Source organism: Oryx dammah, unplaced genomic scaffold (genome assembly GCF_014754425.2).
Source record: "Oryx dammah isolate SB20612 unplaced genomic scaffold, SCBI_Odam_1.1 HiC_scaffold_2, whole genome shotgun sequence".
Lineage (NCBI taxonomy): Eukaryota > Metazoa > Chordata > Mammalia > Artiodactyla > Bovidae > Oryx > Oryx dammah.
In genome coordinates this window covers 102,771,022-102,843,110 of record NW_024070186.1, presented here as the reverse complement: position 1 = coordinate 102,843,110, position 72,089 = coordinate 102,771,022, and the positions used below count along the sequence as shown (strand labels likewise).

Below are 72,089 nucleotides of genomic sequence, written 5' to 3'. Positions count from 1 at the left end.
AGATCATTCTGTCTTTTTTGAGATTGCATCCAAGTACTGTATTTTGGACTCTTTTGTTGACCATGATGGCTACTCCATTTCTTCTGAGGGATTCTTGTATGCAGTAGTAGATGTAATGGTCATCTGAGTTAAATTCACCTATTCCAGTCCATTTTAGTTCGCTGATTCCTAGAATGTTGATATTCACTCTTGCCATCTCTTGCTTGACCACTTCCAATTTGCCTTGATTCATGGACCTGCAGTCCATGGGGTCACTAAGAGTCCAACACGACTGAGCGACTTCACTTTCACTTTTCACTTTCATGCATTGGAGAAGGAAATAGCAACCCACTCCAGTGTTCTTGCCTGGAGAATCCCAGGAACGGGGGAGCCTTGGTGGGCTGCCGTCTATGGGGTCGCACAGAGTCGGACATGACTGAAGTGACTTATCAGCAGCTGCAGCAGCAGCATGGAGCTGACATTCCAGGTTCCTATGCAATATTGCTCTTTACAGCATCAGACCTTGCTTCTATCACCAGTCTCATCCACAGCTGGGTATTGTTTTTGCTTTGGCTCCATCCCTTCATTCTTTCTGGAGTTATTTCTCCACTGATCTCCAGTAGCATATTGGGCACCTAATGACCTGGGGAGTTCTCCTTTCAGTATCCTATCATTTTGCCTTTTCATACTGTTCATGGGGTTCTCAAGGCAAGAATACTGAAGTGGTTTGTCATTCCCTTCTCCAGTGGACCACATTCTGTCAGACCTCTTCACCATGACCCGCCTGCCCTGGGTTGCCCTGTGGGCATGGCTTAGTTTCATTGAGTTAGACAAGGCTGTGGTCCTAGTGTGATTGGATTGACTAGTTTTCTGTGAGTATGGCTTCATTGTGTCTGCCCTCTGATGCCCTCTTGCAACACCTACCATCTTACTTGGGTTTCTCTTACCTTGGGCATAGGATATTTCTTCATGGCTGCTCCAGCAAAGCACAGCTGCTGCTCCTTACCTTGGAGGAGGAGTATCTCCTCACTGCCACCCTTCCTGACCTTCAACGTGGGATGGCTCCTCTAGGCCCTCCTGTGCCCACGCAACCACCATTCCTAGGACGTGGGGTTGCTCCTCCCAGCCGCCGCCCCGGCCTCAGGCGCCGCCCCTGGTCTTGGAAGCAGGGTGGCTCCTCTCGGCCGCTGCCTCTGACCTCCTACGCGGGGTAGCTCCTCCTGGCTGTTCCTGCACCGTTGCAGCCTGGCACTCTAGGCCGCTGCCCTTGACCTCGGACGTGGGGTAACTCCTCTTGGCCGCCGCCCTTCGGGCATGGGGTCCTCCCAGCTTCTGCCCCGACCTTGGACGTGGGGTAGCTCCTCCTGGCCGCGCTTGTGTGCTGGCTGCAGCCGCCTGCACTTTGTGCACCAAAGAAATTGAGCTAGTTAGTGGGAAGTTGCTGTATAACACAGGGAGCTCAGCCCGGTGCTCTGTAACATCCTAGAGATGGGGGATGGGATGAGAGGTGGGAGGGAGGTTTAACAGGGAGGGCATACGTGCATACCTATGGCTGATTCATGAATGACAGAAACAAATACAACATTTGAAACCAATCAAAAATGAATTTTAAAAGTTCTAAAACTGGTTAATATTAATCCAAATATATCAATAATCATTCTAAGTGTGAATAATTTAAATGCATTAATTAGAAGACTGTCAGGGTAGATTAAAAATAGCAAAGTATTTCTGATTTATAAGAAATCATTTTAAATATAAAAGACACTGACAGGTTAAAAGTAAAGGGATAGGAAAAAATACATCATTAACTGTGATAAGTGTAACCAGTGTAATGTAAGATGTTAATAGGGGAAATCAGATGTGGGGCATATGGGAACTCTCTGTCCTGTCTTTATAAATCTGTAATTCTAAAACTAAAGAGCCTCTTGATGAAAGTGAAAGAGGAGAGTGAAAAAGTTGGCTTAAAACTCAACATTCAAAAAACTAAGATCATAGCATCCAGTCCTTTCACTTCGTGGCAAATAGATGCGGAAACAATGGAAACAGTGAGAGAGTTTATTTTGGGGGCGGCTCCAAAATCACTGCAGATGGTGACTGCAGCCATGAAATTAAAAGATGCTTGCTCCTTGGAAGAAAAGCTATGATCAACCTAGTCAGCATATTAAAAAGCAGAGACATTACTTTGTCAACAAATGTCCATCTAGTTAAAGCTATGGTTTTTCCAGTAGTCATGTATGGATGTGACAGTTGAACTATAAAGAAAGCTGAGCACCGAAGAACTGATGCTTTTGAACTGTGGCATTGGACAAAACTCCCGAGAGTCCCTTGGACTGCAAGGAGAGCCAACCAGTCCATCCTGAAGGAAATCAGTTCTGAATATTCATTCTGATGCTGAAGCTGAAACTCCAATACTTTGGCCACCTGATGCAAAGAACTGACTCCTTGGAAAAGACTCTGATGCTGGTAAAGATTGAAGGCGGGAGGAGAAGGGGATGACAGAGGATGAGACGGTTGGATGGCATCACAGACATGATGGACATGAGTTTGAGCAAGCTCCAGGAGTTGGTGATGGACAGGAAACCTGGTGTGCTGCAGTCCATGGAGTCACAAAAAGTTGGGCACAACTGAGTGACTGAATTGAAAAGTGTTCTAAAATTACAAGTTTATTTTAAAAAGTGGATAATGAATTACTTGAATGAAAAATTAGGCAAGACAGTTCAATATAAAGTATCTTTGAATTAGAAAGAAAAGCTGCTCTGAAATGTGCATCTTAAAGATCACAGCATTTCTTTAGCTTACTCTGAATGATAAACCATAACCATATATTAGGCTGATAGAATAAATAATTCAAAAACTAGTCTTCTATAAAATCTGCTTATTGTTCACTAAGAATTGGTATTAATTTATCCATTTATATCAAACACAACTGAGCGACTGAACTGAACTGATATGAATTTGAATTTTCAGGAGAGATTAAAAAGTTTTAAATACATGACAAACTGAAGCTTTTCATAATATTTAAGTGTAAAGTGTGGATAAGTCACTGTATAATTTAGGACTGTCTAGGTTTACCAGTTTGATTTAGCACTAATTCCATTCTGTTAGTAAATGAGCATTGAACATCTCCTATATTTGTATAACTGTTTTAGGCATTATGGAAAATCACAAAAATGCATAAGAAATAGAGTCTGCCCTAAGAAGATTGCAAAATACAGCCTGAAGATTTTTTAACTACGACTTCTGCAACATTTACACTTTTCTACAAACTCAGATATTTTATAACAGTAGAGTCAGAAATAAATTGGACCTTTGCCTTGCAATGTTTTAATGGACAGTGAGTTTGTATGTTTCACCTGTAAGGGGGCCTACAGTGTTGTTTCTTCTCAACCACATGATAGGTCAATTGATATTGAGCTAGAATACTATTATTTTTTTATTTTTAAAAATTTATCAAAAAAGAAAAAAATTATCTGCATTTTCTTATCTGGAAACTATTTTTTCATTTTCTTTTTGGTCAGAATTAATTCACAGTTGTTCAAATACATGAAAATTCCTTAAAAAGCTGTGAAATACAAAAATTTATCCTTGGCCACAATTTTCAAAATAATTTATTAGCTTCTTATTTTTATCTGGATGGTTTTAAGGGCTTCAGCCTGGGCTTTTTGGTATCAAATAAAGACCTGGATTTCCAAGCAAAGTGAAATCCCTACATTATGATCTCTTCCATCCTAACAATTTTGCTTTTGTTAATAACAGGGCAATATTGAGCTTTTGTATTGATTAATTTGGATTAAAAGGATTATTAACTTGGATTAATATAATCATTGCTAGCAATTAATTTTGATGTTTCTAATACAAAGACTCACTGATGTAAGAAAGATGGTGGCTAATAGGAAAAATATGGATGAATATTTACTGGAATAATTTAGCAAGGAGAGGCTCTCAAGTGTGAGAATGAAAATAGCCAAAAGAGTCTTTTAAAAACAATCTTCTCCATAGTGAGAACAGACTAAAATTGAAAAGATTTGTACGAATATATACAAAATACTTCAATAAGACTAAACAAATAGCAACTGTATACATAGCACTTATACATTCCTTCCTTTTCCCCTTTTTGTCTAGAAGTGTAGATGCTTAAAAATAATCACTTTATTATTATTTAGTAACTCTGCAATGATTCCTTGAAAATGATAAAATGATGTCAGTTAAGACTTAGTGGTGGGAAAGAGAGGGTTGGGGCAGAGTGGTAATTTCCCACAGGATATCCATCTTGCAGCTCATGGTAAAACTAACTTGAAGGGCAGGATAATGAAATCACTGCTTGCTAATCATTCTGAAGTCCATCATTTGCCATTTCCAAACAAGATGACAACTGCCAGGCAGCTTTATCTTGTAACACCAGAAACCCTTAGTATCTTTTAATACTGTCACTGCAAATTTATCTGTATGTACAATTTACAGAAAGTTTCAGAAACTGATTATATTAGCCACCTTTGGATTTAGTAGTATGGAACACCAACCTTACTTCAGTTAAAAAACAAAACAAAACATGCAAATGCTTCTGGTGCATTCAGTGCCGGTGAAATCGTAGGGAAAATCTCTTTTCTCAAAATGTACTTGCTATTTACTTCAGCAAATATCTAAGAAATTCTGTGTGAACATCTCTGAGTTGGACATTATAGAGCTGTAAAGATAAATAAGGTAAGTCCCTGAAAGATGTGGCCATAGCCAAAGAGAAGTGATTAAATGATTTACAGTGTTATATATTCAAGGTGGCTTCCTAGTTTGCTCAGTAGTAAAGAACCTACCTACCAGTGCAGGAGATGTGAGAGATGTGGGTTGCCATTTCCTACTGCAGGGATCTTCATGTGGGTTGGGAAGATCCCTGCAGTAGGAAATGGCAACCCACTCCTGTATTCTTGCTTGGAGAATCCCATGGACAGAGGAGCCTGGTGGGCTACAGTCCATAAGGTCACAAAGTGTCAGACATGACTGAGTGACCGAGCGTGCACACACACACATATTCAAAGGAGGACAATTATATTTTTGGTTTTTTCTTCACCTTATCTTCAGCTGTGGGATGAAATTTGGTCTAGCTCCTTAAATGCCCAGTGACAATGGAGTGTTTGAAACTCTCCATGGCAGAGCATGAAATTATTCAGTCGTGTCCAACTCTTTGCTGGACAGTAGCCCACCAGGCTCCTCCATCCGTGGGATTTTCCAGGCAAGAGTACTGGAGTGGATTGCCATTTTCTTCTATAGGGGATCTTCCCAACCCAGGGCTTGAACCCGGGTTTCCCACATTGCAGGCAGACGCTTTACCATCTGAGCCACCAGGGAAGTCCAAGTACAATTTCACTGAGCTCCAAAAAGGTCCTCCATTCCAACCTGCTTCTCCCTAGTTCAGACTCACAGCCACTAGAAGAAACACCCATTACTTTATCCCCACTATAGAATGCTTCAGTTACATCTAACCATGCTGAGTTCTACAGAGCAGTTTCCACTGGGGCTTTTAAGATCAATGCTGACTGTTCTTGTCCTGGTGTTAACAAAAAAATTCTTGCTGAGTCTTTGAGGCGGTGGTTCAGGATAAGTAGGGTAGTGCATTGGGGAAATCTCAGAAGGCATCCCTTTGATTTTCAAAATCTCTTAGTCATAGTAAGATAATCATAGTCATGCTTCTGCCCAACGGACAAGTCTACCGAATCATGTCTTGCCCCACACAGCCCACAGGTGGTATCAGTCTATATTGGCTGGATGAATGCTGCTGCTGCTGCTTAGTTGCTTTAGTCGTGTCTGACTCTGTGTGACTCTATGGACTATAGTCCACCAGGATCCTCTGTCCATGGAATTCTCCAGGCAAGAGTACTGGAGTGGGTTGCCATGTCCTCCTCCAGGGGAAATTCCCAACCCAGGGATCAAACCCAGGTCTCCTGCACTGCAAGCAGATTCTTTACCCCTAAGCCACCAGGGAAGCCTCACTGGGTTAATACATGTGTGCATAAATACAAAGAGCAAATAGACAACTGCTCGAGCTACAGTGACAGTGTTTGTTGTTATCTTCTCGTACTCTAGGCTGTTTTGAGGGGAGAGGAAGCATAGTATTTCTTGTGGAAAATTTATAGTAGATGTGAAATTAAATGACTGAATGCCATTTAGCAATGATAGCTATACTAGTTACTTTTCTTTTTTTTTTAATCAACAAATATTTGCTGAGTACATCCTAAGTGCAGTCACTTTCTAGGCAATGGGGAAGCAGTGCTGAGGAAGACAGAGATGGGACCTGACTTCCTGGAGCTTGGTGTCTTGTGGAAGAAAGCAGGCAAACAAAAACATGAGCAAGACAATTTCTCTTTTAGTGTGTAATGCAGGAAACAGGATATGATAGTATAGAGTGTACCTGGGGAGATGGGTGCCCTACTTTAGTTAGAGTTATAAAGGAAAGCTCTTCTGAATATTTAAGTTTTGAGATGAGTCGTTGAGGAAAAGATGGAAGAAACTTTGAAAAGAAACATTTTACTCTCTCCAAGCAGAAAGGAGGATGAGTTCAAAGCCTAGAGGTAATTAAAAGTTTATCTTGATCAAGGGGAGGGGAAGAAAGCTAATGAGACTCTAGAGGAAGAGTGGGCACATTTTTTCTCTAAAGGGTCTGGCAGTAAATATTTTAGGCTTTTCAGGACATGTGTTGTCTGTTAAAATTCAACTCTGTTTTACAACACAAAAGTAGCCATAGATGTTCATGAGTGAGTGTGGCTGTGTTCCAGTAAAACTTTGCAAGAACAGGCAATGGGGTAGATGTGGCCCATGGGCTGTAGTTTGCTGTGGTCTGGAGGTGGTGGTGGTTTAGTCGCTAAGTTGTGTCTGACTCTTGTGACCCCAAGGACCGTATGGCCATGGGATTCTCCAGGCAAGAATACTGGAGTGGGTTGCCATTTCCTTCTCCAGGGAATATTTCTGACCGAGGAATCGAACCCAGGTCTCCTGCATGGCAGGCAGATTCTTTACCGACAGCTATGAGGGAAGCCCTGCTGTGGTCTGGACTATAGAGCGAAAGAAACATGTTGAAATTGGAACACTGCAGAGTCCAGATTATGTGGGGCTGAGGGCACAGTAAGAAGTTGGAATTTTATCATTAGTGCAATCTGAAGCAATTGAAAGTTCCCACTAAGCAAAGGGGTGACTTTGCTTGATTTAGTTTTTAAAATATTCTAGATGATGTGTAGCGAACAGATAGATCATAAAACCATCAGAGTAGAAGCAGGGAGGTACTTTGTGGTGGTCTAGGCAAGAGATGGAGATGCTTGGCCTCCAGGTGCACTCATGCAGATGTGCATGAGTTCATCGCCTTCAAATTGGGACATGAAAATGGATGAAATGTGAAGGTAAGAGGCACGTCAAGGCAGCAAGGATGAGTTCTAGGTTTCTGATTTGCTTTATGTTTCTCGGTGGTGATAGTGCTTTTCTCAGAATATGGAAGATGGATAAGACATCAGAAGTTCAGGTTCAAAAAGTTTTAGTTTGAAATGTCTGTGAGACACTCTGAGTCATCCTACAGAAGAATACCTGAATAAATAACAATTGAGGGAAAACGGCCCATTGCTGACTCAGGTCAAGGAGAAAGGCAAGGCCAGTATGCAGTCATTCACACTAGAATGGCTTTGGAGGGAGTGTACCAAAGCCCTTCATGATATATATACATTACACACATATAGAGGCCAGGCTGTGAAGTTACTCAGGACCTTTGTTAAAGTAGCCACAACAATCATTACTTTCTGTCTCAAAAGAGAGGGCAACCTCCTTCTCCAGTGTGGGAAGCTGCACTTCTCTTTCTGCACTGTCAATGAGCAAACCAGCCCAGCAGTGAAAGGGGGCTGACTGCAGGCAGATAAAAATAACCATGGTAGAGAGGCACAGGATGCAAATTGTGACCAGCAAACAAAGTTTGCAAGTTAGTTGTAACCTGCAAATGCGCTGCTGCACGTTTACCTTTTGGGCTGTGACCACATCCTAAAACACAGTTCAGCATATGGATTTTTCTGAGCCAGTTTGCTTACTTGAGTAATCTAGTCATAAGCATAAGAAAAAATATGACCATGTTTTACTGTTTTTGATTAATTCATCTTCAACTGGATGTTCCAAGGAATATTACTGCAGAAAATAATCCTAGAAATAGGGAGCAAGTTAATGGATCATGATGGATCAGAACCCATACTAAATAATGTTTCTCAATCCATTCCATAGTAGTAGGTGAAGTTTCAAAAGGTATTTTTTGGTCAAATATATTTAAGTAGCATAAACTTTGTTGAAGTAGGTTTATCCCTGGCAGAATACTTAATGCAAATAATTAATATCATTCATGCTAATATGCAGTGTGAAGTCTCAGAGAATGACACAGTATTTGGTGTTTTCCAACTTATTGAAAACATGTAATTTAATAAACATGCACACATGTATATCAACTATATATTTTCAAGAGGCATCATTCTAGCATATAACTCAGGTCAGTTTGGGTTATGCTTTGCTGTCAATGGCAAAATATCCTATTTTAGCTACTGAACTAATTAGGGGTTATTTTCTTCAAAAAGCAAGAAACCAAGAGATGGGTTTGTGGCTTTATTGAGTGGCTCATGAATGTCAGAACAAACTCAAAAATTCTCTTGACCTTTCTTTTCCTCTCAGTTGCAAAATAACTCCTGCAGCTGTAAGTACCACAGCTGTGTACAAGAAAAGGAAGAGGGAATTAGGAAGAGGTAAGAGGATGCCAGCTTCATCTGTTCCTGTTTTAACAAAGAAAACAAAATATTTTTCAAAATTCCTATTGTAGACATTTCCCTGAGTCTCATTATCTTATTACCATCAGGCCCCCTGACCACAAGTAACCGCTGCAGAGGCTGGGAGGGTAGGGGTAGGCTCCGGGAAGCAGAGAACAGGATTCTCATAATTGGTTTAGATACCACTCTTATGTCACCTGACTTAAGCACATCCTGCTTCAAACAAATTAGACACAAGGAGAAGCTGGATCTTGACTGGGCAACTAATAGTATCTGCTGCATAGACTGTGTTACCAGACAAATTCGGCTTAACTCATTTGTCATTTTCTAATTTTGGTGAACATTATAATGTACTGTCCAGATTCCTGTTCAGGACTGATTACCCAGCTTCTGGGAGGTTTGCTAGAAGGAAAACAGGCCTCAAGCTATCAGCTCCCTTCAGGTATCTCTTCACGTGAAGAGTCACCTTACCAAGGATATACCGCTTCAAGGCCATCTTCATCAGCACAGGCTTGTCATGGCCCTACCCTTCTTCTTTCCCTTCGCTTACCTCTCCGAGCCCTCTCCATTCTCAGAACAGCTCTGAAAGGTCATCCTATCTTCAGAGCTGGGGATCCTGAAGCTTGAGACTGTATTGCCCCTTGACCTTTTCCTTTGCCCTGCTTTAGTCTCTTGTCTTCTCCAGATTCAGCTGATCCCTAGTGCACTCCTGGTAAACCTGTCTATCTCAGAGCCACCTTCCTGAGAACCCAACCTGCTACAAAAATAGAAATTAGATATACTCAAAATAGGTTCCTTTCTCCAGTTTTAAAGTTTGTTTGGAAGCTTGAATTTTTTAAAAAAAAATTAGTTAAAATTAAAATGTAATTTTTAAGGATGCCAGATAGCACTGACATTCATTGTCACTCCAACATTGGCAAGTGTAAGAATGTTTGCCATCTGTGCCAACTATTCATTTCCTCAACTGAGCAAACCCTTGATTGCATATAAATGTTTTAAATTTTATTTTTAATTGAAGGCTAATTGCTTTACAATTTTGTGTTGCTTTCTGCCATACATCAACATGCATCAGCCATAAGTATACATATTTGTTATAAATTTTTTTTGGAAAATAGCTTCATTTTTCTGAATTAATTAGTGCTTGTTGTAAAAGTACAAAAGAGGTGAAAGTTTAAATAAGAAAAAAAAAATGCCTGTAATCTTAACACGTACCTGTTATTAATCTTTGAGTGATATCTGTCCAGACCTTTTAAAAGGAGCTAACAGTTGTTTCTTTGACTTTTGTTCAGTCTTATGATTGAAGACTTGATCCATGTTCAGTCTTCCTTCCTTAACTGAAAGAATTTTTAGAAACAGGACTTGAGCAATTCTGTGCTTAAAGAGGATCTGGACAAGGACTAGAGGACCAAAGCATACCTCATCATTGAGAATGAGTGATGAATAACTGGTATTTGAGATGAAGCTGCAGAGACATGGGGCTAACGGCATACACATGAGAACAAAGAGACGAAGACTAAAGCTTGCAGGTCCCCAGAGCTGATGATTCCCTGCGCTGTTGGAGCTGTGTATTTTCAGCTTCGTATCTGTGACCATGTGTGTTCTGTAAACAGCATGGCTGGCACATTGCAAGCTATGATTGGGAGGTCCAAGACCACAGCTTTGTTGTATGCTGGGTTATTTCCCATTTGTTTTCTTAAAACTAAATAACCAATGGTGCTGGGTAAAGTCTGATGTGTCCTATGAGTTTAATTGTTAAATTGAACTCTAAATAACTACAACTGGAGGAAACTGACATTTCTATTATCACACAGATAATTCAGAACTCTATTCTTACTATAAAAGATTCAGCTAATACAGAGCTTCATAAACTCCTTCCCTGCATTCCCCCTCTTCCCTCATTTTTAATTGCTATTTAATTATTTTGCATATGTATATTCAGATTTTCTATTAGTTCTCAAGTCAGTTTTTAGAACTTTGTGACTTTCTAGAAATTTATCCATTTCATCCAAGTGTTAAATTTAGAGTGGAGTGTTCATCTAATTCATATTTACTGTAAGTATTGATATAGTTGGATTTATATATCTGCCTTTTTGCTATTTGTTTTCTTAATATCTCACTTCCTTTTGTTCTTCTATTGCTCAATTTGTGTCTTTTATGTTAAGCAAAAACTTTTTTGATACCATTTAAATTCCTCTGTTCATTATTTTTGCTGTATTCTTTGAGATTTTGTGTTGTGGTTAGCTGCCCTAGGAATCGAAATATTCATTTTTAACTTTCACAATTCACTTAAAGTTAGCACTAACATAACTAAAATGTAGCATACTAGTAAAGGTCTATGTCATTTCTCCCTATTTTTTTGTGTTGACATATATATATAAAACCTTTATATATGTACTGTAAATCTAATACTATGTTAGAATTGACATTTTAAACAATCTTCTAACTTTAAAGAAGGAAGAAAAACATTATACATATGTGCATATAGTTTTTATTTATTTACATATTTCTGGAGAGCTCCATTTTTTCCTGTGGATCGGAATTACTGTCTGGGGTCATTTCCTTCAACCTAAAGAACTTCCCTTGTGTTTTCAGGTCTCCTAGCAATAAATACTATTAATTTTTTTAAATCTAGAAATATATTTTGCTTTAAGGCTAATTTTACTAGGCTACTTGGTGGTGTTATTTTTTTTTTTTCTTTCAGTACTTTGAGTATGTCATTTCTTTCTTATGGCCTCTATTGTTTCTTATGAGAAGTTAAATATTAATCATATTGTAGTCCCTTTTTATATGAGTTGCTTTTCTCTTGCTCCATTCAAGACTTTTTTTTTTTTGATTTTGGGAATCTGAATACGATGTGTCTGCTGCTGCTGCTGCTGCTAAGTCGCTTCAGTCGTGTCCAACTCTGTGCAACCCCATAGACGGCAGCCCACCAGGCTCCCCCGCCCCTGGGATTCTCCAGGCAAGAACACTGGAGTGGGTTGCCATTTCCTTCTCCAGCGCATGAAAGTGAAAAGTGAAAGTGAAGTCGCTCAGTCGAGTCCAACTCTTAGCGACCCCATGGACTGCAGCCCACCAGGTTCCTCCATCCATGGGATTTTCCAGGCAAGAGGACTGGAGTGGGGTGACATTGTCTAGTTGTGTTTTATTTGTATATCTGCCTGTGTTCATTGAGCTTCTTAGTTTCCATTGGGTCTGGAAATAAATGTTTTTTGTTAAAATGGGAAGTGTATAGCCATTATATTTTTAATATAATGTCTTGTCTCCCTATCACTCCTCCTTTTATGACTCCCAATACATACATTCTTGAAACTGTTCTACAAATCTTTGAGACTATTCCTTTTTAAAAAATCTTCTACTTTTGCTGTTTAAAATCTGCTGTTGAGTCTACCTAGTGAATTTTTTATTTCAGTTATTGCACTTTCCGAATCTGGAATTTTCATTTGGTTATTTCATCTGGGTTCTCAAGAGTCAATTTCTATTGACCGCATCCCCTCCCCCGCCTGCTGAATATGGCTCACACTCTTCTGTTTCTTATGTCTTGTCATGAATGTGTGAATTTTGAGACTGATGTGTTGTGGTGGCAATAGGGCAGATAGCTGTGAATTTTAGATAAAATTGTAGCAGCTGTGTATTCTATTTTTCTAAGGCTCATAGTATTGTGGGTTTCTGTTGTTTGTGTTGGTAACCTGCCTGGACTCAAACCACAGACCATCTTCTGAAACTGAATGTATCTGGTCATTTTCTTTTAGTGTTTCTTTTTTGGGGCTGCTCTGTCTACATAATTTAGTGGTCAGTCAATGATTTGAGCAGACACCTTAATTCTCCAAGACTTGCCCAGATGTTGCCAATTGAGGTTATGTGTGTGAAAAACACTTTCAAAGTTGCAGTCAGTTCTCAAGTCTACCTTGGTGTACATTATCAGTAGATACATGACTCTAGTTTCTTTCATTATTGATAACATTAACTTTAATACTTACTTAAGATTATATCTACTAGGTTTCTCTATCAATAAATTAATATTTTTCATTTTAAAATAGTAATTTGTAGAGCTTTTGTCAAAGTTTGTAATCTCTTAAAATTTGGTCATTTACTTAGTTTAGGACATATTGACCATCTTCTCTGAATTAGTTACTAAGTTGATAGTTTCAAAATGTTGGATGTTCTACCATCTTTATTCCTTCCACTCTATTTTAAGAAACAAACTCCCCTTACTACTTATTCATCATTTATTTATTTATTTTACTTATCAACGTGGACTCATAGATTCTTTTCTTTCCTGTTTCCAAATTTTTGAAGTTAGCTTTATCAAATTATAATTTTACATAGAGTCAAAATCAGTTCAGTCGCTCAGTTGTGTCTGACTCTTTGCGACCCCATGGACTGCAGCACTCCAGGCCTTCCTGTCCATCACCAGCTCCAGTGTCCACTGAGTCGGTGATGCCATCCAGCCATCTATCTCATTCTCTGTTGTCCCCTTCTACTCCCGCCTTCAATCTTTCCCAGCATCAGGGTCTTTTCAAATGAGTCAGTTCTTCGTATCAGGTGGCCAAAGTATTGGAGTCTCAGCTTCAACATCAGTCCTTCCAGTGAATATTCAGGACTGATTTCCTTTAGGATGGACTGGTTGGATCTTCTTGAAGTCTGAGGGACTTAACACCACAGTTCCAAAGCATCAATTCTTTGGCGCTCAGCTTTCTTTACAGTCCAACTCTCACATCCATACATGAGTAATGGAAAAACTGTAGCCTTGACTAGATGGACCTTTGTTGGCAAAGTAATGTGTCTGCTTTTTAATATGCTGTCTAGGTTGGTCATAACTTTTCTTCCAAGAAGTAAGCATCTTTTAATTTCATGGCTGTAGTCACCATCTGCAGTGATTTTGGAACCCCCAAAATAAAGTCTGTCACTGTTTCCACTATTTCTCCATCTATTTGCCTTGAAGCAATGGGACCAGATGCCTTGATCTTAGTTTTCTGAATGTTGAGCTTTAAGTCAACTTTTTCTTTCCCTTCTTTCACTTTCATCAAGAGGCTCTTTAGTTCTTCTTCGCTTTCTGCCATAAGGGTGGTGTCATCTGCATATCTGAGGTTATTGATATTTTCCTGGCAATGTTGATCCCAGCTTGTGCTTCTTCCAGCCCAGTGTTTCTCATGATGTACTCTGCATACATCATGATGTACTCTCATGAGTCAAAATAGACCTCTTTAAATTTTCCCAAAAGAGTTCCCTTTGGTCCTTTTGCAGTCAATTCCTCTTTGAACTTCTAGCCCCCAAACATGCTAATCTCGTTTCTGTTTCCATTTTAATTTATGGTTTTTTGTTAGAAATATAAAATTTTATATATTAATTTTATATTATTAAACCATGCTACACTTTCTAATTAATTGAAGCAGACTGGTTTTGTAATTTTCATAAAATTGTGTCAATGGTGAGACCTCTTTCTTTACTTCTTGCTTTCCAATCCAGATGCATTTATTTTGCTTATTGCTTGGACTAGAACCTCTAGTACAATGTTGAACTAAAGTGGTAAGAGTGTATATCCTTGCCTTATGTCCATATTAGAGGGAAAACATTCAGTAACTGACAAAGTTGACCTCCTAAATGATTAAGTGTTAGTCGTTCAGTTGTATCCAACTCTTTGTGATCCCATGGACTGTATCCCACCAGCTCCTTTGTCCATGGAATTCTTCAGGCAAGAAATCTGGAGTGGGTAGCCATTCCCTTCTCCAGGGTATCTTCCCAGTCGAGGGAACGAACCCAGGTCTCCCACATTGCAGGCAGATTCTTTACTGTCTGAGGCACCAGGGAAGCCCCTACTTAATGATTAAGGATGATGTTAAGTGTAGGCTTTTTTTTTTTAAAGTATCTTAATTCTGTTAAGGAAGCTCCCTTCTATTCCTATTTTCCTGAGAGTTTTATTTTTTAAGTCAGGAAAGCATGTTGAGATTTTTTTCAAGTAGTCTTTCTGCCTCTATTGAATGATCACATGGTTGTTTTGTTTTTTGAGTTTTTTAGTCGTTAACCTGATGATTTACATTGATTTTCTAAGGTTAAACCATCTTTTGTTGCTGGAATAAATCCCACTTAGTCACAATATATTATCCTTTTAATATAATGCTGGATTAGTTCTGCTAAAATTTTAGGAATTTTCCTATGTATATTTATGAGGAATAACTTTTCTGTCATTTTCTTTTCTTTTAGTGTCTTTATCTGATTTTGCTATCAGGTTAATACTGACAGCATCAACATCTATGCTTACTGTTTCATACGCAGCGTATGCTATACTTACTATTCATATGTAGCATATGCTCTTCTAAGTAATTTACATGTATTTATTAACTTCTACATTTGACCTGATTTGAGACTTTACAAAACAATTACAAGAATAATACAAAGTATTCTCATATACTTTTCATTTAAATTCCTCAAATTTAACCATTTGCCACATTGGCTTTACTATCTCTCTCTCCTCCCACTGCCTTTGAATCTTTTGACTTAAAATTTATTTATTTTCCTTTTTTTTGTTTGTTTGTTTGTTTTTTAATTTTTTTTTTCACTTTATTTTACGTTACAATACAGTATTGGTTTTGCCATACATCAACATGAATTTGCCATGGGTGTACACATGTTCCCAATCCTGAACCCCCCTCCCACCTCCCTCCCCATACCATCTCTCTGGGTCATCCCAATGCACCAGCCCCAATTAAACCCTGGGATCTTTTCACATATAGTTTCCTTTATTATGTACTCCCTTCCATCGTTTTGGTACCATCTTGGGATACATTTTATCCTTAGTTTTGTTTCCTTGTGCCAGAACCAACTTATTTTTTAGGAATCTCAGGTTATTATTTGGAAAAGGAAATGGCAACCCACTCCAGTATTCTTGCCTAGAGAATTCCATGGACAGAGGAGCCTGGAAGGCTACAGTCCTGGGATCGCAAAGAGTCAGACACAACTAAGCAACTATCACTCACTCACTCAGGTTATTATTATAAGGTCAATAAAACTGCCTTGATGAATCTAGTTAAAAATTTCAAAATTGATTGCTCTTATTTACTCTTCTGTGCTCTGGAGAATAAGTCTACTTACAAAATTGTAAAGTCTATGTGTGTCAAGAGAGATATCTGTGTGTACTTAGTTGCTCAGTTGTATCTGACTCTTTGCTACCCATGGACTGTAGCCCACCAGGGTCCTCTGCCCATGGGATTCTCCAGTCAAGAATACTGGAGTGGGGAACCATTCCATTCTCCAGGGGATCTTCCTGATCCAGAGACTGAACCCAAGTCTCCTGCAGTGCAGGCTAATTATTTACCGTCTGTGATGCTAAGGAAGCGCCATCAGGAGAGATAGTACCTATCGAAATTAAATTCATTCTCAGCCACTTACTCACACATTTTCTCTCCAGACTTATTCTCTGTTCTTCACCTTTCTCAGACCATGTGAGGCTGACCTCTATAGACTGTTTTTTGCAGGTTGCCTTCCCCGGGTTGACTGGGTTTAATGAGGAAAATGGGTGGGAAACTGAGATTGGAGGGCAGAGAACAAAATTGGGATGTTTTTCCACAGATTTCCCTTTGCCTGGTCATAACTGGCACTGGTTGTTTTTATTGGTGGGGGTGGGCATTGTGGTGTGCTAACAAAGCCATAGTCCCTGCTTGGCAGCCCTTTCTTACAGCTATATATCTCACTTGGTTACAGTAACTGATACTCCTCTAATACCTTTAAGCCTAGGAATTGTCACGGACTCCCTCTGTTGTTACCTGGCAAGGGCTTCACCATGTCCTGTTCTTTGCATCAGCCCTGAGTGCACCTCTGTCAACAGTCCCTTCATTAAAGTCATTCAACTCCTCCTTTTGAAGGTGCATGTTTTCAAGGGGGCATATGTTTTCAGCCAGGGCTCTGACTGCCCATCACTTCTTGTTGTTCCTGTTTCTACTCTATGTTCCTACTCCCTAGGGTCCTCCAACTAGAGCTTACCTTCCCTTGGAAAGGTCCGAGTCCTAAATCTTATTTTGATCAAAATTTAATGTAATGTATGTCTTGCTTGAAGGAAGAGCCACTAGAACTAGTCTCACTGTGCAAGCTATACTGAGAATTCTAATTTTGCTACCTGTCTAGGGGCATTTGAATTTTAAGGGCCTATTCTTTTATAATCTCATGCAAAACATTTCAAAATGGAAATTTCTATAACGATGGTAAAATTGATACTCTCCATGGTACTCCTCAAGTAAACCAGGCCCCAAATGTGGAACGAGGGCAGAAAGTAAGACCCAGTTCAACAGGAAGAAAAAGTTGCTAAAATACATACCTCAGAGCAGTAGCTCTGCAAAATGTTCTTTTTTAAAAAAAGGAATGCTTCTCTTATATGATAAGTTTTGGAAACGCTGCATAATATATCCTTCTGAGAAGTGAAATTGCATATTAGCTCACTAAAATTATGAGTTTTATGATAAACTGGTTTGCTTTGTTTGAGCCCGTTGTGTTTCAAATAAGAACAACGTTTCTCAGAATGCTTTAACTTTGTTAAAGGACATCACATAGAAATTTGTGCAATGGGGCAAACTGTTTTCTTCCAGAAAATATGGGTGCTTAAGCCTTTTACATGTAAGGAAATGAAAATTTCTTTCATTTCTGAATTTTTGTTATCTACTTTTATTTCAGTGTTTGATTTTCCAGTGTTTGCTTTTTGGTTCTACAAGGCTATTATAAGTGTAATAAAAAGATCTGAGAATCTTAGGCCAAATCTATGCAGCATTATATTGCTTTTAATGTTTTTTCTTTCCATCTGAGTAATTATGTTTTCTGAAGGATCTTATAGTATAAACTTGATGAAAAAATGAATCATCAATATGGTTTAATCAGATGCAATTGTAACATTCTAATTAATTTCTAATTCTAAATAATTTCATATTTTAAAACAGCATAGTTGGAAGCACAGAGGCCCTTTCCATTTTGTCTTTCATAACGTTGTTTGCTTACTTTGTACTAGCTTCAGTGTTACTAAAGAATGATTTTCCAGAATACGAGGAAAAAATCACAGAGAGAGAAATTCTAATTCTATAAAACAAGGTATTTCAATGAGCCTTTAAAATAAGGAAGCATTTTTTATTCCAATTATAAAAGTAGTACATGTTATTGTAAATAATTGTAAACAATAGATCACTATGTAAAATGTAAAGTCAAAGTCCCTGATAATCCCCTGCTAATAACTACTCTTAACATTTTGGAACTCCTTGAGAAAAACAAAACATTTTGTAACACCTTAAATATGTGTGTGTATAATATACACATGTGTATATGCAGATATAAATAAACAACTACAGTGATAGAAAGTAATTAAAAAACTAATAGATAACCATAAAATACAGATTGGAAACGGGATCTGTTTTTACATTCCGTGACCCATTTTTCTGAGTATGGAACCTCTTGCCATTTTGATATGTTTTTTAGTTTCTTTTGGCAACAAAACCTCAATTTTGTTGGCCTTAAAGTCCTTATTTCTTGACAGGTGCCCATCAAAACCACACCTTTCCCCTAAATTTTCTACAACATATCTAATTGCTTCAATCTTGTCAGGACATTTCTTCTTTGTTTAGCTATATTCTATACTTCATTTTGATCACCCTTCTCATTAAACAGTAGTACAGAAGCCTCATGTTTATTTATTATTTGAACATGACTCATGAAGGCAGGATTCAAATCTCTGAATGCACTAATGTATTTCATAACAAGCATATCTGTAGGTGTTTATATTCTGATAATGTCTTCATGTGCTCGGCCATCTATATTTAATGAAAAGCTATCATTTTTCCCTAGCAGATTTCAAACATCTGTGGAGCTAGCTAATGCACAGACACAGACTTTCCATATGACCTTGGACAGTCTTGTTCCATCTCCTGGGTATGTAAGTCTATGACTCGGGGAACATTGTAATGCAGGTCATTTTTCAGGAACATTACCATACTTAGAAATTGTGAAGTGGTTCGGATTTATTAGCCAAAGTTTGACAATTTTGCAAATGCCGGTCATGCAGATTATGCACAATCATGTACGTTAACTCTTTTAAGCCAGCAGGCAATCTCTCAGCAGGTACAACAGACTGCCTCTATTGACCCAGAGTCGGGGGTATACCCTTGCTCAGTCCCTGCCTGTCTCCTCTGCCCTTGTCTTTTCTAGATCTTTGCCGCCTTGTGTTTTTGTGAGGCTGCAAACTTGAGACAGGCGAGCCTTAGCCATCTGCAGGCACCGTCCCACAAGCGTTTGTCTCCTTCCCGGTTGGTCTGTACTGAGAGTTACACCTCTTGAGCTACACCATGGAATTCCTACATTTTGATCTGAGTCATTATCGCTGAGTCTGACTTTCTCTGCATCCAAAGCCAACTACTGAACACCCTTCTCGTTTCTAGAATTGTGCTTTATGGACCAGCCAGGATGAGGGCATCTTCGCACCTTCCTTCCCATCCTCAGCACTGTTCTTGTTCTAACCAGGGGATGTTCATACCTCAATGTCCAGTCTTGAAACTCTTTCTCCCATGTCCTCTGCATGCCCCAGTTGGTATAAATGGGAATCTATCAATATTCTGCCCCCAAGCTAAGGTCCTGCTGGGGGAATCTATACAATTCCTTTTTGAACCTGGGCTTTCTACCCTTCTTTCCAATCATCCTGTTTTAAGACCAAAGGGTAACCCCTCATGGCCACCTGAGCCGGCCTTCTCCTCTTGAACTGATGTTGCAGGTGTCCAAACCTCTCTGGAAATCTGGGGGTCAGCTCTTCAGTCTCCATCCCTAAGTTCTATCTAATCTTGGATGGATCTTTCTGATTTTTGTTGTCCTTTTGTCCCTACATGTACCTAACACTTCTGTTTCCTTGAGATCTTTGTCTGTGGGCATCCAGGCCCATTTCATACAATCTGCCATCTGACTAACGGATGGCAGCTGAACAAAAAGTTCTCTGGACAAAGAAGTTTAGAAAAAGCTCTGCTAAAAAATGTTTTTCAGGTTTCCTTTTTTGTAGGATTATATCTAAGAACTTAATATACTAATATGCATCCATAGAGATGAAAATATAAAATTTTTCCAAATATATTTGTTAAAGAAGTATTTTTTCCAAGGATTTCTTGAAAACCTAGAGTAAAATGTGTTCTATGAAATGTATTTTGAAAAACTTTTTTAGAAGACTAGGCTAGGGATTCCCCATGACTTCTTTCAGTTTTATTGATTTTGATTCAAAGATTAACAAGAACTTTTTGGCCAATTCAGTGTTTTGGAAAAAACTGATCAAGGTGGAAAAATTTGTTATGACTTAGTTAACTCTGTCCAAGAAATAGAGAAGCACTGTATTTTATATACTGGGAAGTTCTTTTCTGTGATGGAGCAGGGAGAAAGCAGAAAACTAACATTCTTTTATTTATTCAATTATTGTGAGAATATTTATTGAGACTACAATGTGCTAGTCATTATTCTAGACTCTGGAGTGTTACGGACAGATAAGATCAGTGCTCTCCCTGCCTTCAGGAATCTTAGAGAAGCTAAAGCAAGCCACCTAATATCTTTGCTCTGAGTTTGTGCATCAAAAGTCTTATTTTTAATTTTATATTAAGTTTTAGTTCTTAAAGCTTTACGTACATCTCTTTTTGTAATAAACTGGATTCAGGTTTGTCATTCCTTTATAATTAAAGAAAAATGGCAAAGTACATAAGCAAATACGCATAAGCACATAAGCAAATATGCAGCAGGTATATTTACACAGAAATACTTATAAACTGTATACATAGATATGACCAAGACAATTTATCTAACATTAGAAATAAAATGCTATTATTGACACACACACACACACACACACACACACACATATATGGATTTCTCAGAGAATTATCCAGAACACTTATATTAAAATAAGCAACGGTAATTGTGAAAATGCAGATTTGCACTCCAAATATTCTGATTCAGCAGGGCTAAGGAATATGCATGTTAAACTAATGCTGCGTAACATACTATGCACACTAACATTTAAGGACTTCTGATTCTGAGACCCCAGGATAGGAGAGAGCTGGAGCTTGTCACAGTGTGGCCCTAGATTGGAGAGAGAGACCCATGTTTCAGGAGCAAGGTTGGCAGGAAAAAGGCAGGCACCCAATCTCCCAGTGGAGTTAGGTACAGAAGGTACCTGATAAGTAAGTACTCCAAGTGTGTTAATTTCCTTTCCTCTGACACCTGAAATATAACACAGTCGACAGCTGAGCATGCCTGGGGGCTTCTTACCGTTTCCTCCTCAGTTTAGTGTATTTTATTTTGTCTTCATATGACCTCACTTGGGAGGAGATCCCTAGATTTTCTCCTGAAAGATGGGGAATCCTTGTTGTTCAGTCGCTAAGTTGTATCCGACTCTTTGCAACCCTACGGACTGCAGCACGCCAGGCTTCCCTGTCCTTCACTATCTCTTGGAGTTTGCTCAAACTCACGTCCATTGAGTCAGTGATGCCATCCAAACCATCTCATCCTGCCTAGTCTAATTTACACATTGATTTTATTATTTGTTTTAACGTTAGTTAGGTACTGATAAAAGTTCAAATACCAGGGTACAGAGGCTTGTGGGATTTTACTTCTCACGTTTCACAAAAAAGTTTAACAGCCTACTGGTTTCAGATCAAAACTCTAAAAGCCTCCATCACCACATTTCCTGTTTGTAACTGAACAAAGTACATGCAGAAGATTTTCAGAAGAGAGAAAAAACTGAGGTACAGATAAAGTTTACTGACACTTCTAACAACAGAGCAACATTACTTAGAAAAAAAGCTTGCGGGAGTATTTTTAATTCATACACTTGCTTATGGCTACATAAGGATTTCTCATAGAAAAAAAGCATGACAGGTAAGTGGCATTTTAAATTTTGCTCAATTCATATGCCTAAGAATTTACATAATAATGCCTAAGCCTCTAGCAAAAAGATACTTAATAAAGGTTTGGAAAGTAATTAAGTTTACACAATTATTTTAAAAGTGTGAGGTGAACTTTATAATTAGAACGTATTTGAAGTATATCAATGAGCATAAATTGCCTACTTTGTCTTAAAAAGTTGGATAGTATTTTATAATATAAAGCTAAACGTAGCTATTGGGTATGTGTTCCTTGATGCATGCTAAGTCGCGTCAGATTAGAATGTATTTGAAGTATATCAATGAGCATAAATTGCCTACTTTGTCTTAAAAAGTTGGTTAGTATTTTATAATATAAAGCTAAACGTAGCTGTTGGGTATGTGTTCCTTGATGCATGTTAAGTCGTGTCAGTCATGTCCGACTCTTTGTGATCCTACAGACTGTAGCCCACCAGACTGCTTTGTCCATGGAATTCTCCAGACAAGAATACTCCAGGCAAGAGTGGGTAGCCATTCCCTTCTCCAGGGGATCTTCCCGACCTGGGGATAAAACCTGGTCTCCTGCATTGCAGGCAGATTCTTTTTTGCTGAGCCACTGGGGAAGCCCCTGTTCCTTGATAATCTTCCCATTTAAAGTACTTGTTATTTTTAGAGGACCTTTCCTTGACTTTGCATATTCCTTTTCATAGTTTAATTATAAAGCAAGAAAAGCATTCTGGGATTGACATTTATGCACTGCTATATTTAAAATGAATAACCAACAAGGACCTACTGTATAGCACAGGGGACTCTGCTCAGTGTTATATAACAGCCTAATCAAGAAAGGAATTTGAAAAAGAACAGAGACATGTATACATATACCTGAATCACCTTGTTGTACACCTGAAACTATTAATAACATTGTTAATCAACTATACTCCAATATAAAATAAAGTTAAAAAAAAGCAGATTATAAGTAACAACATTCTAATTCCTTACACTTTAGGCATTATATTATCTTCCCAGAAATCAATTCAATCATCAACTTTCAGAGCGATGACAATTTGCAAAGGCCAGTGAAAATACGATCACCTTTGGAATGGACTATAAGGGTTGAATCCACATTTATTAGCCTAATTTTTGCTCCATGTTAACTATCATTCTTCCTTTATTCTTTAATGTACTTTTAATTTCTTTAAATAAATGTTATAAGAGAAAAGTGAAAGTCTCTCAGTCCTGTCCAACTCTTTGTGATTCTATGGAATTCTCCAGGCCAGAATACTAGAGTGTATAGACTTTCCCTTCTCCAGGGGATCTTCCCAACCCAGGGATCAAACCCAGGTCTCCTGCATTGCAGGCAGATTCTTTACCAGCTGAGCCACAAGAAAAGCCCGAGAATACTGGATTGGGTAGTCTATCCCTTCTCCAGCCGATCTTCCTAACCCTGGAATCGAACAGGGGTCTCCTGCATTGCAGGTGGATTCTTTACCAACTGAGCTATCAGGGAAGCCCAATTATAAGAGAAGATATGTATAATATATAAAGTGGGAGAAGTGTGGAATACAAATGAAAAAATTTAGTTTCCATCACTTTAGAAAATATTAGGTTGTATTTCCTTCCAACTTTTGCTTCTTTGTATTCTACTTGGTTTGCTTTTCATAACTAAAATAATAATAATTAAAAAATCATGTGTTCAGTGTTTTTCACTAACATTATCACCATCTCCATCTTCATGGTAACTTCTGCTTAGTTGTTTTATACGAATGCACAGTGACATCAGTTGAGTTATAGTTTACTTAGTCATTTGTTTATTGTTAGACATTTATGTTGCATCCAGTCTTTTTATATTTTAAATGACAAAAGGATGAACAACTTTGTAGTTTTTTCTATATTAAGGATATTTTCTTAGGAAAGATTCCTAGACATAGAATTACTGAATAAGAAGTGATGAACATTTTAAGAATCATTATTGTCAAATTGCTTTTCCAAGGTTGTTGTCAATTCACTCTCATCCTAGAAGCGTTTCTCCTTAACAAGCTGGTCTCAGTTTTATAAATCTGTACTAATTTGATAAACACAACATGCTAGTTGAGTTCAGTTCAGTTGCTCAGTTGTGTCTGACTCTTTGCGACCCCATGAATTGCAGCACACCAGGCCTCCCTATCCATCACCAACTCCTGGAGAGGAACTAAAAAGCCTCTTGATGAAAGTGAAAGAGGAGAGTGAAAAAGTTGGCTTAAAGCTCAACATTCAGAAAACTAAGATCATGGCATCTGGTCCCATCACTTCATGGGAAATAGATGGGGAAACAGTGGAAACAATGTCAGACTTTATTTTGGGGGGCGCCAAAATCACTGCAGATGGTGATTGCAGCCATGAAATTAAAAGACGCTTACTCCTTGGGAGGAAAGTTATGACTAACAACATGCTAAGCCATTGTTTAATATGTATTACTCTGATTATAATGAAATGAACATTTTTGCATGGGTTTTAAAACTGTTTATAATTCTAGCACTTGTGAATTATCTGATTATATCTTTTGCTTTTAATTGTGCTAATAGTATTTTTAATATCAATATGTATGAGCCATTTGTAGAAGATAATAGATATTATAATATCTGTGAATTTGCTTCCCAGTGTTTTGGTTGCTGGATTTTAAAATTGATTGGATTATTGCACAGGGAACATAAATTGATGTATGATTTTCACAATTCTCTTTATCTTTCCCAGGTACATGTACATATATTAGCAAAGAACGAAAACAATTGTACCAGTTTTGCTAATGCCCTGCAGAAATGAACATAAGAATACTATGAATAATTGCTATGAGCTGACAGTCATGGGGAACTTGGCAAGTGTGGGAAGGCTGAGGGCAGTGAATATGACATTCAACTATTTCCCATCAATTAATTTTAAATTTGGAGGAGATGATAAAATTTTTTCCTTAGGATTTCATAATTTAGATTTAGATTTTTCCAGTGTAATGCAGGGGCTCCTCCATTGACAATTAAGACCTAAAATTCCATAGAAGATAAAATATGTACAATATTTGCCATTAAAGCCTCATAGATCTTAAAAGCCAGGAAACAAAATGAAACATGCTTAATATGAAAAGAGAGACTCAGATTACAGTATTTTTTAAATTAGATAGGTGAAGTAAAGGAGAAAATAAACGTGAACACAATGGAAAAGTGAGATTATTCCTAGTTGAGTAAAAACAATGCGTGAAAAGTAAAATCCAAAGTTTTCCTTCTCTCCTACCTAAAAGGCTTGTTGGTAAAGAATCAGCCTGCAATGCAGGAGACTCCAGTTCGATTGCTGGGTCTAGAAGATCGCCTGGAGGAGGTCATAGTAACCCTCTCCAGTATTCTTGCCTGGAGAATCCCCAGGGACAGAGGAGCCTAGTGGGCTACAGTCCATGAGGTCACAAAGAGTCGGACACTACTGAGTGATTAAGTACAGCACCGCACACATGGCTTGTAGTCCCTGTATCAGTAACTGTGCCAGCATCCCAGTTCCTACTGTGCTTCTGTATTCACACAATCAGGATTTTCTGAATCAAATGGCAAAAACAACTCCTTTGGGCTGCTATTAATTTAATTTAAACAATGATTCACTCTAGTTACACACTGCTGTTTTTTGAAGGAAAAAAAAAAAAGATTTTCATTGTCTTTACTCAGTTTCTTTTCCCTTGAGTCTCAGTCATCTTTTGAGAGCAATGAAAGCTTGTCTTTTAGAGACTAGAAAGGACTCATTTATGAATCTTTTGAACGCAGATGTTCTTTAAAAGTAGGTCCAACACAGTCATTTAATTAGGTAATAATTGATAGTGATCTTAAAGAACAGTTAACCCAGCAATGATTGTCATGTAAAGCTCACAACTCTAAGAAATAAATACCTACAAATTGCTAGCTAATAAATAAATATTAAATTCTTTTCCAGACATTTTTTTTCATTTAATTTTCTCAGCATTCCTGACTTAAAAAGGAAAGAAACAATTAACAGGCCTTCTTAAAACATTAAAGAAAGGTACTAGTTACAGTATTTTGTTGGATGAAGTTGCGCACACCTATGCCATCTTCAGAGGCTCTTACCAAGGTGGTTCTCCCACAGGAAACAGTAAGTACGTATACAAAATGGAGCAGCTAAAAGTACAGAAAAATACAGATTCATCTACAGTAGAGATTTTGGCAGACTTCAAAATCCCAATAGGTCTTCCCAAGCTTACCAATTCTGAGTTTAATTATGAAAGAAATGACGAGTCTAACACTAGAGGAATCATAACATGCTGTCTTAAAATCTACCCTCCGTCTCATTCCCCTATGTACACTTTCCTCAGGTAAAATCAATACGTATTGGTTAAGAGGAATCATGATGTACTAGAAAGAGGGGACCTTTGTGTCACATAGATGGTTTCTGAACACCAGATTTAGAGTTGGCTTAGTGCTCCAGTACTCTTGCCTGGAAAATTCCATGGACAGAGGAGCCTGGTGGGCTGCAGTCCACGGGGTCACGAAGAGTCGGACACGACTGAGCGACTTCACTTTCACTTTTTCCTTTCATGCATTGGAGAAGGAAACGGCAACCCACTCCAGTGTTCTTGCCTGGAGAATCCCAAGGACGGGGGAGCCTGGTGGGCTGCCGTCTATGGGGTCGCACAGAGTCGGACACGACTGAGCGACTTCCCTTTCACTTTTTCCTTTCATGCATTGGAGAAGGAAATGGAAACCCACTCCAGTGTTCTTGGAGGGCTGCCGTCTATGGGGTCGCACAGAGTCGGACACGACTGAAGCGACTTAGCAGCAGCAGCAGAGTGACAGTCGGGCTTCCTTTGTGGCTCAGCTGGTAAAGAATCCACCTGCAATGCGGGAAACCTGGATTTGATCCCTGGGATGGGAAGATCCCCTGGAGAAGGGAAAGGCCACCCACTCCAGTGTTCTGGCCTGGACAATTCCATGAAGGGTATAGTCCATGGGATTGCAAGGAGTCGGACACAGCTGAGCGATTTTCACTTTCACTTTATGGTGAGGGTCAGTGATCTGCAGAAAGTCACACCTTCTGCCTCTTTCCCTATACACGATTCCAAAACAGACGTTCCAAAGCTTCATATTGCTAATGTCCCTCTTCCCATCATGGCCCCTTCCTAACATGTATCATTCACTTTTCAAACAACCTATTATAATAGGCACATTTAAGTTTGGCAGTTTTCAATTTTTGCATTAAAAAATTTCTTATTTACTTGAAAGCCTGGGACTAGATTTGAGAATCTCTTCCAGTGATCCAGTCCATGATTCTGATGCCTTTTACTGATGGGATAATGCATATGGACAGTAGTGGCAGAGGCTGTGTAGACAGTGGCAGTGTGCAACAAAGAGTCATCAATAATGTGCCTAGTTTGCAACCAAATGATCACTGCAATAAGAAATGTTCATTCCATGAGTAGAATCCATGGAGACTGTAATATCAGAACTTTTATGTTGACCGATCAGTTCAGTTCAGTCGCTCAGTCGTGTCCAAATCTTTGCAACCCCATGGACTGCAGCACGCCAGGCTTTGCTGTCCATCACCAACTCCTGGAGCATGCTCAAACTCATGTCCATTGAGCTGGCGATGCCATCCAGCCATCTCATCCTCTGTCATCCCCTTCTCCTCCCGCTTTCAATCTTTCCCAGCATCAGAGTCTTTTCCAAGGAGTCAGTTCTTCGCATCAGGTGGCCAAAGTATTGAAGTTTCAGCTTCAGCATCAGTCTTTCCAATGAATATTCAGGACTGATTTCCTTTAGGATGAACTGGTTGGATCTCCTTGCAGTCCAAGGGACTCTCAAGACACTTCTCCAACACCACAGTTCAAAAGCATCAGTTCTTCAGTGCTCAGCTTTCTTTATAGTCCAACTTTCACATCCATACATGACTACTAGAAAAACCATAGCTTTGACTAGACAGACCTTTGTTGGCAAAGTAATGTCTCTGCTTTTTAATATGCTGACTAGTTTGGTCATAGCTTTTCTTCCAAGGAGCAAACATCTTTTAATTTCACGGCTGCAGTCACCATCTGCAGTGATTTTGGAGCCCAAGAAAATAAAATCTCTCACTGTTTCCATTGTTTCCCCATCTATTTGCCATGAAGGAAAAGGACCAGATGCCATAATCTTAGTTTTCTGAATGTTGAGTTTTAAGCCAACTTATATTTAAACTACTACTATTAGCCCCTGGTGGGTTTTCCTGCTGGCTCAGCTGGTAAAGAATCTGCTTACAATGCGGAGACCCAGGTTTGATCCGTGGGTCAGGAAGATCCCCTGGCAAAGGAAATCGCAACCCACTCCAGTATTCTTGCCTGGAGGATTCCAGGGACAGAGGAGGCTGGTGGGCTATAGTCCATGGAATCACAAAGAGTCAGACATCACTGAGAAACTCACAAACACACATTGGCCCCTGGTAGTTGAAAGCTAGTTAGAAACTTCAGTCATAGTTTTCCTACCTGACATTGTCTCACTAATAACATCCAAAAACTTTTAGTTTTTTAACAGTATAGATAACTAAATTAAAATTGTGTAAGAGTACTCTTTAAAAGTTATATGAAAGTAATTACAATTAATGAATAATGGTACTAACGATTGCATTTGTCAGGCAAGAAATTTTAGGTACTTTGCACATCCACTGTTATAAGAGGCACTCTTAGTATTGAATAGACACCCCCATGGGCATACTGCATATGGAAAGTAACTCAGCAAGAGGAGGTACGAAGTATATGTGGAGTCGGTATATGTGAACATTTACACAAAACTACCATTCAAGTTAAAAATCTCCACCATTTAGCTATTCAATATCTTCTCATCTCTGTGTTTTTTGTTTTGCTTTTCAAAACAGGGCATTTATTGTTGGCAATCAAAAATTTTGAAAGATATCAAGAGTGTCATGAAATACAAAGCTTCCAAATAAAAACCTTCCTACTTTTAACTCTGATTGTATTACAAAAGAAAAATATCTTGGGAAATAGAAGGGTTACACAGGAATCATAGACTCCTAAAATCAGAGGAAAACTAGAGACCATGTGAAACAAATCCGTACATATTAGAATTTAGCCTGTTTTAAAATGTTTGCAACTGATAAAGCAAATTTACTGTCCTAGCAAATGACAAAACCCAGCCCTAAAGGGATGTACAGTGTGGTCCAAGTTCTTTCCTTGGAGTTGCTGATGTATTTCATGAAAACTATTAGGGGTTTCCTAAAGCCTTTAGTATAAGTGTAATCTTGTGATATTGCTTTGATTATTTCTTTGCTGCTCAGAGCAAAATTATCTTCTTGTAACAATTAATGGATGAAGGAAACTTCATAAGTGAAACATACTTTTGCGAATGATAAGAATTTATAGCTAGAATCAGTGTAGTTTTAAAATGAAATTAGGATTTTCTGCTTACTGCTTTGAAGTACACCTTTTCCTACTCTGCTGTGTTTTATCTACACAAAGCACAACTATTGATGAGTATATACTAAATACTAGATTCTGTGGGAAGTGGAAAGGGAAAACTAGGTAAGTACAAAGGAGACTGATTTTGTTAGTTCTCCGAAGGATGATTTTATTAGTTCTCCCAAGGATGATAAATTCTGGAGATTTATTGTATTTTCTATCTGTTTATTTGCTCTCTTACCCTTCCCCAAGAAAGAGAAGTATTAGTACATAGAACAGTGTGTATAAATAATACATAGAATAGTACACATAAAGGAGAACCAAAGAAATCAGCACAAAGAGAAGAGGAGCAAAGGGTACAGTTAATTCACAAGAGTAGGATATAATCCTATTGCGTGTCAAATGATATACAAGGTTAGACAGACGATCAGTGACAATACTGACCAGTGACAATATTCACATGGATTATTAGAGTAAAAATTTATGCTTTCTTGAGGAGATCCTCAGCTTCTTATACATTTTGTAACATGGTCTGAGTTACAAGTAGGAAGATTTTCATTCAGAAGCTTTGTATTTCATGACATTTTTGATACCAGTGATGTATTAAATAATATCTTCTATTCCATAGCATCTCTATAATTAATAAATTCAACAGCAAGTTTCATACAGTTGGTTCTTTTTCTTAAAATAAGTTTTATTTTGTCCTGATAACAAAGGCAGAAAATGTAGAAAATGGAAGAGAATAAAAAGAGCAATAAAGAGTTAATTTTTATTTTCTGACTACAACCTGAAGTTTAGCTCTGTTGCTATTTTACACAGGTTATCAGCTGAGATGGAAGCAAGTCCTATATTCTCTTAAGAAATCTTGGGAACTTAACTAGGACATGTCCTGGTGTAAAAATAATCAAAGCCTCCATTCAGAGGTTGGCCTAGGGGAAATCTGCAGGGAGAGTCAAAAAATCTTCCAAAATCTGTTTTGCACCTTTTAACCATGTGTCTAAATGAATGGTCAAATCCCTAAAATATATGACATGATGATTAGGTGCAGTAATTCTAGATGGTCAGTGTGATAAATCCAAAGAAATAGAGGAAAATAATAGAATGGGAAAGACTAGAGACCTCTTCAAGAAAATTGGAGATTCCAAGGGAACGTTTCATGCAAAGATGGGCACAATAAAGGACAGAAATGGTATGGACCTAGCAGAAGGAGAAGATATTAAGAAGAGGTGGCAAGAATACACAGAAGAACTGTACAAAAAAGATCTTCATCACCCAGAAAACCACGATGGTGTGATCACTCACCTAGAACCAGACATCCTGGAATGTGAAGTCAAGTGGGCCTTAGGAAGCATCACTACAAACAAAGCTAGTGGAGGTGATGGAATTCCAGCTGAGCTATTTCAAATCCTAAAAGACGATGCTGTGAAAGTGCTGCACTCAATATGCCAGCAAATTTGGAAAACTCAGCAATGACCACAGGACTTTAAAAGGTCAGGTTTCATTCCAATCCCCAAGAAAACCAATGCCAAAGAATGTTCAAGCTACTGCACATTTGCACTCAGCTCACATGCTAGCAAAGTAACGCTCAAAATTCTCCAAGACAGGCTTCAATGGTGTATGAACTGTGAACTTCCAGATGTTCAAGCTGGATCTAGAAAAGGCAGAGGAATCAGAAATCAAATTGCCAACATCTGCTGGATCATCAAAAAAGCAAGATAATTCCAGAAAAACATCTACTTCGGCTTTATTGACTATGCCAAAACCTTTGACTATTTGGATCACAACAAACTGTGGAAAATTCTTACAGAAATGGGAATACCAGACCACCTGACCTGCCTCGTGAGAAACCTGTTTACAGGTCAAGAAGCAACAGTTAGAACTGGACATGGAACAACAGACTGGTTCCAAATAGAAGGAGTACGTCAAGGCTGTATATTGTCACCCTGCTTATTTAACTTCTATGCAGAGTACATCATGAGAAACGCCATACTGGATGAAGCACAAGCTGGAATCAAGATTGCCAGGAGAAATATCAATAACCTCAGATATGCAGATGACACCACCCTTATGGCAGAAAGTGAAGAAGAACTAAAGAGCCTCTTGATGAAAGTGAAAGAGGAGAGTGAAGAAGTTGGCTTAAAGCTCAACATTCAGAAAACGAAGATCATGGCATCTGGTCCCATCACTTCATGGCACATAGATGGGGAAACAATGGAAGCAGTGACAGACTTTATTTTTTGGGGCTCCAAAGTCACTGCAGATGGTGATTGCAGCTGTGAAATTAAAAGCTGCTTGGTCCTTGGAAGATAAGCTATGACCAACCTAGACAGCATATTAAAAAGCAGAGACATTACCTTGCCAACAAAGATCTGTCTAGTCAAAGCTATGGTTTTTCCAGTAGTCATGTATGGATGTGAGAACTGGACTAAAAGAAAGCTGAGTGCTAGAGAATTGATGCTTTTGAACTGTGGTGCTGGAGATCCAACCAGTCCATCCTAAAAAATCAGTCCTGAATATTCGTTGGAAGGACTGATGCTAAAGCTGAAACTCCAATACTTTGACCACCTGATGCTAAGAACTGACTCCTTGAAAAAGACCCTGATGCTGGCAAAGACTGAAAGCATGAGGAGAAGGGGACGACAGAGGATGAGATGGTTGGATGGCATCACCAACTCGATGGACATTAGTTTGAGTAAGCTCTGGGAGTTGGTGATGGACAGAGAAGCCTGGCATGCTGCAATCCGCAGGATTGCAGAGTCGGACATGACTGAATGACTGAATTGAACTGAACTGAATTCTAGATGGACCATTTCTAAAGCAAGGCTATGCTATGCTAAGTCATTTCAGTCCTGTCTGACTTTTTATGACCCTGTGGACTGTAGCCTGCCAGACTCCTCTGTCCAGGGAATTCTCCAGGCCAGAATACTGCAGTGGGTTGCCATGCCCTCTTCCAGGGGATCTCCCTGACCCAGGGATTGAACCCGCAGCGTTTGAGACTCCTGCACTGCAGGCAGATTCTTTATCACAGAGTCACTGGGGAAGCCCAAGCAAGGCTACAAATCACCCTTAATTTGGCCAAAGGTAAATTATTAAAATATCTATTAAATTCTTAATTGTAGGCAGTGAAGCTTTTTGGTTAATATGCTATATTCTTAGATAAGTTATACTATACTACACTATATTATTTTCTAGGCCCAAAATAAAAAGAAATCATAAAGAACATTTGCCAAAAACTTATTTGAGTCGACCTTTTCTCCTTTTGCCTTCAATCTTTCCCAGCATCAAGGTCTTTTTAAATGAGTCAGCTCTCCACATCAGGTGACCAAAGTAATAAGATAATAACAATAGCAATAGCTACCATTTATTGAGCATTTTATTAGTGAGAAACATCATTACACAAATCTATTTATATGAGTCTTATTAACAATAGGTGCATTGAGGAAATTGAAGTGTGAGGATAAAAGAGACTTTCTCTCCTTTGGGAAGTTCCGTCTAGCAGGGAGGAGTTTTTATACATAAATGATTACTTTGATGTTTGTTGAAATGTAAAGGGATATATGAGATGTTACTTGGTGAGGGACAGGCAGTACTGCATGAGTGCTTCAGAGAGAAGGCACTTTTGAAGGATGACAAGGAATTTGTCAGATGGCCAAGGAGAAAGGTATTTCAGGAAAAGAGGCAAATGTCCAGACATAAAGTACGGTCTCTATTGAAAATTGCAAGTGCTTCAGAATGATTGGAGCATCATCTATTATTGACTGTGTATAGTAGACAAGTCCTGAAAGACAGACAGAAAACTTAAAGTAATATTTTGTAGAAATAACTTTGCTGACAGAGGTCTGTTTAATCAAAGCTAAAGTCTTTCTAGTAGTCGTGTATGGATGTGAGAGGTGAACCATAAAGAAGGCTGAGTGCTGAAGAACTGACGCTCTCAAATTGCGGCGTTGGGAGAAGACTCTTTAAAGTCCCCTTGCATAGCAAGGAGATCAAATCAGTCAATCCTAAAGGAAATCATCCCTGAATGTTCATTGGAAGGACTGATGCTGAAGCTGAAGCTCCAGTACTTTGGCTACCTAATGGGAAGAAGCCAGCTTATTGGAAAAGACCCTGATGCTGGGAAACATCGAAGGCAGGAGGAAAAGAGGGTGACAAATGATGAGATGGTTGGATAGCATCACCAACTCAATCGACATGAACTTGGGCAAACTCCAGGAGACAGTGATGGGCTGGGAGGTCCGTGAGGCTGAAGTCCATGACCTTGCAAAGAGTCGGACATGACTTAGTGACTGAACAACAACAATGACAAAACTCATGGTAAAGAAAGAAAAGGGATTCCCAGGTGGCCCAGTGGTAAAGAATCCACCTGCAATGCAAGAGATGTGAGTTCAATCCCTGGGTCAGGAAGTTCCCCTTAGAAAGAAGTGGCAACCCACTTCAGTATTCTTGCCTGGAAAAGTCCATTGACAGAGGACCCTGGCATGCTACAGTCCATGGAATCACAAAGAGTTTTGAGCACACAATATGCAGAGAAAAGTGTGATGTCCTCTATGTTTAGGGCAGAGGTAGGAGCAGCTACCTTCTCCTGAAGGACCTATGTCACAGGCTCCAGAGAAAAAATAAAGGGAAAACTTTCTCCAGAAACTCGAGAAAAGAGGAGTGTATGGGAACAGGGTGTGTAAAGATAGTAGTTGGGTTAAGAGTAGTGATTGATGGAGCAAGGATTAACACAAAGAGCCATAAAGTCAGGGCCGATTGAACTAACAGGAACAGAGGCCAAACTGACCTGAAAAGGGTCTGCTTAATACTCTGTTTTCAAACACTGGCCATCAAGATGGCAAAATTCTTTGATCCATAATTCAATTTCAGGAATTTTTACCTTAAATTAAGATTGGGTGTATAGTTTTGGTTAAAGATAATCATCACAAAATTTCTTACATAAATAAAAATTAGAAGCAATTTAAATGTCTAAAAATAAAGGATTAATTAAATTATGGGAAATCCATACAATAGAATATAGGGCAGTTAAAAGAAACGAAGGAATATTTAGCTTATAGGAAAAGAAGCATGCTATATAATTACCAGGGGGAAGCAGATAACAGTATAGTCAGTATAATTAAATCATATGTCTCATGACCAAAACAGCTTTTACACAGAAAATAAGTTTGAAAGTGCATTAACCAAAGTGTTCTCAGTGACTGTCTCTTGATAGTAGGATTATAGTTGATTCTTATCCTTTTTTTGCTTATCTGAGTTTACTAATTGTTTTTAACTTTGAACATGGATGATTGTATAAGTCCAGTTTTTTTTTGTAGCAATTAAAGTTCATTTATTTAATTGTCACCAGACAGACATGACTGAAGCGACTTAGCAGCAGCAGCAGCAGCAGCAGACACAGTGAGTGTATAGGGTGATGATGAGAGTCTACATTTGGTTGCATGAACAACCTAAAATGATAGTTGTGACATACTGCAATAGAAAAGACTGTGTGCACTCAAATTGCTTTAAAATGTGGAAGAATTGAGACTGTATCTAGACTGTGGTCCTAAAGGGACATATACAAGGAAAAGAAAGGAAGAAAAATCTTTAATAATAAAAATCATTAGTTTAATCATTAATAGCAGAAATCAGAAATTAATAACCCTATATTGTGACAGTAGCAATTAAAGCATGGGCTTCCTAGGGGGTGCAGTGGTGAAGAATCTGCCGGCCAGTGCAGGAGACATGGTTTCACTCCCGGGTTGGGAAGATGGCAACCCACTCCAGTGTTCTTGCCTGAGAAGTCCCATGGACAGAGGAGCCTGGGGGGCTATGGGGTTGCAAAGAGTCGGACACAACTCAGCACATACACACACACGTTATGACAGCAAAGAAAGAAACTGAGAGCCATCTGGCAAGAGAGAGCTTGCTGGTTCCATCGTTCATTACAGTTAAATCAACCACCTGAAAGGGGTTGTTATCAAAAGGAGGTGGGGAACAATTAAGCTCTGAAAGTTTGCCTTAAAAATTTGCTCTAACCCAGCAATTCTACTGCCAGGAACCTTTCTGCAGATAAGCCCACGTACGTGGAAATTGTCCATCTAATAGAGTTTCTTGCATTATTGTTTATAAAAGAAAAATGTTTTTAAAAAATCAGAATGTCTGTCTTAGAGAATCGGGTATATAATTTATATTACTGCAACACTAAGAAATTCTATATAACCACTAAAAGTAACATACTAACATGGTAAAAACCTGTCAAACACACTGGTAGTTTTTTTTAAAAAGCCTCCATTCAGTTCAGTTCAGTCGCTCAGTCATTCCGACTCTTTGCGACCCCATGAATTGCAGCACGCCAGGCCTGCCTGGCCATCACCAACTCCCAGAGTTCACTCAGACTCACGTCCATCGAGTCGGTGATGCCATCCAGCCATCTCATCCTCTGTCGTCCCCTTCTCCTCCTGCCCCCAATCCCTCCCAGCATCAGAGTCTTTTCCAATGAGTCAACTCTTCACATGAGGTGGCCAAAGTACTGGAGTTTCAGCTTCAGCATCATTCCTTCCAAAGAAATTCCAGGGCTGATCTCCTTCAGAATGGACGGGTTGGATCTCCTTGCAGTCCAAGGGACTCTCAAGAGTCTTCTCCAACACCACAGTTCAAAAGCATCAATTCTTCGGCGCTCAGCCTTCTTCACAGTCCAACTCTCACATCCATACATGACCACTGGAAAAACCATAGCCTTGACTAGACGACCTTAGTCGGCAAAGTAATGTCTCTGCTTTTGAATATGCTGTCTAGGTCGGTCATAACTTTCCTTCCAAGGAGTAAGGGTCTTTTCATTTCATGGCTACAATCACCATCTGCAGCGATTTTGGAGCCCCCCAAAATAAAGTCTGACACTGTACCCACTGTTTCCCCATCTTTTTCCCGTGAAGTGATGGGACCGGCTGCCGTCCGTGATCCTCGTTTTCTGAGTGTTGTATTAGTGTCCTGCATGCATGTGTGCTCAGTCATGTCTGACTGTTTGCAACCCCATGACAGTAGCCCACAGGCTCCTCTATCCATGGAATTTTCCAAGCAAGAATACTGGAGTGGGTTGCCATTTACTACTCCAGGGGATCCTCCTGACCCAGGGATTGAACCCACATCTCATATCTCCTTCATTGGCAGGCAGGTTCTTTACAACTAATGCCATCTTGGAGGCCCACTGTTTATGTTTTAAAGCTGTTCATTTGCTTAGTCGTGTTCAACTCTTTGTGACCTCCTGGACTGTAGCCTGCCAGGCTTCCCTGTTGATAAGATTTCCCAGGCAAGAATATTGGAGAAGGAAATGGCAACCCACTCCATTGTTTTTCAATAGAGGACCTTGAATCTTATTCTATATTTTGATAGTCAGACTTTTTAAAATTTGTACTCAATAAGCACTTGTTATTTTTTTAAAAATTAGATGTAAAAATCAAATACTTCTAAAAATATATGCAGTATCATGAAATAACTAGAATTTCTAATATAAGATAATTTACTATGTTATAGAATTCTATAAATATTTATGGTATTATGTGCATGATGAATAAATTAGGCCCCTCCAAATCTCAGTGTTTTAAACCAAATTAATTTGCAGAAGACTAGGAGAAGGCAATGGCACCCCACTCCAGTACTCTTGCCTGGAAAATCCCATGGACAGAGGAGCCTGGTGGGCTGCAGTCCATGAGGTTTTGAAGAGTTGGACACGACTGAGTGACTTCACTTTCCCTTTTCACTTTCATTGCATTGGAGAAGGAAATGGCAACCCACTCCAGTGTTCTTGCCTGGAGAATCCCAGGGACAGGGGACCCTGGTGGGCTGCCGTCTATGGGGTCACACAGAGTTGGACATGACTGAAGTGACTTAGCAGCAGCAGCAGCATGCCTAACTATGCTGATTTAAAAATAAATGATTCTGATAAATAAATAAAGCAACTCAAATACACAGAAGGCAGTTCAACAACCACTATAAGGTCAATAATTTAAAGGAAATTAATTCAAATGTCAAATCTGAGATACAAAAAATAACTGAAATAGAGCAACACAAAGAACATTTGTGCTAGGGAGTCTTTATTTGATGGTTTACAGGTAGGTTAAGGGCATAGAACTAATTTTCCTCTTATTAAGTTTTTGCCTCTACTGTTTATTGTGTTTAACATCATGGTATTTGGATTTCTCTGAAAGCGCTGAAAATGCTCTAGGGAGTCACAGAGAGAAAGAGAGTGGGAGCTATGAAGGAACATAATCTCTATTGCAATTGTTTTTTACACTGCATTTCTAATTATGTGTTTACACAATCATGTCCCCAACTAAACAGAGTTCCTTGAGGACAAAGATTCTGTTTTCTTTACCTTTGATTCCATAATATAGGGCATAGTTCCTGGCACGAAGAAATGTCTAACTGATATTGAGTGAATACACAAATATGTAGTGTTATAGAATCACATGCTATTTTTCTGGGGCCAGCATTCACATGGGCATATGACAACTAAGATAATTAGTTTAATTTTATACATGTATGTAAATATATCTCATTTATATTTTATAATATATTTGCAATTAGGCTAATTATCTTAGTAGTCACTCATCTATGTGTCAGCATTGACATAAATAACCCAGGGTAGCTGATGGTCGCTGCTGCTGCTGCTGCTGCTAAGTCGCTTCAGTCGTGTCCGACTCTTCGCGACCTCATAGACGGCAGTTCACCCGGCTCCTCCACCCATGGGATTTTCCAGGCAAGAGTACTGGAGTGGGGTGCCATTGCCTTCTCCGAGCTGATGATCAGTATCTCACAAAACCCCCTTTATAGCTCAGGAACAAAGAAAGACCTTCACAGAGGGGAAGGAGAACCATAATCAACCCACCATTACCTCTTCTTGGAGCTCCAAATAGTATGAGAAAATTCCTTCTGACTAGTCTTGACAAAACTGGTTACTCTGATTCCAGTATTATTGTTTTTATCCCAACATACAGCGTCCTGTAGTACTGGGATTAATAGAAGGTAATAAGTGATTCTGTACAGTAATGAAAGCATGTATGACTACACACAGAGGATTTAAAAAAAGGGATAAGTGTAGCCAATTATGATTCTGCATAATTTGAAGTTCTTGATTTAGAAACAAATCTTTAGTAGCTAGACTAACAAATCGGAGAAGGCAGTGGCACCCGACTTCAGTACTCTTGCCTGGAAAATCCCATGGACGGAGGAGCCTGGTGGGCTGCAGTCCATGGGGTTGCTAAGAGTCGGACTCGACTGAGCGACTTCACTTTCACTTTTCACTTTCATGCGTTGGAGAAGGAAATGGCAACCCACTGCAGTGTTCTTGCCTGGAGAATCCTAGGGACGGGGGAGCCTGGTGGGCTGCAGTTTATGGGGTCGCACAGAGTCGGACATGACTGAAGCAACTTAGCAGCAGCAGCAGCAGACTAACAAATGCTAGCTTATTTCTTATTTGTCCTTCGTTCTGAAAAAATACAGTGGCTTTGATTTTAGGAATACCCAGTTCCAAAAAAATGAGTAAGCTAGTATTACTAAGCATGTGTTTGCTTTTGTTTGCAGGAAACGCTGAATGCCATTTTTCTGTCTGGGCAATTCTAGCCTTCTTGGGCTTAGCTCTGACTATATCGCTGATCTTCAACATTTTCCACTATGTGGAAAAGCAGCGACAAGGTAAGACATTGAGAAATAGCCACATGATATCTGCTCAAATGGAGATGGAGTCACTGGAAAACCTGTAGAATAAGATAACTTTATAGAATGTTATTCATAATATGTTTTTATCTATAGAAAATCTATTTGATACATTTTTTTCACTCTGCTGCTGCTGCTGCTGCTAAGTCACTTCAGTCGTGTCTGACTCTGTGCGACCCCACAGATGGCAGCCCACCAGGGTCCACCGTCCCTGGGATTCTCCAGACAAGAACGCTGGAGTGGGTTGCCATTTCCTTCTCCAATGCATGAAAGTGAAAAGTGAAAGTGAAGTCACTGAGTCGTGTCCAACTCTCAGTGGCCCCATGGACTGCAGCCCACCAGGCTCCTCCGTCCATGGGATTTTCCAGGCAAGAGTACTGGAGTGGGGTGCCATTTTCACCCTGAGGGTTTACTTAAGCATGTATTCATGTTAGAAATGTAAACAGAGTCCCAATTTTAGCTCTTTAAATTTCCACTCAAGTCTACTCAAGCTTCTCAGTATTATTCAGGGCCTCTAAAGTGCAGCAGGCTTCGATGGAGGATCAGAAGGGAATGGAAAAAGCAATAGATTGAACCACAGTCTTGTTATCAAACACTCCCAGGGTCAGCCACCGACAGCTTCTCTTTTCAATAAACTGGGCAGAAGTTTTAACCATGTGGCTTTCACCCTCTTGTGCCATGATTGAATTAGGGTGATGCCTAGTAAGTGGCATAGCATTTGCACACAGTAGACACTCAGCGTAGGTATGTATGTTGAATACAAGGATGGGTGGATGAAGGAATAAAAGTTCAGCTATTTCTAAGTGCTCTTAATATTCTAGAACCAAAAAAACTCTTGGAAGTGGGACATTTAAGTGATAAACAGAAAATGTAAATACAGTTCCTTTAAACAGATGAAAATAAATAAAACAAAGTTAACAAAATCAAGTTAGACACATGTGTTCAAGAAAAAGTACGTGAAGCTAATTTGGAACCATGGTCAGTTTCCAGGGAGTCTCTTGCATTGGCAGGCAGGTTCTGTACCACTAGAGCTACCTGGGAAGCCCACTTTCAACCATGTAGTCCCTTATTTCAGCCCTATGACTGCATTGAATTATGGTGAATATTAATGTGTAGAATCACTTTTCATTAACATGATAAGATCAGGACTGGTCTAATTTTACTGATCTATTACTGCTGCCCCAAAAGTATTTGGCTGTGCTTGTCTGTTACAACACGATGTGAATAGGTTTTCCAGTTCTCATTTTTGATTGTGCACTGGAATTTATTAATGCATGCTGCTGCTGCTGCTAAGTCGCTTCAGTCGTGTCCGACTCTGTGCGACCCCATAGACAGCTGCCCACCAGGCTCCCCCGCCCCTGGGATTCTCCAGGCAAGAACACTGCAGTGGGTTGTCATTTCCTTCTCCAATGCATGAAAGTGAAAAGTCAAAGTGAAGTTGCTCAGTCATGTCCGACTTAGTGACCCCATGGACTGCAGCCTACCAGGCTCCTCCATCCATAGGATTTTCCAGGAAAGAGTACTGGATATTCATACCATTTTCCCACCATACAAACTTTTTTCGGGAGTTATTTATGATGATTAGTTGGCCATGGTTAAAAGACAGTTGCCTAAACTTAAAAAAAAAAAAAAAGCAGGTTTTTTAAAAGACAGACTTTTTCCCCCTTATAATTGCACAATCCCTTATCACCTCCGGCATGCTATAAATGACTCTTGCCTAAAATCAGCAGAGTGGGAAAGAGCACTTAAAAAAAAACAGGCAATTGTAAATTATATTAATGTACTTTAAAAAATCAATTTTGGCTCCCTCAATTGTTTTTAAAATCATGACTTTTGAAATCAAGGTGACTCTGCTACTACTTACCTGAGAGATCTTGTTAGAGTAATGTAACTTCTGAGTTTCAGATTTTTTATCTCCAAAGCGTAGGAAATACTAGCCCATGGGGTTCTGTGAGAAGTACGTAGTCTCCTTAGCACAGTCCTGGGGATTTAGGAGGTGGGTCCTGCACAAGGCACAGCCCACGCCACCGTTCTGTGGCTCTGGTCCTTCCTTCTACAAACGTTTGCCAAAGTTTTACTATGGCTTCATGTTACCCTTGTTTTATTTGGGTATAGTTGCTTTACAATGTTGTGTTGGTTTCTGCTGTGCAATGAAGTGAATTGGCTACGTGCTGTGCTGTGCTTAGTCGCTCAATCATGTCCGACTCTTTGTAGCCTCATGGATTGTAGCCTGCCAGGCTCCTCTGTCCATAGGGATCCCCCAGGCAAGAATACTGGAGTGGGTGGCCATGCCCTCGTCTTCCCAACCCAGGGATCAAAGCCAGGTCTCCCTCATTGCAGGCAGATTCTTTACCAGCTGAGTGAGAATCATTTGTCTGTGTACATATATCCCCTCCCTCTTGGACCTCCCATCCCTCTAGTTCAGCACAGAGCGCTGAGCTGAGCTCCCTGTGCTACAGGCAGCTTCCCACGTGCAGATATGTTGAAGCTACTCTGTCAGTACTTCCTACCCTCTCCTTCTCCTCCTGTGCCCACAAATCCATTCTCTCTATCTGCGTATCTATTCCTGCCCTACAAATAGGTTCTTCTGTACCATTTTTGTAGTTTCCACATTACATGTTAATATGATATTTTTCTCTTTCTGACTTACTTCATTCTGTATGACAGATTAGGTCCATCTACATCTCTACAAATGACCTAATTTCATTCCTTTTTATGACTGAGTAATATTCCATTGTATATGTGTACCACATCTCCTTTATCCGTTCCTCTGTTCAGTGAACATTCGTTTCTCTGGCTTCATCACCCCTCCCACCATCCCCAAACTCTCCAGCTTTCATCCCAATTCCTTCCCTGTCTCTTATTTAACATGTCTGCACAATAACCTGAGTTTTAGTGATAACAGTTTGTTCAAATCACATACAGGTTCATTTTAGAGAATTTTCTGTAGGCTTCGTAGAATTCCTTCTAAATATCAACCTGCCTCAAATTAATTTACTTGAGCAGTAAAAAGCTAAAGACTTCTGGAATGTGTCCCTCTTCTGTATCCACACCGATTCCTTCATGGTGGTTTTATGCTTGCAGATGTGAGCCCAGTGTGCTGCTCTGCTGCAGACCCTTGATCTCCCTTTCTAAGGATGGTGAGAAAGAGAGACCCCGGGGATGGGGAGAAACAGACACCTAGAGGGAGGGGAGTGGAGCCATGCCAGGGTATCCCAATCCTGCCACAGGCCCCTGGTGCTCAGGCTCCTCAACGCAGCAGTGCCCCATCGCTTCCAGCCAAGGACTCTGCACCCTCCCGAGGTCTGAGCCAGGTCCAGACTGTCTGGCTACTCCAGGCAGGATGAGGTTTTCGGAAGGGGAGTCCCAAGCTTCAGCACAGGCTCAAGTTTACACATGGGTGTTACCTCACCCCATTATGTGCCCCTTCCCATTCTCAGATACCCTCTTTCTCCCACAGCCGCTCCACAATCCCTTAGACCTGCAATCTGCTAGAAATTATGGTATCACCCTCTTCCACCAGGGCTTGGGCAGGGCTTGAGTCGTAGGTAGGCTCACCCTTGAGCTCATGGACCCAGGAAAAACAAAAGACTTTTTGTTTTGACTTTACTCGATCTTCACTCTTCAGGAGGAGCACATTACCCTGGGTCTTGCACTTTACTGGTGTGCAGATCTAAGATTAACCTTGGAACACTGTTTGTGGATGTTCTTATCCCATCTCCCCCTTTTCTCTCTGTAGCCCATTCTCAACCACTGTGGTATTACTAATGATCACCATCCTTTCTACTTCACATGAGCAAAGAACACTATCTTTCTTTCTTATTCAGAGTTTCCAAGTGGATTTGGGATTAGTCCTGCAAACTGTTTGATTCCTTGGCAGTCAACCTGAGGACTCTCCCTGACTTGTTTCTCCTGGACAGACAGACTACCAGAGATTCTATCCTATTTAGCCAGGTTTTTGGCCCTTGGTCTGTGTACACAATGCTCCTACATCTGGCCTCATGTAACTTTTATTTCTACATCTTTGTGCTATTCTTTGCAGCTAAGAAACTTACAAGATATGACTCTACCTTGGTGAACAGTTAGTGAATAAGTTTTTCTGGTTGTATTAAATAGCTTGCAAAAGAAAATCTCTATTCCAGCAACAATGCAGTATCTACAAATTCAATCAGATAGACAAGATAAGCCTCTCCTTGATGTTTTCTGTAGCAGGCAGGGCTCCGTAGAAGCTTTGAAATGGAGTTTCTCCCTTCCCCCCAAGTAAATCTTTCATTTTTATGTGATTCTTTGTCCAAGTATGTTCTTTAGGAGGATCACATTTATTTCTCTTTCTAATAAGAATGCATCCACTTTTTGTTCCTTTAAGCCTAAAAAATATTCTTTAACCTTTCTTCTACGTTTTGAGAAGGATAAACAACTGTATGGTTTGCTCATACATCAAAGTCCTATCAGTGTATCTCCTATTTGCTAGAAAATTACGGCACATATTTCACACTAAAGACATATCATAAAATTTGTATTATGGAGTTTAAGCCACGTACTCTTTGTTTCTTATTGTTCTGTATTACACATGGAAGGGTGAACACCACAAAGGGGCAAACAAAAGCAAGTGTCAGCTCGCACCCTTTCAACCATGAACCTGACCACAGCATTTATATCTGAATCACAGGAGAGGATTATGAAAACTCACCCAGCTTTTCTCAAACTGAGCCTTGCAAACATACCTGCTTTATAATAAAATAAAAACTGTGTTTTATTAAATATAACAGAAATGTTTAAGTAGCTTTTAAATCATGTCATTTATTTTTAAATAAACCAATACACTTATGACAGGGCAAGCTCTTTTCAGGAGAGTGAACTTACTGATCTTTTTCCTTTGCTATAACCTCTAAACCTTTGATTGTAATACCCCTATTTAAAGAGATCATATTCTATCACACTTCTTATGATAAACATTGTAAGACTAAAAGGGCATAAGTACTGATGGTCTCGCTTCAGATTATACATCTAAATTTTAAGAGTAGTGTGGTATGGTGACCTTGAACTTTTAATGTTTCCTTTCAGGGTGCTTCTTCAGTATGATTCGTTCTGATGTACCAAGCCCTTTACCCATTACTTATTTTCTTCTTCACACTGTTTTAGTTTCCTTTCTCTTTCCTTTTTCACACAAAACTTTTTGGTCTAAATCTTTGTTTTGCTTTTCTCTGCTGCTAATACATTGAACTACATTTTCCTTCTAGAGAGCTATCCTTCTTACATATTACAGCAGTGTATTTTCCAGGCACCATCATTTGCACTCTAAACACCTCCAGTTGGAAAACCCGCATCATCTTTAAGAAGTATTAGTCAGTTTGGAGAAACATTTTTACTCCACACTTATTTCTTTTCCTTGTACTATCACTATTTTTGTTTAGTTTTAATCTTTTCTTTGAATTTATTGCTCAGTTGATGACAATCTTCTTCCTAAAAGAAGATTTCATCTCAAATCAAGATTTATTTATGTCTTCAAAATAGCGTTTAAATTATATTCTATCAGCTACTTTTCAGCTAATCTATTTAATCTGAAAATTTCCCAAATTCAATTAAATGTGGCCTGTTACAGGATGTGGACTTAGAATGTATAATATTGATAACCAACTTTGTCATTTTCTAAAATGTTTTTATATAAATTACCTCATTTATCTCCCACATCTACTCCATGATATAGGCATTATTAACCCTACTGATACATCAAGAATGAGTTCTACAATGATTTGCTTGTTCGTCTGCAATGAAATACATTGAAGAGCTGGTACCCAAATCCAGTTCTAATTCTTAACCCTGAATACATCAAGCTGCAGTTTGACTAAATTCTTGTGTATGCACTTTAATTTCAGACAAATCTGAATAATAATGACCTGAGTATAAACATGTACTTTATATAAAAAGAAATCGATACATACTTTATATCTTCCAGTTAACAATTTTCTAGTCTATATTAACTAATTTTTATTCCTATGCTTATTGAACTTATTTACATTTTCTCAAGCTTTCTCATTTTGTTGGGCTTCCATTAACTTGTGGGTACTGTGCAGCAGTAGACTTCTCTAGGCTTCTCCCAGCATCCGTGTTACATTCATTCATATTCACAAGACTAATCTGAAGGTAGTTGAAAACAGCTACATCTTTCAGATACAGTCCATGGTAAGACATTTACTGTGGGCTAAAGAAGCATATTTGTGACAGATCCCAAATAGGTTACATTCACCACTTCTGGTCGCATAGCTGCTTGATGTTTGTGATTTGCAAAAAATTCCCACATTTGGTCTTTCACAGAATTCTTCCAAATATATTGACATGTGGCATGTCTATTTTACCCTCCAAATGGTGATTTTAATAATTTGAAACATTATTGAATAGTATTTCTTTAACATTTAACGCCCTCTCTGGATAATAACTTCGTCATACATAAATCTAACTAAAAATAATTTTGGTAGTTGTTTGGTGACTTGTTCAATTATTTGGAAATGTTAGTTAGTTTACTACCAACACACAGTTGCCTCTGAGTCACTGTCAGATAGATAATACTAGGTTTACTTTCATATGACAGCCTTTACAAGATTTTGATTTCGATTTAATGCCAGATTAATAACATGCAATCAAAATATAAAAAATATCACATTATATATATCTATCCAGTTAAAAGAAATTTTACTGATGATCATATAATACAGGCTTATTTTTATCTTATTAAAATTGAACTCTGAATTTCTCTTAATTTCGTAGTTATTGCCTTTCTAAAATTTTCTTGTAATTTTTACCATTTTTGAATATATGTATCTAATTTAAAGTTAACATATTGCTTTTCATTTGCCTTTGAACCACCACATCTGATTTTCAACAGTGGATACTTTGAGATTTCACACATAATTTTTTCTTGAATTTATAATCTTACATCAAATCTCTGGTCCATCTTGGTTTTGCAGACCGGCATACTGTTTTGTTTAAAAGCTATTCTACTGTTTTGATTAACTTTAGAGACTGCATTGTCAACCTTTTCTGAATTTCCTCTCCTAGAACCCTTTTCTCTTCTTACCTCTCTATTTGTACCATGTGGATGAAATGGAATCATAAACAAAAGAAGTTCCTGAACACCTTTTTTATGTGATTGTCACACACCAAGAAAAGTTAATGAGCATTCTAAAACTAGATAAGTAAATAGAAGTGTCTTCTAGGGACTTTTTTGTTTGTTTGTTTTTTGATAAGGAAGAAAAGCCTATTCAAATCTGCAAGGGCAAAGAGGGCAATTTGTTAGTAAGAAGCAGAGGTGTTTCGTGGAACCTGAAGGCAGAAAAGTACAGCTGTGCCCCACAACAGACTGGAACCACAGAAAAGGCAGGCACAGGGTTCCCCTGGTCTCAGCTTGGTGTTTCCCATGCATAACGTGGCCACTCACTTGAGCTCTGCGTTGTTTCCAAGCTGTACTATATTTGCATTCCAGATTACCAAGAGAGAACGTGATTGGCCCAAATCAGAGAATATCTTTACCCCTAAGTGATAGTTAAGTGGCTTGATTAAAGATGTTAACTGACATTGAGACTAAGCTCCTCTCAGAACATGCTCTAAAAGGTTTAACACATGTCAGATTTTCTCTTAATTTGTCTATTTTGAATATCTTTCAGAAAAAATATGCGCATACTCTGACGACTACTTTCCCAGGTACGTAGAAAATAAGTCATGGATTATGATTCCCAAATAATATGGAAAATAACTAGTGTTATATTGCTTTATAGGTTTGACTTAGGAATGTTTCACTTGGGTTAAAATAAAAAATGAGTTTTAATTACTTTTACTTCCATCTGAAGATTAATAGTTATAACATTATTTACCCTAGTTATTTACTGTCCCTGAATCAATGAGAGAACTGGATGAAGGACAAAATGAAACTAATCTGGTATCTACAGAATCCTCGTTAATTTTGGAAGAAGATATCCTAGATTATGATTCAGTTCAGACTGTAAGAATGTAGTATAATTAAATATAGAATTGTGTGGCTCTTAAGAATTCAAGGTGGAAGGAAATATGGCAATACCTAATACAATTTAATATATGTATGCACATACACAAGAATGCTTTGTGCTGTGCCATTTTAAGGGTATTGCCAATAAATAACTCTAAATAATATACATTATAGATGTAACATAACCTAATCTCTTATATTTATTAAGCAAGTTGCAGATAAATTTGAGTAATACTTTTTTAAGAGAAGGTTTATGATGTCACAGTAAAGAAGTTTCATTTTCTTAGACAGTATATTCTGACCCAAGTGTATCATTAAATTGGAAATTTCTCTTTTGGGACAAAAAAATCTAAATATAGAAAGTTTTCTAGAGGATTCTTTAAGACCTTTTTGAAATGGTAAACTGAAAGGTTGAAAATGCCTTTCAAAAACATAAAGCTTTCTCACTGGTATAGGGTAACACTGTAAGCTTTTATTGTCCTCTAAAAAGGTCCTTAGCCCTGGGATTTCTTTGAAAGGAATGATGCTAAAGCTGAAACTCCAGTACTTTGGCCACCTCATGAGAAGAGTTGACTCACTGGAAAAGACTCTGATGCTGGGAGGGATTGGGGGCGGGAGGGGAAGGGAATGACAGAGGATGAGATGGCTGGATGGCTTCACTGACTCAATGGATGTGAGTTTGAGTGAACTCCGGGAGATGGTGATGGACAGGGAGGCCTGGCGTGCTGCAATTCATGGGGTCGCAAAGAGTCGGACATGACTGAGCGACTGAACTGAACTGAAAAAGGTCCTTTAAAAAATTCTTCTCCATGTGGAAATGTCTGGAAGATTCAGATATGGGCTACAGGCAGACCCACACAATAAAGAAAGTTTATATTTCATGATTATTTTTAACATTATATTTTACAACATGAGATAATTTAAGTCATTAGTTCATATCAAGAGTGATTTGCTGATTCAGTTTCAACAAAAAAATGTGACAAAAAGAATCCTACATAGCCATGCAGAACTTAATCTGACAATTGATTTTATACTCTTCCAGTTGAAAGGTAGTTAAGATGCATTGTTATAGAAAGTAATGTGATACAATCATTCTACCAAAGACGGGACTGGTGGTTTTTTAATTAGGATGATAAGAAATCAGAAAGGAAAATTGGTAAAATACCCATCTCAAAACAAGCAAGCTCTTGGCTGCAGGGAAAATTCAGAAAAAAGGCTGGTTCTTTTATAACATTCATTTCTTCAATAAATATTCATTTAACAAATAAGCATTTGTTAGACAATAGAGATACAAAGATGAAAAGATGTGGATCCTTCCATCAAGGATTTAATAATCTGTTATCAACTGTAATAAATCTCCATTTAGGCAGAATTTGAATATACAATGCAGATTGTATCTATAAAGAGGCTATCTTATTAATTCACAAGTTTATGTATATACTTCACAGCTTGTCTATTTCTCTGATTATGTAGTTTGGAAGCCAAAGTCACCTTTATAGGAGAGCATGGAGGCTTCAGGGAAAAAACAAAAAAACAAATGAACTATCTCCTGTCTTTAATATTAAGACATTAATATTAAAACAGCAAGTGGAAATAAGGGCTATCTTTCAGTTCAGTTGCTCAGTCATGTCCGACTCTGCGACCCCACAGACTGTAACACGCCTGGCTTCCCTGTCCCTCACCAACACCCAGAGCTTGTTCAGACTCATGTCCATCGAGTTGGTGATGCCATCCAACCATCTCATCCTCTGTCCGCTTCTCCTCCTGCCTTCAGTCTTTCCCAGCATCAATCAGGGTCTTCTCCAATGAGTCAGTTCTTTGCATCAGGTGGCCAAAGTATTGGAATTTCAGCTTCAGTATCAATCCTTCCAATGAACACCCAGGACTGATTTCCTTTAGGATGGACTGGTTGGATCTCCTTGCAGTCCAAGGGACTCTCAACAGTCTTCTCCAACACCACAGTTCAGAAGCATCAATTCTTTGGCCCTCAGCTCTCTATAGTCCAAGTCTCACATCCATATATGACAACTGAAAAAACCATAGCTTTGACTAGACAGACCTTTGTTGACAAAGTAATGTCTCTGCTTTTTAATATGCTGTCTAGGTTGGTCATAACTTTTCTTCCAAGGAGCCAGTGTCTTAATTTCATGGCTGTAGTCATCATGTGGAGTGATTTTGGAGCCCCCCAAAATAAAGGCTGTCACTGTTCCCATTGTTTCCCCATCTATTTGCCATGAGGTGATGGGACCAGATGCCACGATCTTAATTTTCTGAATGTTGAGTTTTAAGCCAACTTTTTCACTCTCCTCTTTGATTTTCACCAAGAGGCTCTTAGGTAGGACTGACTTTTCTTAGGTAGGACTTAGGTAGATATCTTTCTTAGGTCGGGCTAGAATCGTGGATGTTTCCACAGTTCCTTACATGGTCTGAGGCCAGGAGAAAGGAGGCAAGCTCCCCCCACCCTGGGTTCCCTGCTGCCCTGTCTCCCTGCTCCTTCTCAGCACTGGTTTAGGTGGGAAGCTATGCTGGAGGGGAAAGAAATTTGCCTCTCTGATCTTCTGCTCCTGCATTAGTAAGTCAGGAACATTATCACTTAAAGGACAGGAAAGTGTCTACATCTAATAGAAAGTTAAATACCCGCTTCCTGGTATTTATCCCAGGGTACTTTATTTTTCCTTTAAACATAATTCTGCACAATTCTTGTCTTATGATCTGTGTTAAGAGGATAATGCAGTCAGAATAACATGGGTTTGAGATCCAAACAGTTCTGGATTTTAATCAAACTCTTGCAATTACTAGGTTTGTAATCTTGGGGAAATGAGCATTTCTGAAGTTGAATCATAACATAATACTACACTTACAGAGAGTAGCTGGTAAAAAAAAAAAAAGCTGACTACTTTATAGGTCTAAATTAAGATCTAAGAAAATATCTACCCATTCGGATTATTCAGTTCAGTTCAGTTCAGTTCACTTCAGTCGCTCTGTCATGTCCGACTCTTTGCGACTCCAAAAATCGCAGCACGCCAGGCCTCCCTGTCCATCACCAACTCCCGGAGTTCACTCAGAATCACGTCCATCGAGTCAGTGGTGCCATCCAGCCATCTCATCCTCTGTCGTCCCCTTCTCCTCCTGCCCCCAATCCCTCCCAGCATCAAAGTCTTTTCTAATGAGTCAACTCTTTGCATGAGGCGGCCAAAGTACTTGAGTTTCAGCTTTAGCATCATTCCTTCCAAAGAAATCCCAGGGCTGATCTCCTTCAGAATGGACTGGTTGGCTCTCCTTGCAGTCCAAGGGACTCTCAAGAGTCTTCTCCAACACCACAGTTCAAAAACATATTTACCCCTTAATTAAAGAAAGCAGTTCAGATAATTAGGAAAGCAGTTCAGATTTACATTAAGCTTATTATAGCTCAGTTTTCAGAGTCTCTCTTAAGGACTTAGGACAAATTTCCAGCAAGTTTTGCATGGTCTCCTCCTGCATGGCATTGAAAGGTGCTTTTATCACAAAACGTATTTCATCTCAGTTATTTTTCTACCTAAAATGATCTCTTGGATTTCTAGAGCTCTGCAGGTTGAGCATCCCACTTCACTCCCCCTCTTTGCTGAATATACTGACCTGGTGCCCTGGAACAGACTTTAGTCTCAGATGTCATCTCCACCTGTTCCCAGGGTTGAACATCCTAATGATAGTGGAACTCTTGGGTAGCCTTCCCTAGCATCAGATTTCCAAGTAGATACGCAGAAGAGGCCCTCATTATGACCACTGCTGCATTTGGAACCAAAACATCTCCATGTTCTCCAGCCTTCTGTTTGTTTTAATGTACAAGTAACCATAATCCAAACTCCCAATCCTGTGTGAATAAAAGAAGTCCCGTCCCTTACCCAAATCTTTGTGAGAATCTCCCAAAATGGACTTACAGGTTTCAAAAATCTTATTCTTGATTGTCTTTGGGGCATGCCTAGCTCTATGTCACTGCTCTAGGTTTCTTTCCCATCTCTTTACAGTTCTTCAAGATAGCAGAACTTTCCAGTCTCCCTTCTCTCAAACTTTGAGAAAAAAACACTTTTTAAGTGTCCTTGAAGTGCTCCAGAGCATTGGCAATACAGGCTTCTGTGTTTGACTTTATCTAAAATAAAAAGTGGGCATTATTAGAAGAGCACTTGAACACTGATCAAAATAAAAATTTAGTATTAGATGTCATATCTCTGAGACCCTATTAACATATCTCCTCATAGGAAACACTACTGGTTCTTAGCTAACCCTAGCCATACAAAAATTGCTAGGGTTTATGTTTTTCTCCTGGATCAAGTGTCTATCTTTGATGTTTACTCATGCCAAGTTCAGGAAACCTGTACTCATGGTACAGTCCCTATCAAAGTAAAAATTTATTGAGCATATACAGAGGAACACATTGTGGCAGCAACTTCCCCTTTTCTCTCTTGCATCTTTTTTTTTTTTTTTTTTTTGGTCTCTTTGGTCTGATTCCCATCAGTATATAAACAGACAGTAACATTTTACATCTTTAAGAAAAGAAAGAGTCTCTTTATACCAGGTTGCCTGCAGTCACCTCTTCATTGTTCTGTACTCTTTACAGGAAAACTTGGAAGTTCCATGTACATTCTGTTCACATTTGCTGGCTTCTCTTCCTCTTCTTTCTTGAACCTACTCTATTCAATTCCCTGTCCTCAGCAATCCACTGACTCAGCTCTTGTCAGGGCCACCAGTGAAATATGTGTGGCGAATCTTAGTCTCACCTGTGGTCCATTTGTAGCGTGACACATTGTCATTCTCTACTTCTTGTGTGTGTGCTAAGTCGCTTTAGTCATGTCTGATTCTTTGCGACTCTATGGACTGTGGCCCACCAGGCTCCTCTGTCCATGGGATTCTCCAGGCAAGAAAACTGGAGTGAGTTGCCATGCCCTCCTCTAGGGGATCTTCGCGACCCAGGGAATGAACCCGCATCTCTTAGGTCTCCTGCACTGACAGGCGGGTTTACCACTGGTACCAATTTTGAGACACTTGCTTATCCAGGCTCTGAGGCCCACCTCCATTTTAGCTTTCCTCCTCAATTACCTGCAGCTCTTTCTCCTTTGCTGGCTCCTGAACCATAGATGACAGAGTGCCCAGGGCTCATCTAGTGAACCTCTTCTCTATCTACCCTCATGTCATTAGTAATTTCATCCTCTCTCATGGCTTTAAGTAACATTTATACACTGGGCAAAGCCCAAACTTTTATCTGCCTATTCAGAGAAAGTGAAGTCACTCAGTCATGTTCGACTCTTTGCGACCTCATGGACTGTAGCCTAGCAGGACCTCCATCCATGGGATTTTCCAGGCAAGAGTACTAGAGTGGGTTGCCATTTCCTTTTCCAGGGGATCTTCCTGACCCAGGGATTGAACCTGGGTCTCCCACATTGTAGGCACACGCTTTACCATCTGAGCCACCAGGGAAGACTTTCAAACAAATATCTATTAAACAAATAAAGTTAATCAAAACCAATGTCTGACAGACCCCTAAGCTTACTCTTTGCTCAATCTTTCAACTTTCCAGACCCTTAAAATAGTTTTATTTAGTTTTCCAGAAGTGTTTTTCATTTTTATTTGGATGTTGAAACCTGCATTTATGTCTTAGAATTTGGAAGCTGAAAAGAACAACATAGGGAATAATTTAATATCTCTGTTTTTTAAATCAGGAAATTTAAACTTTAGGAATTTATGTTCAAAGTCACCCAAGCAAAAGTAATGATTTAAAAAAAATTGAACTCACTTATTTAATATTAAATAATAAAGTAAGAGGTATTTTCTTTAAAAGGACTTCACAATAAAAATGATAAAATATGAATAAGAACTTTAAAAATAGAGACTAGAGAAAATTTGTGTGAATGTGGAAAATCTGAACCATAAAGATGTAGATTGAAGGCAAAAGAAGAGGGCAGCAGAGGATGAGATGGTCGGAAGATCGGATGAGATGGTTGATCACTGACTTAATGGACATGAGTTTGAGCAAACTCTGGGAGATGGTGAAGGAGAGGAAAGCCTGGCGTGCTGCAGTCCATGGGGTTACAAAGAGCTGGGCATGACTCAGTGACTGAGCAACACAATCACAATATTATTTTAAATTTTGATGTGTCAGTAAATGTGCTAATTGGTTAGAGGATCATTTCAGACATGTTGAGAACAATAGAGAACCTGATCTGGCCCAAAACTCAGAGGTGCACTAGCCTCTGGGCATATTTATTAATTTACTCTAAATAGTAATGTCTTCAACATAAACACTGCCAAACATTTGTGCTTGAAGTTTATTAGATATTTGCAATAGGCTGGAGCTATTTGGCATTGCCAAGTAAAAATATACTTATTAATTTGTTGGTTAGACTGCTTCTTTATAATAGATTATTTGTGATGATTAATCATTTGAGACCTGCCTGCAGACACAGGCCACTGCATTATAAATCACGTCCTATTTTCTTCATAGGGAATGAAATGATGTTCATTTTTTGGACATGATTTATCATTTTCAGGTTGTATCTGCTATTCATGTGTGCTGGGAAAATGGATGGATTGTCTTATTAAAAATTCCTCACCTTTTGCTATTTTATTTTCTGCATAGCCAGAGAAAAACCATTAGCAGGGACTTAACTTTGTATCCCAATATTAAGCTGTAGTGAATTACCAATAGACAGAAAGGGTATGGATGAGTTTCTTTGTTATCAAATAAGACAAATACATACCAGCAACTGGACTTTTCAAATAATATCATACAGGTATCATTTGATCTTTTTTTAAGGGTACATTCTTGATATTTAAGTATACTGTCTTCTTTCAGAAGCATGGGACTAATATAGGTGTTATACCTTGTGATAAGAGTTTTTCCTTTTGATGCAATTCCCTCCAGCTCTTGGTGATATATAATCTCAAAGTTAAAGCAGTTGCTGCTATTTTATTAAATGCCACTCACTGCCTAAAATGTTCTTCTGTTGCCAGCCTGCTATTGTGAAGGCTGGTCACCAGGTCCATCGTCACTGCCTGTGACAATAGTAGTTGTCTACTGTAATCCTAATAGGGTTATTCAGATGAAGCAATAAGGAAATTTAATCAGACGTCAAGAGCAAATAATATTTAGAGCTTTAGGGCCAGACTTGCATTACAATCCTAGCACTGTCAGTTACTATGTGTCTTTTGGCAATTTGCCTCTATAGCTTGGAAATTCCTTATGTGCACAAAGGGGGAGTTTTGAAAAATGAATCCCGTAGGGTTGTCCTGAGGGTTGAATGAGCACTGGCATAAAGAAAAGCTTTGACATTTGCTATTTATTGCTGATATTACACATAAGGTTAGGGAAAATATGTTAATCTATCTGAAAAGTGGGAAATAATATTTCTGCAGAATTTCCCTGGGTTTTTTATATAATGTATGTAAAACAGCACAGTATTTGGATGTTATAGGTAATCAATCATTTTATTGCATCTGCCAAGCTAAGTCTACAATATTTCTCTGGCCTCTTATTTTTTAATCACTTGTCAATATTTGGTAAACAGTGTTAGGGTCAGAGTGATATTCTTGGCAAGCAAACAGGAAGTACAGTGTATAGTTTCAGTTCAGTTCAGTCACTCAGTCATGTCCGACTCTTTGCGACCCCGTGAATCGCAGCATGTCAGGCCTCCCTGTCCATCACCAACTCCCGGAGTTCACTCAAACTCATGTCCATCAAGTCAGTGATGCCATCCAGCCATCTCATCCTCTGTCATCCCCTTCTCCTCCTGCCTCTAATCCCTCCCAGTGTCAGGGTCTTTTCCAATGAGTCAACTCTTCGCACGAGGTGGCCAAAGTACTGGAGTTTCAGCTTTAGCATCATTCTTTCCAAAGAACACCAGGGTTGATCTCCTTCAGAATGGACTGGTTGGATCTCCTTGCAGTCCAAGGGACTCTCAAGAGTCTTCTCCAACAGCACAGTTCAAAAGCATCAATTCTTCGGTGCTCAGCTTTCTTCACAGTCCAACACTCACATCCATACACAACCACTGGAAAAACCATAGCCTTGACTAGACAGACGTTTGTTGGCAAAGTAATATCTCTGCTTTTGAATATGCTATCTAGGTTGGTCATCACTTTCCTTCCAAGGAGTAAGCATCTTTTAATTTCATGGCTGCAGTCACCATCTGCAGTGGTTTTGTTTAGTGCACAGATACTCTAGGTTCTAGTCCCAGCTCTGCCATTTCCTGGTTCTGTGACCTTCAGCATATTATATAACCAATCTGTGCCTCAGGTTCCTCATCTATAAGGTGGGAATGCTATAGTGCCTGTCTGGTTAAATTATTGTGAGAAATATAAAAGGAATGAATATATATAATGTCAAGTAACTCCTGACACACAGTAAATGTTAAATAAGTATTTGCTATTATTCACTAAAAGAAGATCCAGAATACACTTTTCAAATTCATACACACACATGCATGCACACTTGTATTTACTGGATAAGAATGTGCAATAATTTACCCAATACTGAAAATACCTTAGAAATTAGATATGAACTATGTAGATTCTAACAAGGCAAATTATTTCCTTCTTATAGGGAAGATGAGTATGATCTCGAAGACACACCAATTTATGGTAACGTAGATAATGGGGTCTTAGGTAAGTTTTATTTTTCCAAAAATTAAATTTACCTATAAATCAATTACCCCCACATAATTCCACAAATAATTTGAGGTAGCTTATTTTTTGTCACAATCATATTTAAATATTTCAATGGTAACCATACATTTGAGTATATTTAGCATATCATTTATTATGTATTTTCAAAGCTGCATATTGTAAGTTGTATTGCAACATTCAGTGTGAATCAACATCCTGTTTTTCTATATTCTCTTTATTTCACCCTAGTTTGTAGTGAGAATACCGGAAGACTCAATTACCATGAATTCTGACACACACAGATTTCTATGAAATAAAGCTATTTCTAGAACAGAAGATTGCTCAGGGGAACAGTGCTTTATGCTCTGTATACAAAAGCATATCTACAGTGAATAATCTGGAAAAAAGAACAGATTCTCTGGTTTCCTTTGTTTTAACTGGTTCTTTTAAAGTAGCGAATATAGCGTTACACTCATGACAAGCAGGAAAGAGAAGAGCCAAACCATCACTGAGTGATGGGTTATACACTTTTTGTTCTTTTGTAACAAGTACTCTTCAATTCCCAGCATCCTTTATTCCTTGAAACGTTCCACTCCGCCACAAGTAAAAAACCCCTAAATGTCTCAAAACAAACAGCTGTTATCTGATCCCAGCCCTCTGATGAGAGAAGCTGTCAGACAAGGGCTACCAATTATCTCTATCCCTGCCCTGTAAGCACTTAATTCATGATTGGTGGAGTGTGGGTAGGTGGAGTTAACTCCTGTTGATTGGCGTCTCAAACCCAGATTCCCAGTAATGAGTTAAATTCATCTGAATATCTATATATCAAGACAGTATGAAATCTCCTAAAGTTAAACACATGAGAATTTTATAGGAGTCAAGAATTTAAATAATCTTTGTCTCTCCCCACCCCCTGCCACCATTGTAAAGTATCCTTTAATCCTCTGCTTTCTGAGGAATCAAAACTATTTTTCAGGAATAGACTATTAAAGAATTTTCCTTCCTGTTTCCCTTTGCAGAATTGTGGTGCCCACTTATACTATTTGAAGATTTAATTTCTTTTGTGTCCTGGTAGCTCAAAGCCCACCATATCTGCAGTCTTCATGAGCAGTGAGCACAGGTGCCTCTCTTACAGGTTCTGATTTAGTAATTCCACAGTAGGACTTAGGAACCTCCTATTTAACAAGCCTCCGGGGTGATTCTAATGCATATTTCCCATGGTTTATGCTTTGAGAAACATTACAGACCAGTTCTCTACATTGCTTTTCAGAAAGGGTTGGAGCATTACAAAGTACCTTGTATTATAAACACATCTTTTCATCTATGGGGTCAAATTGGTGCAATCAACATTTCTGCAACATTACTCTCCATCCTACAAGTCATTCGCTCTCCTTCCTCTCCCTTTTAAATAGAGTATCTGGGGAAAGAAAGGTATGGATGACTCAGTAAGCATCCCCCAAAGAAGGAAATAGGTTCATGCCTGCTGGCTGGTGGACATGGCCAAAACCTCCCCAACAACTTAGTAACAGCTTTATATTCCCCACTGTATATCCCTCAAAACAGCCTGGATGAACTGTCCTGTCACTGATACGTGGGACAACGAACAGAATCTAAAATATATTTTTTCAAAAATAGTATAGGGTTAAAAAGGCCTCTGAGTAAAATATCTTTCTTATGGAAAAATTACCAAATTTTGATCAATATATGTGCTCCATGCTTTATGCCACCTGCACCATTTGTAATCATACTTAAATAGAAGGGCACAGGCAAGCCTTTAACTCATAGGATCCCTGTAACATATAAATGGTAGTTTGAACAGAGACTGTCATGTCCTGTGATGGTATAAAAAGAATAATAGCCAAGTGACCATCTTTTGTCTAGTTGTTAATACTGTGGGGCAACAGGCTTCTCCACAGTCTGATCTGCAGAGAGCAGTTTGTACCTCCTTACCTTCACACCACCACAAAAATAGACTAATCAAGTGACTCCCGAGGGTTTCACATTTATAGCTAAGTATTGTTTGGGTCATGTATTATGATTTGTGCCATCATTTTTTAATTTTTCCACTGTAAATCTCTTTTCAACTCCCCAGAACCAGTGGATGAAAACTGCTACGAACAGATGAAAGCACGACCAGACAGATCTGTGAACAAACTGCAAGACGCCCCACCTTCACAGGTAAGTTTTATTTTCTGTATCAAGGGCCAGATTCAGCCTGGGTCTCGGCACAGCTCCCTGTTTCAAGAGCATAAAGGCAGCATGTTCTGATAAACATCAGAAGCAGCCTGTTAGAAATTTTGCATTCTGAACTGCTGTCAAATTCTAGCGCCTAAGCTGTAATAAAAAAACTCAGAAGGCAAATAAATAGTTTTCAGAGCCACACTTAAAGAGTCAAAATTGTGTACAACTACAAACGCAGTAGATTTCAAGGGAAAAGTGGATTCTCTTCCTAAATAATTAAGCTTTTTTTTTCTTTCAGAGCAAAAAAAAAGTTACATGTATCATAGAAATAATTATAAAAAGTGACACATACAGAATGCTCAGAAGACCTACATGTCAGGAATGGATGGTGGATGGGGAGAGAAAGATCTTGGTGAAAAGAAATTAACTATAAAAGAACATACTTCTGTTTTATAAGGAAAATGAGTGTAAATTTAATACAAGCTCTATGGCTATTGTTTTGTGGCAAGATTTACACCCGGCTTGTTGGGGATAGGCAGGACTAAAGCATAAGCAGAAATAGAAAAACCCAAGAAGAAATGAGGAGTTTATACTTTTCCTACCCACATCAGTTCAGCCTCCTCAGACATAGCACTGCTGTTCACAGTTCTTAATGTGTGTGTGGTTGAAGTGTTATAAATTTCAGTTATAATGGTTCTTTCTTCTCTTTCCCTATCCCACCCCTTTTGTTATGTGCTCTCATGCTATTTCCTAGAAACAGGCATAGGGCCAGCATTTCCTATGTACTGGTTATATGTCAGACTTGTCTTATGTGCTTTAAAGGTATTAGCATTTTAGATTCCTGTGAGGGAGGCAGCATGATTATTCCCATTTGACAGAGATGATATAAAACTTGCCCTAGAGACTCAGAAACCAAGTAGGGAAACAGAATCCAAAGTTAATCCCACTTGAGAGAAAACATTTTCCTCCCAATGATGGGTCAAAACTTGGAAACTTCCCATTAAGATAGAATTTCCTTTTTCTTTATAGGAGCCTTCTAAAAATCAAACTCTTAAAAATTTTTTAATGAAAGCAAGATGTGGTGAGGTTTAAGTGGTAAAGTAACTCTCTCATGGGCAAATTTGCCATGTGACATTCAATTAATTGTTAAATATATTTTAGATAAAAGGTATGAAAAAACTGCTTGTTATAATATGATTTGCAAAATTCATAATAAAAAGAAAACCTTTTGAGAAAGGTTAAAATATAACCACACCACCGGAAATGCAGTGATCCACAGCATCTTAGTTATAATAGAACTGAGACTTCTGTTGCTGTTTGAATAGAAGTTACTGTTTAATACATGTAAATTAAATAGGTCAGCCTTATTTATGCTGCATCTGGTTTATACTCAAGGGGAAATCGTGCAGAGCTTTAAAGTGTCTTTAAAAGTCTGTTAGTTAATAAATTATATATTTAAAGACACTTCTAAGGGAATTAGTCTTTATCCTTCTCACAAATTTAATTGCACAAATTAGAAGTAATCTCTACTTTTAAATTAATTTTTATTGGAGTATAGTTGATTTACATGCTGTATTTGTTTCAGGTGTACATCAAAGTGAATTGGCTATAGATGTATATTCACTCTTTTATAGATTCTATTCCCATATGGGTCATTATAGAGTATTGGATTGAGTTCCCTGTGCTATACAGTAGGTTCTATTAGCTATCTATTTTACATATAGTAAGCAGTGTGCATAGATCAATCCCAATTTCCTAATTTATCCCACCAGAAGTAATCTCCTTATATTTGCTCAATTCCATTTTATTAGAGGGCTTCCCTAGTAGCTCAGTTCGTAAAGAATCCGTCTGCAATGCAGGAGACAGTGGTTCAATTCCTGGGTGGAGATTTCCACTGGAGAAGGAATAGGCTACCCACTGCAGTATTCTTGGGCTTTCCTGCTGGCTCAGCTAGTAATGAATCCACCTGCAACGTGGGAGACTTGAGTTCGATCCCTGGGTTGGGAAGATCCCCTGGAGACGGGAACGGCTTCCCACTCCAGTATTCTGGCCTGGAGAATTCTATGAACTGTATAGTCCATGGGGTCACAATGACAATTATCATCAAAACACTGCCCAGTTAGCTATGGTACTCAGTTACTTTGGTCTGTTACAAAAGTGTGAAGAATCCATAATGCAATGCAAAAAAAGCTTGATGGATCAAATATTGGAAACAGGAAAAAGCTCCTTGACCTTTGAAAATGATGTGTACAGTTCTAAAGTTGCAATTTCAGTCTCTAAGTCTGCTATTAACAAGGAAGAGTTGATTGGGAAACCTAGTGACTAAATGGGTTCATGAGAGTTCCCTAAAAAATTTTAGGGACATAAATGTGAACTTATTTTTCTCTTATCCTCACATCAAAACCTCACCCATCCCTCCTTTCCCTCCATGTCAGAAGCATCCTCTCCTCTTTCCAAAGCCAATAGTCCTATCTGGGCTCTTGACTATTTCTTCTACTTCTTTCAAGATCTTGCACCTTCAATTTATTTGTCTCCATTTCTTTAAATGAATGAAGTATTATTGACTTACAAATATACCCAAATCTCTGCATTATTTAAAAACACAAAAACAACAAAACTTTTACTTTAACCTGTTTTTGTCTCTAATTCCTAAACTGGTTTTTACTTTTCTCCAGTTTCCTTTTATATTCACAGATACACATATTTTTTATCCCTGTCTATATATTTCCTGGGCCTCCCAAGTGACTCAGTGGTAAAGAATTCGCCTGCCAATGCAGAAGACAGGAGACACAGGTTTGATCCCTGGGTCAGGAAGATCCTCTGGAGGACGAAATGGTGATTCACTCCAGTATTCTTGCCTGGAAAATTCCATGCACGGGGAGCCTGGTGGACTATAATCCATGGGGTTGCAAAGAGTCAGACACAGCTGAGCATGCATGAGCATGCAATTCACGTGTATTTTCCACCCATCTATTCAACTGAAACAATACTTGGTAAATCACAAATGACCATTACATGTACAATTTGTGGTCTTTTCTCAAGACTCACATTCGTTGAACTCTGCAGGACTTGATAAATGTTGACCAGACAAACATTTGGAATACTTTCAGTAATAAGTACAAAAACTCTATTCAAGCTATATCATAAATGGGAAATTACTGGCTCATATAACTGAGATATGAGGGTGTCTTATTTTTGAAATGATTGAATATGAGGGCTCCTCCATTTCTTCTCCCTACTTCTTTGTTCAGTTCAGTTCAGTCGCTCGGTTGTGTCCAACTCTTTGCAACCCCATGAATTGCAGCACACCAGGCCTCCCTGTCCATCACCAACTTCCAGAGTTCACTCAAACTCACGTCCATCGAATCAGTGTTGCCATCCAGCCATCTCATCCTCTGTCGTCCCTTCTCCTCCTGCCCCCAATCCCTCCCAGCATCAGAGTCTTTTCCAATGAGTCAACTTCTTTGCTACTGACTTTATTCTCTTCTATTACCAACAGGCTCTTCCACTGAGGCTGGGAAAGCCACAGGAGACCCAGATTTTCTTTCTCCCAAATCCAGGGAAAGATATCTTTTCTATTTCTGCACCTGTACCTCAGTCCCCAAAAGGCCATGTAACTGGCTCTGCTGAAGTCATATGCCTACTCTTGGCCCAGCTTCTGTTGGCAGGAGGATGGGTAGTTTAATGGGTTCCAGCCTGGGTCAAATGCTTATTCCTGTGCTGAGATGGGATACAGCATTGTAATTGATAGGCTCTCCAGGACCAGATAGAGGAAAGAAATTTCCTAAAACAAAGTGGAGAATTTATTAAAGAAAGAGAATAGAATAAAGTGCTAGACAGTCAAAAAAGTCACCCACCCCTCTCTATTACTGAATGCCTTTTGGTAATTTTGCTAACTTCACTGACATATTCTCTAGGCAAAGGCAAACCAGCTCTTAAAACATGAGTTATGTTAAGAAAGCAGTGAAATGTCCAGTTTCCTTGAAATACAGAGTTTATGTAGGAGAGTACTGGGAATCAAATAGAAAGTGTGAATTATGAGCATAGGAAACCTTGAATGTTATGCTATAAAATTCAGACTCTAGGCTAAAATTTCGGGGCCAGGATGGTAAAATATAAAAGTTATGCCTTAGGAAGATAATTTGAAAATAGTATATGGGCTAACTGGCAGAGTATAGAGATGCGATTGCAATGATACCCATTACCTATCTACAATTATCCAGAAATTATTTTAGAAATGAAGTCAGACCAAAGATACCAGAGAGGTTATAAATAGAACCATCCCCCTGCCTGGTAGAGGAGATAAGACTTTAACTTTTAGCATGAAAACAAGTGCCAACAGGGAGAAGCTAATCCATGCATCAGGGGGTTGTTAATCCAAATGTTGCTTCTTTACCCAAAACCCCACAAATTGATATAAGTTTGGCGTATGCTGAATGGTAAACTTTATTTTTGTTTATTCAATGGCTGTTCTAAAGTTATAGCCTACAGCTCTGATAATTATAATACCACCATACCTTAGACCTTATCTTGGTTCGAAAACCAGGTTTGAACTGTGCAGTCTACTTAAACATTGGTTTTTTTCACTAGATGCATACTACAGAGCTATATAGCAAGGGGTTAGTTGAATTTGTGGGTGCAGAACTGTGGATATGGAGGGCAGACTATAAAATTATATGTAATATTAAATTACATATAAATTATATGTATATTTAACTTGCTCAAGGGATTGGCATCCCTCACTCCCACCTTGTTCAAGGGTCAAATGTAAATTACCTCCATTTGCTAATAACATTGTAAGATGCGTGTTAAGTCACAGTAGTCATGTCCAACACATTGCAATCCTATGGATTGTAGCCCGCCAGGCTCCTCTATCCATGGAATTCTTCTGGCAAGAATACTGGAATGGGTTGCCCTCCTCCAGGGGAACTTCCCACCCAACATCCTAAGATAGGTACTCTCGTTTGATAGCAAGAGGTTAAAAATATTGATAGTTTAAAATTAAAAAAAAAACTGCCCAAGGTCCCATGATCAGAATGTCACAGCTGGAATTCAATCCTAAAACTTTCAAACACCAAATTCAAGATCTTGTCTTCTGGCTTATTGCTTTCTGCAAGTTTCTCTAGGCTCCTGCCCTTCTTAATCCAGTGCTGACCCAGCTTTAGGTCAGAGAGAACCGCCAGGCTTTCTTGGATGCAAATGAATCCAAGACAAACCTAAATGAGCTCAAAGAGGATCTGGGGACAGGTAGGCAGGAAGGAAGTAATAGGGGGAAATGGGAAATGCAACTCTCGCCAAATGCTGGTCGTATAAATGGTTGTTGGTTAGTTGCCATGCCATGTCCAACCATTGCAAGCCCATGGACTGGAGCCTGCCAGTTTCCTCTGTCCATGGGATTTCCCAGGCAAGAATACTGGAGTGGGTTTCTCCAGGGGATCTTCCCAACCCAGAAATCAAAGCTGGGTCTCCTGCATTGCAAGTATTTTCTTTCCTGACTGAGCCATCAGGGAAGCCCCAGTCATACAAATAAACCATTAACCTTATACTTCTGAGTCTCAAATGTAGAGAAAGGAGAGACTTTTGTGGGTATCAAATAACCAGTTATTGAACATATGTAAAGCATATCTGATTGGTTATATTCCTTCCTGTCATGCTTTGTTCCCAGTTTAACAAATCAGAATATTGTTACTTGGTAGGTGAAATACAGGGCAGGCACTCCCTGAGGTGAATCCAGGGGGAGAAACTGGTTAAAAAAATCCATCTAAAAAGTTCATGTGTATTTTGAGTATAAGAAAGAAAACTATTTTCTTTTAAGCATTTTCCACTCCAGAATCTTGAATTTACTATTTGTAGTTATCACTCTGACAAATTTGGCAAATAAGGCCGTGAAGACCAGAAAACAAACTTGTGTGTTTTTGGTAGGCTTTAGAGTTTCCCAGAGGTCAAAGTTAAGAATGGCTAACAGTGAAAACTTACCATGCCTTTCTCTTTTAGGGAACTGAAGTAAGGTTGTGCTATGCCTCATTAGAGCACAACGAGGGGAAGCGAAGAAAGCCCAAGAAACAGAAAACTCATTTGTCAGACAAGGATGAAGAGGGGCAGATGCATGCAATGGATATCAGCCTTTCTAAGACCACTTTGGTGGACAGTTTCCCACCAGAAAGTGAGGAAATAGAGGAAAACATTCATGATGATCCCATTAGGCTGTTTGGATTGATCCGTGCACAGAAAGAAAGTTTACACTCACTAGACTATGATCCAGCTCAGTGAACTGGCTCTTACTGGACGTGTTTGTCAAAGAAATGAAGACCCATTTGACACAGCATGTCTTGTCACGGTGATGATCTGATTGTCTGTTGGTGGGATTGTCACTTACCTTTTATCCAGAGGTTATGTTATGCACGCCAAATGGAATACCATACAAAATAGCTATTTAGTTATTTGAATTCACTTAAAAAACACCTATGTAGTAAAATGTAAATAAAATCAAGTTTGCAGATTGATCCTGATAGAAGCCATAACTCAAAACAATACTCAGTGACGTAAACCTCCCCTGAAAAAAGGTTTTAAGTATATGTTCTTGATCATGTTGAAAGAAGTCAATATATTTTTTAAAGTTCTCCTTTCTGAATGTGAAATATCCCATAATTGGAGAAATTTTCTGATTGAAAGGCCTAGGAGGCATTTAAACTTATTTCTAAGAGTAGAGGGATAAGCTTCTTAATATTTTCCACAAATGGAAATTTTAGTTCTAGAAATTATACAATTAATACATACTCCTTATAACAATAAATAGTATGAAAAATAATTTAGATATTCTACTAGCCAGAGATAATTGCCATGATCAACTTTCTATATATTCTTTTAGATATTTTTCTCGGCATGACCATACATATACCCATATATAGGCTCACTAGTTTTTGAATTTACTAAAAGGGTGAATGATGATTGTACACATATTATTTAAACTTTTTTTACTTAATATATCATAAATTTCTTTCCACTGTTATTTTTAACTATAACTAACTATAGTTAATAATTTTAATTTAATGACTGCATAGTATTTCATTGATGATTGTACCAAAACTTAAATAATTTTGAAGTACATTTAGCTCATTTTCAATCTCTGTGTTTTTTTGCTTTTACAAATAACATTTTAATGAGAATCCATCTTTGCACATGTTTGGTACTTGTCTGACTTCTTGTGGCTAAATGTCTAGGAAAAGGATTGCTGCTTTAAAAGGTGTGCATTGTGTAAGTCTCTATAGATTATATTTCTGAAAGGCTAAGAGTTAGGTCAAAGTGTGTGCCCTGTTTAAATGCTGCTCTTAAATTGCTCTCCAAAATTTTTTTTTTCTAAAATGCTTTCTATCTCACTCCATTTGGAATAGACAATTGGGTCGAAATCACTGAACAAAAACATTATACTTGACAGCTATTGCTCCTGCCCTCTGACCAGAGTTTAGAAGATTTTAGTGACTCTTCAATTATCTGTGGAGCTCCCGTGGCTGTTGATATCATAAGTTATACAATGACAATGGAAACAGGCTCTGCACCCATTGAACTAGGCTAGGATAGAAGATGAGTATTAGGTTAAAGAAAAGTGTAGCTACTAGTGAAAAAAAAATACTATTAAGAAAAAAGAATGAGAGATAATAACAGTGAGAGGGCATCTCTGAAGGAAATCTTAATTCTGAGAACTGAACAATGAGAAGGAACCACCCACATAAAGGAGGAAGAAAGAGCACATTTTGTGTAAAACTTCTATCCCTATTTGGAAGTACCTACTTCTATCAATAATTATTTTCCATTATGAATCTGTAGAAAAATAAATGCTGATTATAAAATATTTTAAGTTGTCCACAATGCCATAGAAAAGATAAAAAATATTAATATCTAAGCTCAGAAGAAGTCAGGTTTCTGATTCCAAAGAACCAAAATGAAGTTAATAATACATATTGACTTTGTGTTTAATGTTTAATTTAAAATAAAATTTTGGCTATCATGTTTATGTTGTTACATGTTTATATATTACCATAGTGCAATAAAAATAAAGTTAGATTGGGTTTACAGCAGCTATTCTTTCCTGTAACTATTCCACAGGATTCACTTGTATTATTTACCTCGCGTCTATAAGTATTTGAATTTTTTGCCTCTGGTTTATATCATTTGAATTCTAAAATATTTTGAGGTTTTGTGTACCAGATATATCTGATGCACATTAGAAAGATTTTTAGCTACAAATTTAAATTCTTTAATAAATATAAGGCTCTTTAAGTTACCTATTTCTTATTGTGTGATCTTGGTGAATGTGTCTTTTGAGGAATTTGTTAAATTTATCAGCATTAAGCTGTTCAAATACTCTCTATTATTCTTTTAATATCTGTAGAATTTGTAGTGACTTTTCTTTTATACTGATAATTTGTTTATTTTTACCCATCTAGAGGTTTGTTAATTTTGATTCCCTGAAAAAATTATTGTTCAATTTCCTACAGTTTTTACATTTTCTGTTTCATTGACTTACCCTCTGATTATATTATATCCTTTCTTCTGCTTATTTTATGTTTCATTTTTCTTTTTTAAAAAAACATTTTAAGGTGGAACCTGAGGTCATTAATATAAAACTTTTCGTATCTAAAGTAGTCAGTCTCATAAATTATCCTTTCTAAAATATTGTTTTGCTATATCCCACAAATTTTGATGTTTTCATACTCATTCATTTCAGATACTTTCAATTTCCCTTTTGATTTCTTCTTTAAGCAATGGGTTACTTATAAATATATTTTATAGTTTCCAAATATTTGAGAATTTTCCAGATATTTTTGTTGTTGACTCCTAAATTAATTCTATTGTGGTCATAGAACATATGACTTGAATCTTTTTATATTTAATTGTGGCTTTACTGTCAGAATACAGTCTATCTTGGTGGAACAGTGTGTACTTGAAAAACGTATATTCTATTGTTGATAGAGTGTTCTGTAAGTGTCAGTTAGGTCAGTTTGGTTGATAGAGTTTTTTAAGTCTTCCAGGTGGCACTAGTGGTGAAGAATGGCCCGGTCAATGCGGAAGACACGGGAGATGTGGGTTCAATCCCTGGGTCAGGAAGATCCCCTGGAGGAGGCCCTGGCATCCCACTCTAGTATACTTGCTGGGAGAATCCTGTGGACAGAGGAGCCTGGTGGGCTACAGACTGTGGGGTGGCAAACAGCTAGACACAACTGAAGTGGATGAGCATGCACACACATGCATAGCCTCACTAATTTTGCCTATGTGTTCTATCAGTTATTGAGAGGAGATTGTTGAAACCTGACTGTATTTGTACTTTTGTCTATTTCTCTGTACTAGTCTGTCAGTTATCACTTCATGCTTTTTAAAGCTCTATTATTATTATTAGGGCATACATGTTCAGAGCATTATTTTGAGATGAATTTAATCTTTATCATTACGATATAACCATCTTCATCCTTGGTAGTATTGTTTTCTCTGCAATCTACTGTGTCTAATATTAATATTGTTATTTTAGCTCTTTTGATAAATGTTAACATGATATCTTTTTATATCTTTTCTACCTAGTTATATCTTTTATACTTAAAGTGCACTTTTTGTGGGCCAGATATAGTTTTGCTTTTTTAAAAAATCCAGTCTGAAAATCTGTCATTTAATTGGGGTGTTTATTTTCATTTAGTGCAGTTATTGATATTATTGGGTTCAAAGCAACACTTTTGATATGTTTATTTGTCCCATCTGTTCTTGTTTTCTTCTTTTTATGACAGCTTCTAGATTATATCAGTATTTTATGATTCCATTTTATTTTCATGGCTGGATTATTAGTTATAAATCTGTTATTTTAGTATTACATATCATTATAAACTTTCACATTTCAACTGAAAAAATGTAAAGAAAACAGAGAACATTTTGACTTAAAAACCAGGTGAATTCCACAGTCTTAAGATTTTCACTGAAAATGTCTTAAGGTTCCAAAAAGTTCAACTCAAATCTCAAGAGTAGGAGCAGTAACTCATTTTCCTTTGGTATTAAAGGATTTATTTCTAGCAGATTAAAGGCAGTATGATTAGTTTTGACATATACTTAAATCTCTGAGGTTTTGCCTTCATTTGATAAAAAGAATTGATAATTTATATTAAGACAGTGAAAAACAAGAACATTAAAATTTACAGAAGATAATAAGACAAATTCAACAGATGCTCTAGTAATGATGCTTGTGTTCCTTTAACCTCTTCGAAGAAGCCACCCTGCCTGCTCACAGCTTCTACTAAGTCATGGCTGACTGTATCTGAAGTGGGTACCTGAATCAAGATAGCTGTCTAATCTATAGATTGGTGTAGAAGATGCACTATCAGTGGGGGAAGAGCCAACAGGATGCTATTAAAGAGAATTTGGTGCTTGGTAAACAAGGCACAATTGCAAGGGGGAGAAACTAAGAGTAAACACAAGAAGATTGTTGCTAGAGAACGGAATTCAAGACTCTGATCAATCAGAAAATCATAACAACTCTTATTTATTAAGAACTTACTAAGTGCAAGACACTGGGCTAAGTAGTTACCTGCATACCTAATTTAATCACGTAACACCCTAAAAGATAGATACTGTTATAATCTTACATATGAGAAAACCAAGGCTAATAAAGATTAACTTGCCCAATATTTCACAAATATAGATTCAGAATTTAAATAGCAATCGAGGTGCAGAGCTGGGTAAGTTGAGAAATTGATCCCTTCAGTTGGTTAAAAGCACCTTAGGCCCAAGTTTTGGATTGTCCCTGGTGAAGTGAAGCAGCTCAGTCGTGTCCAACTCTTAGCGACCCCATGGACTGCAGCCTACCAGACACCTCCGTCCATGGGATTTTCCAGGCAAGAATACTGAAGTGGGTAGCCATTGCCTTCTCCACTTGCCATTGCCAGGCACTGTTAATACTAAGTGCTTTAAATAAAATAACCCATCCAACTTTCTTAGGTTGCTGCTGCTGCTGCTAAGTCGCTTCAGTCATGTCTGACTCTATTATCTCTCATTTTACAGACGAAGTCTCTGCAGTATAGAGTGGTTAAGAAACTTGTCAAGGGTCAAACAGCTAGTGAGTGTTGGAGCCGGGATTTAATTCCAGGCAGACTGACTCCAGAGTAATGAGTTCTCAGGTACCACCCTTCTCCTTCCTCTGGTCATGGGTCTGTCTTAGGTGACCCCACAGATGGTTGTAGCCATTGTGCCAGCAGTTACCTGGGACAGCAGAGCCAAGACCAAATGAACGTAGGGAGCCAGGGTCGCTTCTAACAGCTTTGTGGTGGTTTAGTCATCAAGTCATATACAACTCTTGTGACCCGATGGACTACAGCCCACCAGGCTCCATTTCCATGGGATTTTCCTGGCAAGAGTACGGGGGTAGGTTGTCATTTCCTTCTCCAAGGCCTCATTGTCCCTCAGTTCAGTTCAGTTGCTCAGTCATGTCCGACTCTTTGCGACCGCATGAATTGAAGCACGCCAGGCCTCCCTGTCCATCACCAACTCCCAGAGTTCACTCAGACTCACGTCCATCGAGTCAGTGATGCCATCCAGCCATCTCATCCTCTGTTGTTCCCTTCTCCTCCTGCCCCCAATCCCTCCCAGCATCAAAGTCTTTTCCAATGAGTCAACTCTTCGCATGAGGTAGCCAAAGTACTGGAGTTTCGGCTTTAGCATCATTCCTTCCAAAGAAATCCCAGGGTTGATCTCCTTCAGAATGGACTGGTTGGATCTCCTTGCAGTCCAAGGGACTCTCAAGAGTCTTCTCCAACACCACAGTTCAAAAGCATCAATTCTTCAGCACTCAGCCTTCTTCACAGTCCAACTCTCACATCCATACATGACTACTGGAAAAAACATAGCCTTGACTAGACGGACCTTAGTCAGCAAAGTAATGTCTCTGCTTTTGAATATGCTGTCTAGGTTGGTTATCACTTTTCTTCCAAGGAGTAAGCATCTTTTAATTTCATGGCTGCAATCACCATCTGCAGTGATTTTGGAGCCCCCCAAAATAAAGTCTGCCACTGTTTCCACTGTTTCCCTATCTATTTCCCATGTAGTGATGGGACCGGATGCCATGATCTTCGTTTTCTGAATGTTGAGCTTTAAGCCAAGTTTTTCACTCTCCTCTTTCACTTTCATCAAGAGGCTTTTTAGTTCCTCTTCACTTTCTACCATAGGGTGGTGTCATCTGCATATCTGAGGTTATTGATATTTCTCCCAGCAATCTTGATTCCAGCTTGTGTTTCTTCCAGTCCAGCGTTTCTCATGATGTACTCTGCATATAAGTAAATAAGCAGGGTGACAATATACAGCTTTGATGTACTCCTTTTCCTATTTGGAACCAGTCTGTTGTTCCATGTCCAGTTCTAACTGTTGCTTCCTGACCTGCATACAGATTTCTCAAGAGGCTGGTTAGGTGGTCTGGTATTCCCATCTCTTTCAGAATTTTCCACAGTTTATTGTGATCCACACAGTCAAAGGCTTTGGCATAGTCAATAAAGCAGAAATAGATGTTTTTATGGAACTCTCTTGCTTTTTCCATGATCCAGCGGATGTTGGCAATTTGATCTCTGGTTTCTCTGCCTTTTCTAAAACCAGCTTGAAGTTCATGGTTCACATATTCCTGAAGCCTGGCTTGGAGAATTTTGAGCATTACTTTATTAGCATGTGAGATGAGTGCAATTGTGCGGTGGTTTGAGCATTCTTTGGCATTGCTTTTCTTTGGGATTGGAATGAAAACTGACCTTTTCCAGTCCTGTGGCCACTGCTGAGTTTTCCAAATTTGCTGGCACATTGAGTGCAGCACTTTCACAGCATCATCTTTCAGGATTTGAAATAGCTCAACTGGAATTACATCACCTCCACTAGCTTTGTTCCTAGTGATGCTTTCTAAGGCCCACTTGACTTCACATTCCAGGATGTCTGGCTCTAGATGAGTGATCACACCATCTGCGTCATGATTATCTGGGTCGTGAAGGTCTTTTTTGTACAGTTCTTCTGTGTATTCTTGCCTCCTCTTCTTAATATCTTCCGCTTCTGTTAGGTCCATAACTTTTCTGTCCTTTATCGAGCCCATCTTTGCATGAAATGTTCCCTTGGTATCTCTGATTTTCTTGAAGAGATCTCTAGTCTTTCCCATTCTGTTCTTTTCCTCTATTTCTTTGCATTGATCTCTGAGGAAGTCTTTCTTATCTCTTCTTATTATTCTTTGGCACTTTGCATTCACATGCTTATATCTTTCCTTTTCTCATTTGCTTTTCACCTCTCTTCTTTTCACAGCTATTTGTAAGGCCTCCCCAGACAGCCATTTTGCTTTTTTGCATTTCTTTTCCATGGGGATGGTCTTGATCCCTGTCTCCTGTACAATGTCATGAACCCCATTCCATAGTTCATCAGGCACTCTATCTATCAGATCTAGGCCCTTAAATCCATTTCTCACTTCCACTGTAGAATCATAAGGGATTTGATTTAGGTCATACCTGAATGGTCTAGCGGTTTTCCCTACTTTCTTCAATCTGAGTCTGAATTTGGTAATAAGGATTTCATGATCTGAGCCACAGTCAGCTCCTGGTCTTGTTTTTGCTGACTGTATAGAGCTTCTCCATCTTTGGCTGCAAAGAATAGAATCAATCTGATTTTGGTGTTGACCATCTGGTGATGTCCATGTGTAGAGTCTTCTCTTGTGTTGTTGGAAGAGGGTGTTTGCTATGACCAGTGCATTTTTTTGGCAAAACTCTATTAGTCTTTGCCTTGCTTCATTCCACATTCCAAGGCCAAATTTGCCTGTTACTCCAGGTGTTTCTTGACTTCCTACTTTTGCATTCCAGTCCCCTACAATGAAAAGGACATCTTTTTTGGGTGTTAATTCTAAAAGGTCTTGTAGATCTTCATAGAACCGTTCAACTTCAGCTTCCTCAGCTGAAGTTATTATTCTGTCATTTTTGAGATTGCATCCAAGTACTGCATTTCGGACTCTTTTGTTGACCATGATGGCTACTCCATTTCTTCTGAGGGATTCCTGCCCACAGTAGTAGATATAATGGTCATCTGAGTTAAATTCACCTATTCCAGTCCATTTTAGTTCGCTGATTCCTAGAATGTTGACATTCACTCTTGTCATCTCTTGTTTGACCACTTCCAATTTGCCTTGATTCATGAACTTGACATTCCAGGTTCCTATGCAATATTGCTCTTTACAACATCAGATCTTGCTTCTATCACCAGTCACATCCACAGCTGGGTATTGCTTTTGCTTTGGCTCCATCCCTTCATTCTGCAGGTGGCTGTTACCGGCGCACTAAGCGCAGGCGGCTGCGACCAGCTCACTAAGAGAGGAGCTACCCCACGTCGGAGGTCAGGGGCAGAAGCCGGGAGGACCGCATGCTCCAAGGGCGGCGGCCAAGAGGAGTCACCCTATGTCCGAAGTCAGGGGCAGTGGCTGAGTGCCAGGCTGCGACGGGAGCTACACCCCCGTCCGTGGCCTGGGGCGGCGGCTGGGTGGAGCAACCCCACGTCCAAGGAGCAGTGGCTGCTCGGGGACGGCCTAGAGC

The 72,089-nt window shown here is 38.8% G+C and overlaps 1 protein-coding gene across 1 annotated transcript; it reads left to right on the top strand.

Moving 5' to 3' along the window:
• The first annotated feature begins 21,421 nt into the window (after nt 1-21,421).
• Nucleotides 21,422-65,804, top strand: LOC120851897 (T-cell receptor-associated transmembrane adapter 1). Its single transcript, XM_040224973.1, has 6 exons — nt 21,422-21,623; nt 38,574-38,684; nt 46,367-46,403; nt 55,277-55,338; nt 57,431-57,516; nt 63,514-65,804. The coding sequence occupies exons 1-6, from the start codon at nt 21,617-21,619 to the stop codon at nt 63,787-63,789; spliced, it is 579 nt and encodes a 192-aa protein (XP_040080907.1). The 5' UTR covers nt 21,422-21,616; the 3' UTR covers nt 63,790-65,804.
• Nucleotides 65,805-72,089: the final 6,285 nt, after the last annotated feature.

Bases quoted from the DNA above. Each gene is read 5' to 3' on its own strand.
- LOC120851897 (XM_040224973.1), top strand. The intron at 38,685-46,366 runs GTAAGACATTGA...AATATCTTTCAG, and splicing joins TGTGGAAAAGCAGCGACAAG to AAAAAATATGCGCATACTCT. The intron at 46,404-55,276 runs GTACGTAGAAAA...TCCTTCTTATAG, and splicing joins TCTGACGACTACTTTCCCAG to GGAAGATGAGTATGATCTCG.